The following is a 72089-nucleotide window of genomic DNA, read 5'->3' on the forward strand; positions in this document are numbered from 1 at the left end:
TCCATGCTGACTGTCACTTATCACCCTATTATCTTCTAGATGTTTGCAAATTGATTCCTTATTTACTTGCGCCATTATCTTTCCAGGTACTGAAGATAAGCTGACTGGTCTGTAATTTCCTGGGTTGTCCTTATTCTCCTTTTTATAGATTGACACTATATATGCCCTTTTCCAGTACTCCAGAAGCTCTCCCATCTTCTATGAATTTTTGAAGGTATTTGGCTCAGATATCTCCTCAGCCAGTTCCTTGAGTATTCTAGGATGTATTTCATCAGGCCCTGGCAACTTGAAGACATCTAACTTGTCGAAGTTATTTTTACTTGTTCTGTTCCTATTTTAGCCTCTGTTCATACCTCATTTTCACTGGCATTCACTATGTTAGACGTCTGATCTCTACTAAACTTTCTGGTGAAAACTGAAACAAAAACGTCATTCAGCACTTCTGCCATTTCCACATTTTCTGTTATTGTCTTTCCCTCCTCATTGAGTAACGGGCCTACCCTGTCCTTGGTCCTCTTGCTTCTAATGTATTTGTAGAATGTTTTCTTGTCACCCTTTGTCTCTAGTTAGTTTAATCTCATTTTGTACCTTGGCCTTTCTAATTTGTCCCTACATGTTTGTGGTGTTTGTTTATATTCATCCTTTGTAATTAGACCTAGTTTCCACATTTTGTAGGACTCTCTTTTGAGTTTTAGTTCATTGAAGATTTCCTGGTTTAGCCAAGGTGGTCTCTTGCAATACTTCCTATCCTTCCTATGCAGTGGGATAATTTGCTCTTGTGCCCTTAATAATGTCTCTTTGAAAAACTACCAACTCTCTTGAACTGTTTTTATGTCTAGCTGATTAACAAAATGAACTGATGAGCTCACCAGAGAGTGTGTCATCCAGTTCTTCATTGCCAGAAAGATGGCTGCTGCAATATGCTGCAATACAGGGCATTGAACAGGTGAGGGCTGAAAAAGTGGGGCAAATGGGAAAATAGTGTTTATGCAATGTACCCATTTCAGTGCAGAATATTAGTCTATGTAGATTCTCAAGATGGTAAAAAAGCAAATTCTTTGTGATTATATTGAAGTTTATGGATCAAAAAGCATGAACAAATAGATGAAATCTTTTTTAAATTCCCACTGTTTTGAAGTTTGGCCACAATTGATGAATATCTTCATTTTGATGGCATCTCATAAAATTAAAGACAAAGTGTTTTTCATGGATAGAAAAATTACTAAACCAGCACTGAGTCAACAGCAGTGGTTGTTGCTGGTCTTTTTGCATAACACAATAAAAGGAGTATTTTTCTGTTTTCACCCTTTGTGCAAATGTCTGTATACCTGTTTAATGCATCCCCATATTTTACATGCTAGCCGCAATCAATATCTCATATAATAAAGTGAAATAACAAATAAAATGATTGCTATAAGAACTCCTGGAGGGGTAGACTCTTCAGTCTTATGCAATTCCTTTATATACATCTGGCTAAATTAAAAACAGCTCAGGGATGTTGCACAGTCTCTTATTTCAGCAATAGCTGCTGATGAGTTTTCTGACTAACCAGGCACATAATGTTTAAATGGAATATTGGAGTCAGCCTTGCACAGATCACATGTAGGTGACATTTGCTTTATCAATAAAACTGATATACAGCCTACCGGAGAGTTGCTCAACAAACAATTTCCAGATATCACCTTTACTATGGAGTATGAAACAGCTCTACTCCCTTTCCTGCGTGTCAGAATGTTACAGACCAGCCACCGTGCTCTGACAGCTGCTTGTCATGAAAAGGGCACTGCATCAGGCAGATAGATGTTGTTCACTTCTGCATTCCCAGGGCCAAACATGCTCCATCATATCAGTATAAATCTAGAATAACTCCCCTGAAATCTATGGGTTACTCCAGATTTACGCTGGTATAAATAAGAATAAAATCTGGTCTCTGGTATCTATGGGAAAAATGTTTTTGGTGGATGGATTGATTAGCAAAATGTATGTTTGTGGCAGGGCCCACTTCAGAGGCAACAGAGGTAACCAACTTGTCTACCTTTTCTCCCTTAATAAAGTTATAAATATAAAATAGTCTCTGCTAAGCAAAATAATGTAGTTGTGTTAGAAATAAGGAAAATACCAAACATTGGAGACAAGCTACTTATCAACAGGCTACAGAAGCTATTGTTCTGACCACCTGCTACTGAGAAAAAAACCAAATGAATCTGAAGAGCATCTTTTAGACTTCAGCTTGAATCTTAAAACTAGAACTTGTTTGAAAAAAAAATAATTTTTCATTTCAACAAATGAAAAAGTCCATGAAATTTTACTGAGAACTTTTCATTTTCCATCCAGCTTTACATAAAATACTTGACTATTATTAATAATTAAATGTCATTGCCCTGAGATTATGCTATTCAGTTTCTGGTCCCGCCCCCCCCCCCCCTTCAGCACCTTGCACCCAGGGCTAAATAATCAGGCGCTAGGGATTGCCTGCATGTAGGGGAATGCCCTGGTTACCATAGAACTGTTATTGCTGCATCTGAGGCTCTATATTTTGTCCCCACTCCCCTCGCTCCACCTACTGTGCTGGGGACATGACCAGAGCACTGCTATGCTCCCATCATTCTTTGAGTGCTGTTACCAGCTGACATAAATTAGAGCAGCCTCAGGATTATAACCAGCCCATCCCCACACCGAGCCAGGCTCAATAATCAGGACAAAACAAAAACATCATACATATGGTCACTAGCAAGTGTTACTTGTTCTGTATCAAGGAGATAAGGCATATGCTCCCATTCGAGATTAAAGGAACAAAATTGTTATTAATGTTCCGGCTGTAAAGAATCCCATTAAAACAAGATTTTAAAAGACGGTGGCAGGGCATTCTCTGTGGAAGCCCTGTGGGACTGGAATTTGCTTCACCACCACCCCACCCAACACTGGTCCTCTGGAGCCTGGATTTGCTATCATTTTGGGAACACTGTAAAACCCATCTTTTTTTCCCATGTCCTTTGGGGTGGATCAAAAATTTGAGGGGTTTTATTAATATGCTTTCAAAGCAGGATGGATAGTCCATGATGTGGAGCTAGAATATTTTGGTAGAGTAAAATTTATGCAAAAAGCATCTGGGACATCAAATTAGGCACATCAGATTTTAAACATGAATAGATAAATTCGTTCTAGTTCAAATCTACTAAACTACTAGATTTGAATAGATTCTCTTTCTGTACTGTGCATCTTCTTTTGCAGATACTACAATATGAAAGCACTGCACATTAGCAAACCTAAACACTTGGAGATGTCCTTAATTAATGAAGAGTTTGGCATGTCCTTTCCCAAAGCTTGGAATGCACTGTTATGGGTCAGCTGCACAGAGTCTCCACATAACTTAAAAAGTCATTGGCACTTTAACTTTATAGCACACTTCCCCAATTAAGCTTTTTAGGCCCCAGCCTTTAACAGCTGTCCACAGCTGCTGAAAAGTGGTTTATCATTGTCAGAATTCATGACCAAAACATTCAAAGGTGCAGGTTTTTAACAGTTTGGCAGACCAACACTTCTCTGCTCTCACCCATCTTAATAGCTGTTTCAATAAAGGTACAATTTATATATGTACACTTGAACACAGCCTACCATTTCATATTTTTATATAAATATATATTAAATGGTAGATGCCAGTACTGTGAAAACTGAATGTTCAGATTTGGAGTCTATTGGAATATGCTTGATTTGAGGTGGTACTGTCTGGGGATTTGTATTTACATATTTGTACTTACTCTAGGTCTATCCTAACATATCATACGTTTGTGTATGGTGATATATGCATGTATTTTAAAACCTTTTTTCTTCACTGTGAACAACACAAAAACGACTGACAAAAAAACTGCCAAGCTTTGCATGTGACTGGTCACACTGAATAAAAGACTCTTAAATTTTTTTGGAGGGAAAAGGTGAGAAACAAAACTTTTATAAGCAATTGAAACATCACTTAGGAGCTTATTAGGTAGGCATCTTTTCTTGCAAACCTATTGCCATATGAGACCTTTAACCGTTTTGTTACAGACATACATAATAAAGCTAAGTCACATCAAAATGAACAGACAACAATTGGCTCTAATTAAAGATCAGCTGCTTTGTTATATCTGAAAACGCGGTCAAAGCAATGTTATTGCAAGAAATGGACTAGACTTTGCAAACAACAGTAGATATTTTTAGGGCTAATGAAAACTGTGCTTCCAAATAAAAGGATAAGCAAGCAGCAGGGGGAAAAAGGTGTTTCTAATTAAAAATGCATACCAAGGTACAAAGACTGAATAAAAGGGTAAACAGAACAGAAAATCTCAACAAGATTGCCTTTCATCTCTGTTGTTTCTGCAGGAGTTAACATTTTTGTAAAGCTCCCTCCCCCAGCCCCAAACTCTATTAGATTGCTTTTCCACTCCAACACACAGGTACCTGTCCAACAGCATCACGTGTTAAGAAACGATCCGAGTCACACCAGGCAAATTAAACATAGAAGTGCAGAGTCCAATTTCATTATTAGCTTAAGTGAGTGCAACGAATGGAGCTGTCCTCTCGTAGGGCCAAATTCTCTTTTGGCCTCGGTGTGCCGGCCTCAGTTTAATCACCTGAGGGCCAGATTGTGAGACACTTTTTCACACTGAGAAGTTCCTTACTGTGCAAGGAACCGCACTGACTTCACTGGAACTACTTGAGGTGTAAGACCAGGGGCGGGCAAACTTTTTGGCCTGAGGGCCGCATCGGGTTTCTAAAATTGTATGGGGGGCCAGTTAGGGGAGGCTGTGCCTCCCCGAACAGCCAGACATGGCCCCTTACCACACTGCCTGGAACACCGGTGGCTGGCAACGCGGCTGCACCAGGACAAGCAGCCGTGCCACGCAGCACAGAGCACCGGGTCAGGCCAGGCTCTGCAGCCCCACCGCCCAGAGCATTGCACCGCACGGTGGCGTGGCTGTGGGGGTGGGGGGACAGTCGGCGAAGGGGCAAAGCAGGGGAGGAGCCAGGGGCTAACCTCCATGGCCAGGAGCTCAGGAGCCGGGCCGGATGTGGCCCGTGGGCTGTAGCTTGCCTACCTCTGTGTAAGATACTATGCAATGTAAGGGTATCCCAATCAGGACCTGAGAAATTAAGAAAATTGGAAAATGCACATTTGCCCTGATCCAAAGCCAATAGGAGTCAGTGGAAAGACTCCCGTTGACTGTAGTGGTGTTTGGATCAGTCCCATACTTAGTTACCATAAAAGAAGAGTTAACTTCATTGCGAACAATGCTACCTATGCATTAACTTGCATTACCTCTTCTCATAATAACATCAATAACTTTACTGTATAAGGAGAGGGAATTATGTTTTTACTGCTTTCTGCTTATGCAGCATGTCTTGGCTTTCCTGTCTCATACTTAGTACTGACTCCCTGGAAGAAGTGAGAGTTGGCCTTTTCCTTCTTTTGGCTATAGATCTGTTTTTCTTAGGGTAATAAATTGCGTGAGCAGCTTCCTGTTTGAAAGAAATTCCCTGGGATTATTTAGTGACACTGAATACAAAAACAGCAAAATGTGTGTACTTGTAAAAGGAGTAGCTTGAGCCTGACACTCAGCATCAGCAGTAATGTTGAAAGCATTAGCCAAAATGGAATGAAAGTGGCAAAAAGCAATACTTGCTATTCTTTCTTCTTCTCTTCTGGAGCTTGCACCACAGCAGTGAAAAGCATACAGACAATTGGATGTGTAGAGGATTTGTAAAAGGAACTGGAGACATTGACTTTGACATCTCTATTTTCTATCAGTCATTCAATGGCCTGTATGGAATTAGCTGATGGTCTCAGTACAGTTTCTCGTGGTCAACTTACTAATTATCAGGACAAAAGGAGTCCCAATAAATGAATAGCTGTTATTCTAACTCACTTATAATAGATGCATTTTTTAAAAAAACTCAGTTTCAGAGAGAGAGCACTGACTCTATTCATATTCCCCATTTTAAAGAGAAGAGCATGTACAGCCTTTCAAAATGGAAGAAACATTTCATGCCCATTTATTCAGGTAGGTGGGGTTAAAGAGTAATCTTTACATACTGTAACAAAAACATAGCCAAACAAAACAATGGAAAGGGAAAAAATTATCACAAGAATATTTTTTCTCCTGAACAGCAAAAAATTGTTACAACAAAAACAGACCTATTGACCCTTCAGATTCCATGAATCAGGAGTGCCCTGAATGGACTACTTTCCTGTGCAGGGGTCATCTCTCACACTTTCCTTGGTCTGCTAAGGACAAAGACTTCATAAATGCACAGGCCTCTGCTTTGCTCCGCTCAAGCACAGTGGTAATGTTCCTTTTTAGGCTCTCTCTCATGCAGCGGTGAACAGATATTGAAGTGAATTTTACCAGGTATTTTCTGTTCTTGGGGTGAAAGATGCTCTTCCTCCCAGTTGAAGCCCTAATCATCTTAGCATAACAAGAGGTTTTCATCACAGCTTTATTCCCTATCACCGTGACAGACCAGATGAGTTTGTTTTTGTTTTTTTTTTTGTTTTTTTGCAGAGTCCATCAATGCTGCTCCGTAAATTGACCACTACACAAAACAAGCTTCTTTCCCACACCAGTGCACACCCTCCATGGTTACTTGTGCTTCTCCCTGCCATCATCTGTTACCATGTAGATGCATACCAAGGGTTATGGGAGTAAGTGCTCTATTTGAAAGCTATCATTAGTGTCATAACCTCAGATCCTCTGGCATGGCAGCTGCTGTCCATGAGCGTGAATCCACTGGCCCTTAGGAAACTCCAACTAGTACAGTACTCTGCAGCATGTCTTCTTATCAACACTGGCCACTGTGAATACATCAGACCTGTCCTTTCCTTTCTACACTGGCTTCCACAGAGCACTGAGTCAAGTTCAAGGTGTTGGTCCTTATCTTCAGGGTGCTCACAGGCTTGGGCTAAAAGATCTCTGTAAGTTCTGGGATAAAGACAAGAGTTGACAGCTCTCCTCCTCAAGTGCAATGGAACACTCTACTTGTCTGTCCAGGAAACAGAGCTTTGTCAGGAGCCAGTCCGAAACTGTGTAATGAACTCTCTTCGGAATTAAGGATCATCACAAACCTTACCACCTTCTGCTGCATGTGCAAGGCACATTTCTTTGATCTTGCCTTCTCTAACATAAACACAGAGCCGTCTGCACATTACAAAACCCCCCAAAACCAAAAAAATCCCTTCCAAAACAAAACGCTTCACTGCACAAACCGTTCTCCCGCTGCAGAGAGGAGGAGAAAACAAATCACATGTGACAGATGTTAGTCATGGTGCTTAGAGCACAACTGGAAGGTGCTCATACACTAAGGTGATGAGAGCAATACAAAAACCTGAGTAGAATAGAATGAACCCTGATACCACACTGAATTGGCTGGATTCAGAGTGGACAGAAAGCACTTTGACGTCATCTTCTTTCTCCAGAGAACTTACTGCTGCATCTATCCAAGCCATTTAAGTTCACATGTACATTTCAGTGTACACCTTTGGGACCAGCACTCTCAGACAGAAAGGAGACTTGTAGTAGAGAAAAGGTATATGAGACACTACAGATGGGGGTCGGGGAGGTGGTAAAATCAGAGGAGATGAGACAATGGAGTAAGGGAAAGGTGGGATGTGAAATAACGTGGTGCTTCCAATCCCATGATAGCATTGGGCACTACTGTAGTACATTGTGAAAATGGATGCTGCTCAACTATCCTTCAAGCTCAATAGAAATGTACTGTATGATAGTAAGGAACAGATTCAGTAGCACGGTGTTGGCCTTGTCTTGTAGAGATGGTGCCTTTTTAATTTGGTTGATTGCAAGTTACTCTAAAATGTACAGATCTTAGTGGGCATAATTAAACATAAATAAATCAGTTATATTTTATCACAGTTTAAAATCGAGATTTTTTTTAAAGGTCTGCTCTGATGTAATATTATGAGGAGTCATAGCAATGTTCTACTGTACAGACACCCGTATGGGTAACTGGTATTTAATCTAATCCTCTGGTAGTGATGGAATCATTTCATGCTCTATCAATTCCACACTTTTACATTTCAGAGAGTGGTGTTCTCCTATTTGTTAGCCAGCTGGCTTCTCTGAACAACATTTTCTCACTGAACTGTTTTTAGCTGAAGCTAAAATCAATATGAGTTTCAAAATCAAAGATTGCTAAAGAAAAAAAAAGTTGAGCACTTTTTCATTGTTCTGGTTAACAGAGAAGGGGTGGGGGAAGAGAAGGTGTCCTGTGTATGAAAAGGTTTCTCCTGATTCTTCTCAAATATGAACAATGGTATAATAGTACTATAACACATTGCACTTATTATAGCCTGTTCCAGCTCAGGAACTTAAAATATCTTACAAGAATTAATTAATGCAAACAAAATTTGGTAGGGGTAGATTTGATTCTACCTAAGAGTACGTCTGCATTTGAGCTGGAGCTGTAGCTGAGATAGATGTATCCATACTACCGTTGATTGAGCTAGTGCACTAAAAGTAGCCGTGTAGCCATTGCACAATGGGTGGCGGGGTCAGATAACTGCACAAGTACAATCCTGCCTGGCCCACTAGGTGCTTACGCCAGCAGCTAGCCCATCCTGCTGCCTGTGACACCACAGCTACTCCTCTCTTTTTAGCGCTTTAGTTCAGTCAGAGCTCTCGTGCATATGCCTACCCAACCTGGAAATTACCACCCCCAGCTCAACTGTAGATGGACCCTAAATCACATATGACTAAAGTGAGGGACCAAGAGGTTAAGGGCTAAATTGTGACTCACCCTCACGTGACAAAGCTGGAGACTAAGGCTGCACCTATCCCTGCACATGGCTGTATTCAGGCTCTCCAGATCTTGGGCCCAGGTCCTGTGTGGAATGAAGGGTCTGAGCTCCAGCTGCTCATCGCAGAAAGCCAGTGGGAGAGGAGGAGGTAAAGAGGGGCAGAAAAAGTAGAGCCAGTGCTCAGCTCACCCCTTCTATTGATTGATTGATGGATCACTCTATCGTACTTTTATGACCCTCATCGCTGTAGTATCTGAGCACCTCAAAATCTTTAACATAGCGCTAACACTTTTGACCCAAGTAGCTGACCAATATTCAGGGGCCTATAGGTTTTTTCCTTTAGGAGGAGAAATTGTTGTTTCAGTCAGGTATTTCTTTGATGGAATGCTGTCTATTTACAAAGAATGTACACAAAGTCCTGTTTCTCTGATCACAGAAGGAATCAAACAGCAGGAGCGAGTTTCTTTGCTCACAGTTCCAAGACTCTTTCACCCAGCCCTCAACCCAAAAACACTCTTGCTAGGCTTTTTCTCAAGGCCACGTTCCCAGTACTTGTTCTGGCTTTTTCCTTGGCTTTCTGTGGTTTCTCTGGTGTTTCTGCCACTTCTCTCCATGTGCACATACAGCTCCAGCAAAAACAATACTCAGCCCTCCCTGCATTTGCTGTCAGCCCGCAGTGAAAACCCTCTGCCCACATTGCTTTGATTCCTGACTTGTGTCGTATGTGACTCGTGTTTAAGGTGGGGATTCCCATTGTTTTACTATCTCATCACATACAGAAGCGTGATGGCTTTTCACGTTTGTGCTGAATGAAGGGTAGCTGTTAGTGCCCATCAGCTTGAAGGAGATATCACCCAGCCCCCAGCATAACAGTATTTATCCTCACAACTCCCCTGTGAGTTATGTCAGCACTATTATCCCCATGTTCCAGATGGGGATCTGAAGCACAGAGAGGCTAGTTGACATGCCCGAGGTCACACAGGAAGTCTCTGGAAGAACAGAGAACTGAATCTGTCTTTCCCAAGTTCTAGACTATTGCCCTAATCTTGGGACTGTCCTTCCAGAATGAGCTAGGCCCGTGGGGTGGAGCAAAAAGGGAGTACAGAAGGAAATGTGACTGTGAACCACAATATCTCCTGATGCTCCTCCTGGGGTTATGCAGCTGTACACTGATGCTTATTCATAACTAAGTGCAAAAAGGACAATCTAGCCCTGACTATCCAAAATCACTTGTGCTCATGGACCCTTAAAATCCCACTCCTTCTGCAGAGGATTTCTCTTTTAAGCCTGTGAATGATAATATCAATTCATCTTCCTAGTAACCTGCATTAACAAAATAATGATTAATAGGTATTTTAATTAGTGTGAAAACAACTCAATATTATCCTTTTTATTATCAATCTTAATATGAATTATGGAGTGGCAACGGTTTGGGGATTTGCACAGGTGGGGGTGGGGTGATGAGCCAGTCTGCTGTTGCCATTTAAGATCCTAAAACAAGAGTTTAATGAACTAATCTTTGTTCCTGTACACTAGAGCTAGACTACAGGAGTCCGGTAAACCTTTTACTCTCTCTGGTGCAAAGAAGCGAAAGTCAATATTAGACTTTCTGAATTTAATTAAATGTCCCTAATTTTAGGGTGTCATAACTCAGGCAGCTTTCATCCAATTTGTTTCAGATTTAGAAGGAAAAAAATCTACACTGGTGCGTGACTAAATATTCCAGTTTTGAGGCTTGTGCTCGTTTCTGGAATTCAGAGGGAATACGCATGTGATTCAATAAGACTATTCATGTGCATAAAGTTACTCACTTTTGTAGAGTTTGCAGTATTGGAGCCTTGGCCTGTGGATTTTGGCCCCCCATCTAAAATCCACAAACAGAACCTTCAATACTGCAAATGTTTATGTGCATGAGTAACTTTATGCACATGAATAGTCTCATTGAACTTACATGCGTAAAGTTACATATGTGTTTGCAGGATCAGGGCCAAAGGAACATTGATTATTGTATATTTGTATTCATTTAATTTAATTTAGAGATGAGCCTGAGCCACAAAGTTTAGGCCTAGATCTGAAATTTCCCAAAGTGTGGGGGTTGGTTTCTGTCCATCTGGTTTCAGTCCATTTGGTGTTTTGGTTGCAGTCCATTTCTAGTTCAATTAAAATATTATACATTTCCTTTGATTGTCTATCCTTATTTCGTTTATTTGAATGACATGTATGACTCTAATCACTGAACAATACCTGGCTTATTCATCTCATCCCTCTATAGTTTAAGAAAACATGAGTTTAAATACCCGAGTATAATAGGAAGCTCAATTTAGTAACTTACTACCTTAATGTAATGACCCTTTTCCTCTGAGAACTAATTTTGAATCCAACCCAAACTAAGGCAAAGGAAACTCATTTTGACTGTAATGACTACAAGTGTAATGAGATTAGGCTGACAGAATCCTGTTCATTCCTTATTGCCTAAACATGTATCTGATTCAAAAACTCTCTACTTTGAGAGGAAAATAAAGGTGCTAACTTGGAGCCCACGGGTAGCTGACCAGTTTATGTAATATATCATTTTATTTTGCCCGTATAAAGACAGGCTTTTCTAATGAATGGCACTGCATAGTTTGGGGGTATCAATTCTAGTTCTAAATCCCCAGGCAAAGTTGTTTCCTAACTCAGTAAGCCTAACTAAGCACTCTAATAAACCACACACAGTAAAGTGCTGTTGCATAGTATATTAACCTAGGGCCATCGTCTTTTTCATTTCCTAGTGTTCGCATGTTCTTAGTTAATTCATCAATTCAGTAGCTTCTGCAGGTTCAAAACTTTCCTAGGTAGGTCACAGCAACAGTAGGAGGGGTGGAGAACACAATGGCAGGAGACAAGTTACTTTGATTTGGTAAGAGTACTGAGTTTTTTTGAATGCTTTACATTTCATCCTCCAAAGTTTTCTGTAAAAGAACTAAAATGGTTGGCTATATGTATGATCTCTGCCCCCACTGTTTATTTACACAAACCCTCACAATCTCACTGTTACATGGTGCTTCCCCACCATCTGTTTATCGCGTCCACTTGTTGTCTCCCATTTTGTTCTTCAATGGCGAAGTATGAGCAATTGGAACAGCGATGGTCTTTTCCCTGTGTGTGCGTGTACAGTGTCTAGCAGAAAGAGGCCCCAATACCTGACTGAAGCCTGTTGTCAGTACTGCAGTGTCAATTATAAACAATACAAACATAGGTATAGCAGCCTTTCAGAACAAGGCATTAGGGATATGGTCTATTTGTCTTAGTTCATCAACTAACATTTAGAAGTGTAAGAAAACATGGCTAAGAAATATGAAGAAATATATCTCAGACCCTTCATCCTTCCTAGCCTTTATGTGTATATAAATTTTTTTTCTTTTTGGAGGAACAACTCAAAAAGATTCCCACCCCCACCCCCAAGGACACTTCTTAAAAAACTGGACCCATTCCAAAAGAACAGAGCAAAGACTCTTCTAAGACTGGTTGTGTCCATCATTACAAGTGATGAATACTACTTAATGCTCTGAATCTGGGATCAGTCTGGAGAAGCATCTAAAAAGTCTGATGCTTATTTGAATTTTCTGCACCTCTCCAGTCGGCTTCAAATCTCATGAAAATGCACTTTCCAAGGAGATTCTGACATGTCAGCTCCCAAAGCCACCTGGCAGCTAGCAGTTTTAAAAAGAGTAACCAGACATTGCAGAACCTCACAAAAGATTTGGCTCTAGATCCTTGTTACACTCTGATGTGCCCAAGAACAGCAATTCCAATACACAACATCCTATCAGATGGGTTTGGGAGCTGACATGTCAGAATCTCACTGGAGCAGGAACCAGAAAACAAACAGGAACAGGGAGCAGAAAGCAACAAGCAGGAAGGCAACACACATACACCAGTCATCACAATCCACAATGGTTTATAGAGTCATAACTTCCATTGATTTCAATGGAAGTCAGGAGCCTAAACATCTTTAAGGATCTGGGCCTTGATTCCTATCTAGCAACTACCTTAAGTTTGGGAGCAAGATAAGGTCTTAATTTTCTGCTTTTGTTCACCCATCCCTAATTAGCATCATTGCCTATGAGGACCTTTGGTTTGAGTTTTACGTGACACACTGAGTCAAAAACTTTTGCACTGGAATTGACTACTGATTTTATTCACTTATAGCTTTCATTATCATTATCTATATCAAGGAAAAGGTCTTGTCCTGTTTTAAAGATTCATAGGCCTTAAGGGACCATTTCTCCATCAAGCCCGTAACTTCTGTTTGAGCTACAACGTAGCTTTTGGAAAAGACATCCAGTCTTTAAATCTAGACTTCAAGCCATAGTGAATTTACCACATCCTTAGGTAAGTGGTTTCAATGGTTAATTATCCTCTCTGTGAACAACTGTCACTTTATTTCTAGTCTTTTTGTCGTCTAGTTTCAGCTTCTAACCAGTGGATCTCATTATGCCCGGGCTGATATAAATATTCCATCCGGAGCAGTGATACATATAGACATCAGCCTTTTCTTTACACTGTGTCCTCATGCCCGTTTTATGACCTGTTCGTTCCCTCGCTACTTCCTCTTCCATCTTTTTTCAATTCTTTCAAAGATAATCAGCACAAAAAGCATCTACTCTGCTTGAACCAGAAGCCAAAGAAATAACTTCTTTCTACACACTTTACATCTTTCTGTGCTGGAGGAATGAACGCTCCCTTGACCAGTCAGTCACTGTGTGTGTCTGTCCTGTGTAATCTATCTTTTTATTTATTTCACATCATCCATTTCCATCGCATCCAGTGAGTGCCTCACAAATATTAGATGTTGATAAACTTGTCACTAGCTCTCAGAGTAAATAAATAACCTTTTAATATCTGGGGACAAAAACAATGCAACAAACTGAAGGATCGAAAACTTATATCACTTCTTCATAGAAATAAACATCTGAAGAGCTTGTTTGATCAGTTACTCCATGAAACAAACAGAAGGGGTGCTGTGCATAGAAATCTCCCAAGCACTAAATATATCAGAAATAAAGCTTACTATTCACAGGTTCAGATATAACATGTCATGAATCTCCCTAAACTTCCTAACATTCTTGTTTCTGATCTTCTGTGATCAGTGCTGCTTATTAACATGGCCTGTGGTGCACCACAGACACCATTATAAACCTGCTGTTAAATCAATCACTGGGTGGCACCCAAGAGCCAGCTAAGAGTTGTATTGAATTGCAGACACTCTCTAATACACATATTTTAACAATTTCCTCCGTCTTCAGTGAAATTATGCTAATATTTTAGTTGAGTTTCCTTAAGTCTGGAACTCAAATTAAGTCTGTCTGTTTCATTTTTATGATAGTGCTTGAAATCACTTGCAGACAAGGGGTTGTTGGACTATGAGATTTATAGTGGCAATGCCACAAAGGTGAAACACATCCTGAGGAAGAGGAAAGCAATCTGTATAGCCAGTGTTTTCACTGCAGTAAAGTTTATAGCAGTATTAAGGGAATAGTTACAAATCAGTTTGATGGTGTTGATTTCATTGAGAATAAGTATATTTACACTTGCAACCTTTCTCTTAATAATATCCAGTATGTTTTACACAGTGGGGTTAGTGAAGGTTGAATCTGAACATATTTTGAGAGTGACAAAATCTGTTATTCTTTTTCCCACCCAACATTCTACTTTACTTTCACAAAATGGTTTTATAATAGCCCCTCAGGGGTTGAGTCAAGGTTCATCTATTTTACGGAGGCTTTCTGATGATTCTGAAGATGCTGCAGAATCTTTAATATTCACATGTTTTTGGTCATGGTTTAGAGATGTGTTGGAAGTAAAATACTCACAACCCATGAGTACCAAAACATGTCCACTTCCTCCACTGACTCTATACCACCAATTAATGACCTGGAAAGGCTGAGGTTGGCTCTTTGATTCTCAAATCTAAAAAAGGGAGCTTTATAAACAATCTCCCGGTTGACAATTGCACTGTTTAGACATCATTGTGCCTCATAACCCTTCTATAGCACGTGAACTTGTCACCAGCAGAAATCTCTCTAAACAGAAACAACTAAATATGTAACAGATATCCAAGCGTATTTGTGGATGAGTATATTAGGTAAGGATTGTCAAATACGCCAGTCTTCTTTAGATGATATTCCTGTTCAGAGATCATATTCTACAGGAAGGATTTGGATTTGGAAAACAATTTTCAGTAGGGGATTGAGGGCGGAATTGTATAACTAGAGCAGACAAAGAAGGGAGGAAAAATAAAAGGTTTTGTTGTTGTTGGGGGATTTTTTTGGATGTTCATCACAATAATGAGAGAGACAGGCTGGCAGCTGTGAGTGAACATGGAACAGCAGCTGCATCAAATGGAAATGGCCAAATGCTAGGCAGCAGTGTATCAGTGGGTGGTCAAGCAGCAAGTCAGCATGCCACAAGAGTGGCAAACGGGAACAACTAAAAGACATACAGCACAAAGGTGTGTTAGGTAGAAGGCAGCACAGGTTCAGAGTGTGTGTGTGTGTGTGTGTGTGTGCATGCATCCACCCCCAACTCCCTCACCTCCCCCCCCCCCCTTCCGTGACTACTGTCAGCTGTCTCTCTGACTGTCTCTCATTGCTAGACTTACAGCCCACCAAGAGGAATTCCGGGCTGCAGGGCCAGGGCCATCTCAGGGGGTGCGGGGGGGGGGGTGCAGAAGTGACGAATGCATCACTTCTGGGACCGACTGCACCGGCCCACGGGGCCCCCCTTTTGACTACCCTTTTAAACTGCCCAGGCCCCTGGGCAATTGCCCCCGTTGCTCCCTTGGCCAGCCCGTCGGCAGGCCTGTAGACCCGGGCAAACTTTTTGTCATAGTCTGGCATGAAAAAATTGAAAATAACGTTACCCCAGAGCTAAAATTGTGACAGCCCATTTTTATCTCAAGTGAATTCTGCTTTTAAGATATTGACACTGTTATACGCCCCTGGGTCTGTGGGCATTATTTTACACACACACACACACACACACAGACACACACACACGATACATGTATAATGTCACACACACACACTACATAGAGCCCAGATCTTTAAAAATCGCACAGAACTCTCTAGAGACAAAAATGGATTTTTGTGGTCTGAATTTCATAACTGTAACAAAATAACACCCCCGTCTGATTATTTTTCAAAGGTGAATTTCATTCTTTTTTTTCATAAATGGCAGATCAGATTTTAATATTTAAAATATTCAGGTGCAAGCTCTGCAGTGGCTTTATGTATTTTGACTTTGTTTTCTCTATAAACCTAACATTGCACCCAATGTTAAGTGTTAACGGAAAACATTTTAACTTCTATTAAAAAAATCCCATTCTGATAGCTGCTTTTTCTTTAAAAAGAAGAACAATCAAGCTATTCAAGCCATCACTTTTTACTGCATTAACCAGTTCAAAATGTCTAGTTTCCTCAATATAATGTATGCCCGTTCTTATGGATAGGAAATTAACATAAATCACTTGCTCCATGGTACAGTTTTTTCTCAGATAATCGCTTAACAGTATAACATGTGATAAAAATCTAACTTCTTTATATTCAGGTTTTCCCAGTTTCTGCACCCAATCATTTACAAATTTGTCATTCATAATGGTGTGAGATGTAATATAACTCTCTGTCCTTTAGATCTCTTGTTGTGAAAATGGAGTGACTGAAAAGAGAGAAATAATATGTGATAGCTGCATTTTGTGGCAGTAGCAGTTAAAAACCACATGAACACACATCACTTCCCCAAGCCTGTTCAAAGAAAAAAAGTGTGCTAGGCCAGATTTTGCCCTCACACCCAAGTAACTGCACTGACTTCCCTGAATTTTCTTCCGATTTACACCAGGGAAAGTGAGATCAGAATCAAGCCACTAGATTCCATTTCCCCATACAGGTATGTGATACTGTTCTTAGCTAAAACAGGGTGACATTTTTCAAACAAATAGTTTATTCTACAAAAAAAATGTAGCTTTGGGGGACCCAAAAGTATTCACGAATTTGGCATGAATAGTTTCGGCCATTCATTAAACAGCCAGAAGAGGAGAAGGTGGAAGGAGGCTGTGCTGTTGCTGTGTGCTGACCCTCCCCCCCACGCACACAAGATCCTTAGCCCAGTGGTTAAGGCACTCAACTGGAATGTGGGAGACCCCGGTTAAATTTCCTCTCTGGAACAGACACAAAATGGACTTTGATTCACCAGAAATTCCTAAAAAATTCAGAATCAGTTTGACCCAAACCAATATTCAATTTTTCAGAACTGCCCCACCAAACTGAAAAATCAGCTTTGTGCCCAGTTCTGTGCCCAGCTAAGACTATCCAAAGGTTTTTAATCTCACTAACTGAAGCTGTTACTAGCCTGGCCCACATATTTATTCAGGGGTGCTTCTCCAGTCTAGATGGTGGCTTATCTTGAAATACAAGAGATTCTTTTTCCGCATGCACCTGGATTCCCCTCTCATACACAAATTGGGAGTTATGCTGCTGAAGTCAGTGGAGTTGCACCAGTATAAAACTAATATGAATGAATGGAGAATTAGAGCATCGGCCTTCTGAGAGTCTTCCAATAAGCTTAAACAGTGTTTAAGTGAGGCCTATTGGAACTAGCTGCTTAGGGAGAAGAGGAGCCAAATTTTAAAGTAAAGCATGCACAAATATTTGCTTGACTCATGCATGCAAATAACACTTTCAAAATACCATTGCCTAACCAGCCAAGTAGATACAAAAATACTTGGTTTGCATGTACACATTTGGCATTTGTAGGTATGAATTAGGCTTGTGTAAATATTTGTACATGGCTGACTTTGAAATCTGGTCCAAGGTTTGAGCTATTAGAACTATGCAACTAATCACCAAGGGCCACATCTCCAGCCAGTGAAAAATCAATGTACCAACTGACAACAGCTGAGGAACTAGACCCTTGTCTTTGCATGGTAATGGCTGGAAAATTGGGTGTGACCATAAGCAAGAGCTGAATAACACCTAAGTGACACAAAAAGAATATTTTTAAATTAAGGTTTCACTAGCGATGATTTCTATTCCAACTTCTTCACTTGAAATTAATTTTGTGATTCTTTTTTGTAAAACTCTGAGGGTTATTATTGCCTTGAAAATCTGACAAAGGTGTGACTTTAGTATTTATTCTTTATAGATGACTCTACTCTCCCTACCCCACCCCACCCCAGAGATGTGGCTGCAGCCCTCTCCCTTTTCTCTTCAGGGTTATGGTCATGGGCTCACCTATAAGGTCACCTGATGCCTCCACCCAAGGAAACCCCTATTAGTGCAAAGAACACAGAGGACTTGTTCCTTGGGAAAATATTTAGCACATAGTCTGCTACAGAGGAATGTCAGTCAGAGCACAAGAAATACAATAACTAACATAATTTCCAGAATAATGAAAGAACCCAGACTTTATTAGATTTGGGGAACTCAGGATAGGGAACAATGGAAAAAGGAATCAGGATACTAAAAGACAAAAAAATATATAAATTCCACCTCTCCCTAATGAAGAGCCAATACAAACCACCTTGTGCTCCTTCCCAACACCTGCTGAGGCAAATAGTGAGCATAGGCTCAGTCTTTGATGGATAGTGCAGCGCTGAAGTCAGTGGCCAGCTTAACACAAAATAGCAAAATAAACAATGGTGTTCTTACAAAGTATCCACACCAAGGATGGTAAAATGGTTCTCTGGTCTGGATTACAATGTGCAGTTAAGCTGGCTCTGGGCAGCCTGACTGTGACTTTCCTCAGCCTCCTGGATTTCTGGTCTCTGCTGAGATGACGCTTTTCAGTGTCCCAGAAATCCAAAAGGACTCAAAGTCTTTCCTTGGGTAGGAATGTGGAGAGTGGAAGGGTCCTCCCAGCAGTGATGCAGTAGTCCCCAAACTTTTTACCTTGTGCTCCCCCTTGCCCCTCTCTGTGCCTCCGCCCCCAGAGCCAGGGCTGGGAACAAGGCCACAGCTCCAGGAGTGGAGGACACAGACAGAGGCTGGTGCCACATCTGGGAGCGGGGACGGCAGCCGGGACCAGCAGCCAGGCTAGGGCCAGGAGCAGATCCGGGTGGTGCTCTCTTTCCCACCCCACCACCCCCGTAGGGGTGGCCCCAGCCACGCTCCACAAATGTTCCTCCGTGCCCTTCTAGGGGACCTCTGCTCTAAACACAGCCAAAACTGAAAGTAAAATCAAACTTTTTGTCTCTGAGTTCTGGCTTATTATTGGTTCTGCCAGTGTTGCTGGCTAGTTCTAGCTCTGGCCAGGATCCTACCTAATCTGGGAAATGGAGTCCTGAGCCTCTGCTACCACTGCTGCTGTATTCCAGGGGCAAGTCCCCTAGATGCTTAGTGTGGTATTTCAGGAGCACCCCCTCCAACGGAAGTGTTAATTTTGGCAATTTTGCGCAGTGTTCCAAACCTTTACACACCATGTCTCATTAATGTTTTCCTTTGTAACTAAATTGGATTACTGAAGTCTGCTCTGCATGGGCTAGACCAGGGGTAGGCAACTTTTGGCAGGCAAGCTGATTTTCAGTGGCACTCACACTGCCTGGGTCCTGGCCACCAGTTCGGGGGGATCTGCATTTTAATTTAATTTTAAATGAAGCTGCTTAAACATTTTAAAAACCTTATTTACTTTACATACAATAATAGTGTAATTATATATTATAGGCTTATAGAAAGAGACCTTCTAAAAATGTTAAAATGTATTACTGGCACACGAAACTTTACATTTGATCCTGCTTGCATCTCCAACTATTGCCCCATATCTCCCTTTTCCCTTGCATCTCTAAGATCACTGAAAGCACTGTCTAAAATGATTGGCTAGCATTCCTTTCCTCCAATTCCATTCTAAAACTGCTCCAATCCAGCTTCTGACTCTTACCCTCCATGGAAATCGCTCTTGCCAAAATCTCTAATGACCTGTTCCTAACCAAAGCTCAGAACCAGTACTCCCTCCTCATCCTCCTCGACCTGTCAGCTGCTTTCGACATTGGCCATGCTCTTCTTCTTGAAATTTGTCCTCCCTTGGGCTTCTGTGATTCCGTCCTCGGCTAAATCTGCTGTCTCTCAAAATGATTCCTTCAGCCAGTCCTTCGGTGCGTCCTCTTCATTGTCTAACCCCAACCTACCTATTATCTCTTGCCTTCAACTGACCAGTGATGCCAGACTCCATTTGTTGAATTTTTAAACATGTACTTTGTGCTTTCTCTCATGTTGTCCCATACATTTGGACACCTTCAGATCCCTTCTTAAGACTCTCCTTTTCCATGATGCTTATCGTGTTGACCAATATTATTTTGTTGTTTTCTTGTTCTCTGTCCCCCCCATCAGCCTATCTGTATCCATTTGTTATAAATTGCTTTATACTTATATTGTCAGCTGTATGGGTCAGGGACCATCTTTTTGTTCTGTGTTTGTATGACACTTAGCACAATGGGATCTTGGTCCACTGGGGCTCCTAGGCATTATGGTAATATAAATAGTAAATAATGTTAAATTATGAGCTAACAACCCCTTGGTGATTCCTTCTGAGTGAGAGGGATGAATTGCTGATAAGGTCCATAAGTGTTTGTAGGGTATTTGGCAGGATTTGGAAAGTCACTTCTGTTTTAGGGGATTTTGTTTTAAATATGTGCATTGTAACATTTAGAAATGCCCCCGGAGCTTGGTATAGGCACCTTATATTTTAAAACAAAAAGGGAAGTGTTGAAATCAGAGTAGATCAGTATTATGTGGTTAAGGTGCTGGGCTCTATATTGCAGCATACTTGAACATTTTAAGACCAAACTTAAAGAAAAGTGTTCAGGGAATTTTTAAAATGGGACTGTGAGGCTGGCAAACCAGGTGCCAGCTCAGGTCAGAACCCCCAGATCAATTCACTTTTGTGTTAGTACAGATCAGTGGTCCCCACACAGTGGGGCGCACACCACTTGGGCGTGCAGGGGAATATTCAGAGGGGCAAGACAGGGCCCTGGCCAGCCCCCATAGAGAGTAGGGAGGGAGCACCACCCAGCCTCGCTCTCCCCCCAGCCCCACTCCACTCCAGCCCCGCCCTCAGCCCCAGCCTCAGGTCCAGGCTTGGCCACTAGCTTCTGGCCCCACACCTGTCCACAGCTCTGCTCCCAACCGTGCCCCCCAGCCCCAACTGCAGCCCCCCTCGCAGCCCCAGCTCAGGCTCCTGACCATGGCTCCCAGGGAGGTCCCGGACCAGGTAAAGGGGGAACGGACAAAAAAAGTTTGGGGACCACTGGTATAGATCAAAGTGTTAAACGTATGTGTGTATTCAGATGTTTAAATTTCATGAAAACTAGTGGAATGTTACTTGTATTGTTTTCGCTTTTCTGTTCTTGTTATAATGTAATAGCAAAGATCTACATTGTAAATACCTCTGTAACTAAATAACTCATCAGGCATCAAAAAAGCCTTGGGAAATGCTAATGAAGGACTTAATTAGAAAAGGTGCTAATTCCAAAACTAATGGCCATTGTGGTGATGACCTGAGGTCAAAAGACTACGTTCATTCCTCAAACACCACCATCAGAGGAAAAGCCCACATGGGTAGTGACATTGTCAGCTTTGACATTGTCTTCTGTGAGAAGAAGATATAAATATGGATTTAGGGAAAGATCCTTCATCTCTAGATTGTTTGGATTCTTACAGGGCAGAATAACTGAATGAGAAGACAGAGATCCCCAGAGTTATTCTGGGTAACCCTGGAAGATTTTTGGGAAACTGTCAGTTTATTACACGACTGCCACCATTTGGAATTACAAACAGTGATTCACCTGTTATTATACTTTACCTGCTTTAATCTCTCAATAACTCTTTCTTTTTTTAAACTAATAAATCTTTAGTCAGTTTATTATAGAACTGGCTGTCAGCGTTGTTTTTGGTGTAAGATCTGGAATACCTATCGATCTGGAATAAGTGACTGGTCTCTTGGGGTTGGGAGCAACCTGATGTGATGTGATTTTTGGTTTAAGTGACCTTGTATCACAAAGTTCACTTTGTCTGGGTGGTAAGATAGACTGGAGAGGCTAAGGGGATTGTCTATGACTCTATGGTAGGACTGGTATAGTGAACCAGGAGTTCACATTTGTTACTGGCTTGGTGAAAACTATATAACTTCCACTGGTTTGGGGTGTCTGCCCTCGTTTTCTGACAATCGGCCCTGAAGTAGGCACTCTCAGTTGTGAGCCACTCCAGACAGTGTGACAGGCACACTGAGGAAAATACCTCCAGTTTTTAATGCTGTGGCTTAGACTCACTGATGAGTTTTCTGTTAGTAGCACAGACTTCTTCAAAATTACTGGGTGCTACTTTAAGGATTATGATCTGTGTGTGGGGGAAGGACTTCAGAAAGAAAGTTTTAAATAAGAAAATAAGTCATTATATGGTATAGAAAGCTATATTTGAAATGATTCCTACATCTACACTCTCAGGGTAGTCACTGTTTTGTTAAATTTTCCCCACCAGAGAGCCATGTTACACTTTCCACTATTCATTAAAACAAAAATAAAAGATTTTGCAATATTGTTAGACTATGGTAGTTGTGAGGGACCTTTTAAACAAAAAGTTAAATGTTATGTATCCTGTTGGCCGTGAACTTCAGGAAAAGTAAAAAGTGTGCGCATGTATGTGTGTGTGTGTGTGTGTACACACTATATTTATATAAACAATGCTAGCAGGGGGTTATTTTTGCTCTGTAAGAAAAATTATTTATATGCACTTTATTTCTCCTGGTACTGCATATTATCTATATGATTTATTATACATATCATACACAATAAGAGTATAGCAGTCGGAATATACTGCTGACTGCCTGATGAAGCCCTGGCTGGGATGATTTAGTTGGGGTTGGTCCTGCTTTGAGCAGGGGGTTGGAGTAGATGACCTCCTGAGGTCTTTTCCAACCCTGATATTCTATGGTTCTATGACAGAGGTGGGCAAACTACGGCCCGTGAGCCACATCCAACCTGCAGGACTGTCCTGCCTGGCCCCTGAGCTCCCAGCCGGGGAGGCTAGCCCCCGGCCCCTCCCCCACTGTTCCCCTTCCCCCGCAGCCTCAGTGCGCCATGGTGCTGGTGTAGTGTATGAAACTGCTCCATGTAGGAATGTGCTACTGGTAGCAGTTACGGAGAACAATTTACTACACTAACCACCATCGCAATGCTCTGGGCAGCCGGGCAACATGCTGGGCGGCACGGCTGTAGCACCGCTGGCCACCGGTGCTCTGTGCTGTGCGGTGAGGGGGCAGGGAGCAGGGATGGGGGGGTTGGATAGAGGGCAGGGGAGTTCGGGGTGGTAGTCAGGGAGCGGGGGTGTGGATGGGGTTGGGAAGGTCAGAGGGCGGGGAATGGGGGGGGTTGAATGAGGGCAGGGGACCCGGGGGCAGTCAAGAAGGAGGAGAGGGGGGTTGGATGGGGCGGTGGGGGGCAGTCAGGGGCAGGGGTTCTGGGGGCGGTCAGGGGACAGGGTGCGGGGGTGGGGGTTGATGGGGCAGGAGTTCTGGGGGGGGCCATCAGGGAACAGGGGGGGTTGTATGGGGCCAGAGTCCTGGGAGGGCGTCAGGGGGCAAGAAGCAAGGGGGGGTGGATAGGGGGCGGAGGCACTGCCTCCCCTAACCAGCCCTCCATACAATTTCTGAAACCCAGTGTGGCTCTCAGGCCAAAAAATTTGCCCACCCCTGTTCTATGAGGATGGTGATAGCAATTGTGAAATGCTCAAATTGGAGCGGCTTTGAAAAAAGAAAATCTAATAATGATGGCGAATTTCAACTATTCCCGAATTGACTGGGTACATGGGGATGCAGAGATAAAATTTTTAGATACCATTAATGACTGCTTTTTGAAGCAGCTAGTCCTAGAACCCACAAGGAGAGAGGCAATCCTATGATTTATTCCTAAGTGGAGCACAGAATCTGGTCCAAGAAGTGAATATAGCTGAACCGAACTGTACCACGCCACAGAAACACTAACCCAGGAACCAATCCCTGTAACAAACCCCATTGCCTACTCTCTGCCCATATCTACTCTAGGGACATCATCAGAGGACCCAACCACATCAGCCACACCATCAGAGGCTCGTTCACCTGCACATCTACTAATGTGATATATGCCAGCATGTTCCAGCAATGCCCCTCTGCCATCTACATTGGCCAAACCGGACAGTCTCTACGTAAAAGAATAAATGGACACAAATCAGACATCAGGAATGGTAACACACAAAAGCCAGTAGGAGAACACTTCAATCTCTCTGGACATTCAATAACAGGTTTTAAAGTAGCCATACTTCAACAAAATAACTTCAAAAATGGACTTCAAAGAGAAACTGCAGAGCTACAATTCATTTGCAAACTTAACACCATCAATTTGGGCTTGAATAGGGACTGGGAGTAGCTGGATCTCTACAAAAGTATTTTTTTCCTCTCTTGGTATTGACACCTTCTCCTCAGTTATTGGGAGCGGACCACATCCATTCTGACTGAATTGGCCTGGTCATCACTGGTTCTCCACTTGTAAGGTAACTCCCTTCTCTTCATGTGCCAGTGTATATATATGCTTGTATCTCCATGCATCTGAAGAAGTGTGTTTTTACCCATGAAAAGCTTATCCTCAAATAAATCTGTTAGTCTTTAACCCTAACCCTACCCCCTGATATTTGACACCATACAAGGCACTGAATTTAGCCATATGAAGTGGAAATCCATCAACTTCATGAAAAAACTCACTCAGTCATAGTGAATCATAGAATCATAGAATATCAGGGTTGGAAGAGACCTCAGGAGGTCATCTAGTCCGACCCCCTGCTCAAAGCAGGACCAATCCCCAATTTCTGCCCCAGAGTCCTAAATGGCCCCTCAAGGATTGAACTCACAACCCTCGGTTTAGCAGGCCAATGCTAGTGACCACAATATAATTAAATGTAATATCCTTGTAGAAATACCAAAGAAACCCATCAGTAGCATTTAACTTCATAAAGGGAAACTACACAGAAACGAAAAAGCTACGCAAACTGAAATGAAAAGGATCAGTTACAAGAGTGAAATGTCTGCAAGCTGCATGGAAAATATTTTAAAACACCATCACAGAGGGTCAAATTAAATACACACCCCAAATTAAAAAAAAACAGTAAGAGGACACAAAAAAATGCCACTAGAGCTAAACAACAGAGTAAAAGAAGTAGGTAGAGGCAAAAAGGCATCCTTTAAAAATTGGAAGTCAAATCCTACTGAGGGACATAGAAAGGGACATAAACTCTGGCAAGCCAAATGTAAAAATATAATTAGGCAGCCCAAATAAGAATTTGCAGAACAACTAGCAAAATGCACAAAAAACTAAAATTATTTTTAAAGTATATCGGGAGCAGGAAGCCAGCCAAATAATCAATGAGGCCACTGGATGATGGAGGCACTAAATGAGCACTCAAAGAAGACAAAGCCATTGCAGAGTGTCATGTTGTATGGAGTGGCTCACAGCTGTGAGTGCCTACCTCAGGACAAACTGCCAGAAAACAGGACAGATGCCCCCCAAACTGGTGGTGTGTTCCATAATTAGATTTCACCAAGCCAGTAACAAATGTGGATAGAATCATAGAATACTAGGGTTAGAAGAGACCTCAGGAGGTCATCTAGTCCAATCCCGTGCTCAAAATAGGACCAACCCCAACTAAATCATCTCAACCAGGGCTTTGTCAAGCCAGGCTTTAAAAATCTCTAAGGATGGAGATTCTACCACCTCCCTAGGTAACCCATTCCAGTGCTTCACCACCCTCCTAGTGAAATAGCTTTTCCTAATATCCAACCTAGACCTCCCGCACTGCAACTTGAGACCATTGCTTCTTGTTCTGTCACTATAACAGTCTTACCATGAAATCACAGTCAGCCCCCTTAGATTCTCCAGTCTAACTTACCACCTTGACAAACTGAACTTTTTGATAAAAGGTAACTTAAACAAAAATCACATCAGGTTGATCCCAGTTCCAAAAGACCAGTCTCTTACTCCAGATCAACTGGTTCTCTAGATCAGAGGCTCTCAAACTGTGGGTCAGGACCCCAAAGTGGGTCACAACCACTTTAAAGGGCTGGCTTAGATTTGCTGGGGCCTGTGGCTGAAGCCCAAGCCCCACTGCCTAGGGCCGAAGCCGAAGCCCAAGGGCTTCAGCCCTGGGTGGTGGGGCTCAGGTTGCAGGCTTTCTGCCTGGAGCTGAAGCCCTTGAGCTTCAGCTTTGGCCCCCCTGCCCAGAGCAGTGGGGCTCAGGTTTGGCCCCCCACCGGGGGAAGTGGAGCTTGGGCAGGCTCAGGCTTCGGTTCCCCCTTCCTGGGGCCATGAAGTAATTTTAGTTGTCAGGAGGTGGTCACGGTGCAATGAAGTTTGAGAACCCCTGCTCTAGATCTTATGCCAAAGAACTCTGGTAGACAATTCTATAGTAAACTAACTAAAGGTTTATTCACTAAGAAAAGAAAGAGAGAGTTATTGAGAGATTAAAGCAGGTAAGATATATGCACAGGTGAGTCACAGTCTAGCATTCCAAATGGTAGCAGAGATGCAGTAATCTACCAGTTTCCCAAAAGTCTCAGGGCTAACCAGAATAACTCGGTGGATCTCTGTCTTCTTATTCAGTTATTCTTCCCTGTTAGAATCCAACCAGTCCAGAGGTGAAGGATCTTTCCTTGAATTCATACTAATAGCTTCTTCTCACAGAAAACAAGCTGACAGTGTCACTACCCACGTGGGCTTTTCCTTTGATGATGGAGAGCAAGGAATGCATTTGAGTCTTTGACCGCCAATCATTACATACAACGACCACTTGCTTTGAAATGAGCACTTTTCTGTTAAAGTTCTTCATTTGCATTTCACAAGACTTCTTTTTTGTTTGATGGCTTATTTGATGGGTTATTTAGTTACAGGGGCATAACAGTATAAATGTTTGCTATTACATCATAACAGGATACAGATAAGTGAAAACAATGCACGTAACATCCCATTAATTTTCATGAAGTTTAAACACCAAATATACTCTTATACATTTAACAATTACTTTCATCTGTACTAATACACAAGTGAATTGACCTGGAGCTTCAGCATGAGCTGGCACGTAGTCTGCCAGTGTCACACAGAGATGTTAATTGATTACTTTGTACAGGTCTTCACTGCAGTGCATGTGGGGGAGATCCCCACACCATTCTTCTTAGGTGACAAATCTGAAGAACTGTCCCAGATTGAGGTGTCAATAGAGGAGGTTTTGGAACAAATTGATAAATTAAACAGTGATATTTCCGGAGCTGGGCTTGGATATTCACTCAAGAACTCAAATGTGAAATTGCAGAACTACTAACTGTGGTATGTAATCTGTCCATAAAATCAGCTTCTGTACCAGATGACTGGAGGGTAGCTAAAGTAATGCCAATTTTTTAAAAAGGCTCAAGGCAATCCTGGCAATTACAGGCCAGTAAGACTAACTTCAAATTGGTTGAAACTCTAGTAAAGAATTATCAGACACATAGAGAAACATGATATGTTCGGCAAGAGTCAACACAGCTTTTGTAAAGGGAAATCATGCCACCCAGGTGCCCATCAGAGTCATGAAGGGTTGTTGACTTGTTCTTGTTCTTCATCGACGTTACTTTTGCTATATGATTTTTTTTCCTATCAGGAAAAAAATTATTCATATAAATAGTCATTTGTAAGATTGGTGTTCGTTAAATCTGTGAGGTTCTCCCAGGGCCAGCTCCAGGCACCAGCTTTCCAAGGAGGTGCTTGGGGCTGCAGTTAGAATGGGGCTGCAGTCTGTGTCCCGTGGCGGCAATTCAGGGGCAGCTCTGCCATTTTTTCCGCCGCGGCAGCAATTCAGTGGCTGCTCCGCCGCTGTTGTGGCAGCAGCAATTCGGTGGTGGCGGCTGCTTGGGGGCGGCAAAATTGCTAGAGCCGCCCCTGGGTTCTACTCTCCATTGTCATTTATGAACCCAACCTTTTGCTTTTGATTCTAGCACCCAAATCCCATTAGCTCATGCTGAACTTGCATGTACTAGGCTGGGCACAAAATTTGGCCCTATGTTGTTATACTCCATTTAGTTTTTTCAAAATTGGTAGTAGAAAAGTTTATTATATCTTAGGTGTAAGATGGTTGCCTGACTGCCTTAATTCTGTAAGTTAAATTCTATATTACATTTCTGCCTGTGTTTGAAACTAAGAGGAGTCCGAAAAGTTACAATTGTAGCAGCAACACGATTAAAAATATTATCCACTTTAGATCTACTTAAAGCTGTCATATTCAGTAAACATAGTAGAAAAAGAACAGCTAAGAAATGTAAACGGTTCTGCAGTAAATTTATAGTAGTCCAAACAGCTACTTTGGATGAGGTCAGGTCAGTAGTGTGCAGTTTCCATTTAAGAGAGTCATCCAGACTTAACAGGAGATATTATACGCATATTGGATCCTTCAAAGAAGGCTAAAACGTAGTTGGCAGGCATTTTAAACAAATAGTAGATTGTCAGTTAATCCTTATAACTGCATGCTATATATTTATTGTAAACTAGGGATCACTCTAGTCATATTGTTTAAACTTTTTTGATATTAGTGTTTTTAAGAGCAGTAACACTGAAACTTATACTGTACAGTACATGTATTACTTATCTGAATAAACATCTGTGTCAATTTTTTGACAATGAAATATTCCACCACTTCAATTCCACTCTGAATAGTGGGTGGTCAAGCAAGCAGCTTGATGGTATTAATGCATTTGAAATTAAACTCTGGATAACAAATAGCATTAAACATGTGGAGCCAAATTCTGCCCTTCTGAATGTAAATCTGGAGTAACTTCACTGATTAAATGGAGTTACTCTGGATTTACACCAGTGCTATGAGAGTATAATGTAATCATGGGCTTCACATCAGTAAATGAAGATTTTGTTATTTACTTTCTCCCTTTCTAATAATCTCCACCACAAGGTATTCCTGAAAGATACCTCCCTCACTCTTATAAAATGAAAGAATGTGCTGTATATTCTCTTTTCACAAATGGACGATATGCATATTCTATTCTCTCCTCAGAGAAGGCAGAAGGTGTCCAGGCGGTGGAAATGATGTGTTTATGCTATGCAAAGTGGAACAAGAATTAGGGAACAGTGTAGAGATGAGCACCCCCCAGTTGGTGTGGTTCAGGGGTCACAGAAGCATTGAGGTGGGATGGGGCAGGGAATGCAGTGTGTGAGTTTATGGCACTGTAAGCCTTCCCTCCCTAATCTCCATGAAGAAGAAGATGTGTTTTAGCAGTCTCTGGAGCCTCAGGGCTGCAGAAGAGGTCATGGAACAGCTATTCCACACCCTGGGCCTCAGAAGTCAGTATTCCCAGCTTTCAGAAATGCTGGCAGTTTGGCTTTGTTTTGGTTTTTTTTAAATGGACGCTAAGAACATCTTGGTGTATTCATGGGCTTTGATCATAAGGGGTTTTACTCTAGTCCACAGGGTTAAACTGTCCATAGAGGGTTTCACAAAGTTGTCTTCCTTTAGAGTACTGAACAGGGTCCATCTATTAAACTCAGTTGAGACATCCATCGGATCATTTTTCTGCAGTTGCAAGAGGTCAGCAGACTTTGGTCTCTCCCGTCTCTTTCTCTGATGTCCTATAATGACCACTGGCTGTCTTTAAAATGCTTGATAATTTGAAGGATTTTCTAGCCATGTAAACTTCATCTTGCATTATCCTCATGAGTGAAAAGTGTGTGCTTTGAATTGTTTCCACATGAATTCCCTCCGTGAGCTGGTGATTAGTTGCCTCAGTTACTGAGTACAGATTTCAGAGTAACGGCCATGTTAGTCTGTATTCGCAAGAAGAAAAGGAGTATTTGTGGCACCTTAGAGACTAACCAATTTATTTGAGCATAAGCTTTTCGTGAGCTACAGCTCACTTCATCGGATGCATACTGTGGAAACTGCAGAAGACATTATATACACAGAGACCATGAAACAATACCTCCTCCCACCCCACTCTCCTGCTGGTAAATGCTCAAATAAATTGGTTAGTCTCTAAGGTGCCACAGGTACTCCTTTTCTAGTTACTGAGTAGTTGTCTTTTCATGCTCTGTTGACAAATATTCATACTCAGTAAATACCACCTCAGACTCTGTGTAGTCCTTCAGTGACACTAGTGTAGTGGGAAACCTAAACCCCATCAGTACTTGAACTCTTTCTTTCCTCTGAATCCAAAGTAAATAGAATGGCATTGAAAGAGATCATTTGAAAGATTAGGTTACTCAATTAGAGGGATTTATTCTACCTTACTAGTTTCCCCATAAACATTTTCATTTGAATTTTCAAGGACAAGTTTCCATTATCATGGGGGCCAGCTCCACATACCACCACACATTTATTTCTATAGTTAAGTGTTGTATGTATATACCATACCTTAACAATTAAAATAGAAATCATTTTTGTTAAATTAATTGTTAATGGGGGCTGTAGACCTATGCAGTCTGATAAGGCCCTGAACATCTGAGGGTTCTCTACTCGCATTATACACCAGCCAAATCTTGGCTAATAACATTGTCATGTGGCAGTCAAATGAATGGGTGGGTGCTGCTATCAGGAGAAGTGGTAGCTGGATGAGCTCTTGAATGTACGCAGAGACTCACAAAACATAGGGCAGTCCCAGACCCATGTACATTGTATTGTTTGTGTAGCTGGGTCCAAACCCCAGATCCAGATACCCTTGATTTTGGGAGAATGTGGACTCTAGACCTGACCTTTGTAGATGACTCTTACCATTTTAATAATTCAAAGCAATGCCTGGAACCAAAATTCCTTGATCTTTTGGAGAGTTTGACTCGGAACATCACTGCACAGGCAGGTTAAGAGACATGTTCTGGAAAGGTCAGGTCACTGATTCAGAGAGATCTAGATAACTTGGTAATCTTGGTGCAAGCAAACAATATCATTTTAATATGGTGAAACATACATGTATATAGGTAGGAACAAAGACTGTAGGCTATACTTAAACAAGAGGCGGAGCTCTATCTTGGGAACTAGTGAGTCTGAAAATCATTTGGGGATCGTGGTGGATAAACATCTCAGTGAGACAGTGTGTCCAAAAGAGCTAATGTGGTCCTGGAATGCATAAACAGGGGAATCTGTACTAGGAGTAGAGAGGTTATTTGACCTCTATATTTGCTCCGGGACAATGGGTGCTAGCATATCTAATCCAGTTCTGGTGCCAACAATTCAAGAAGGATATTGATAAATTGGTGAGGACTCAGAGAAGAGCCATGAGAATGGTTAAAGGAATAGAAAATATGCCTTATAATGATAGATCAAGGAACTTAATCTATTTAGTTTAGCAAAGAGAAGGTTAAGAGGAGACTTGATTGCAGTCTGTAAGTGCCTGCATGGGGAACAAATATTTTAACAATGGGCTCTTCAATTTAGCAGCAAAAGGTATAACATGATCCAATGGCTGGAAGTTTAAGACCAATTCAGATTGGAAATAAGGTGTCTATTTTAACAGTAAGAATAATTAACAGCTATTGGACATTTTACCCAGGATCGTGGGGGATTCTCTATCATGGACAATGTTTAAATCAAGATTGGGTGTTTTTCTAAAAGATCTGCTCTAGGAATTATTTTGGGGTAAGTTTTGTGGCCTGTGCTATACAGGAGGTCATACTAGATCAGGGGTTCTCAAACTGGGGGTTAGGACCCCTCAGGGGGTCACGAGGTTATTACATGGGGGGTCACAAGATGTCAGCCTCTACCCCAAACCCCGCTTTGCCTCCAGCATTTATAATGATGTTAAATATATAAAAAAGGTGTTTTTAATTTATAAGGGGTGGTCGCACTCGGAGGCATGCTGTGTGAAAGGGGTCACCAGTATAAAAGTTTGAGAACCACTGGACTAGATGATCACAGTGGTCCCTTCTGGCCTTAGAATCTATGAAATCTCCTGCATCAGCTAAAATTCATATTGGCACTTGGATATTTTTGTCTACAGCTATAGCAGAGAGAAACCTACTACAGCAGTAACTGTATCTCCTTTTGTGTGTACAGTATCAAGTATACAGTTAACACTCAATAAATCATAGAATAATAATATGCATTTTATGCGGGAAGGAAAGATAGTTTTATGGTTAAGACATAGAACAAGGAGCCAGGAAACCTGATTCCTATTTCCAGTCCTACCACTGCCTTCCTGCATGAACTTGGCCAAATCATCTAACTTCTCTCTGCCTCCATTTCCCTATTTGTCAAAAGTGCATAATAATATTTTCCCATATCACATGAATGTTGCATGGATTAGTTAATGTCTGTAAAGTGCTTTGAGAACTTCAAATAGAATGTGCCATTGACACAGAAAGTATTTATTATAACTATTATTTATGCCATTCTTTATAAACTATCCCCATCCAACAGTCTTCCAATTGGGGGAAAAAGTCTCAAAAAATCATGGACTCAAATAAAATGATAATCTCAGTTTATTTCCACCTCATTTAGATTGCTTTGCATTGTTAAAAATTGCATAGCACTGCATAAAATTCAGAGAGTATAGTTCCTTAATATATTATAATAAATGAATCTGTTTATAGTGTACTTTCATGTTTAGAACATAAAACTAAAATTCTAAGAACCTGGCCTGTTAGTAAATGTTTTATAGAGCAGGGATGATAAACCCTTTAGCTTCTTGGAGTCATGAAAAAAAATTTCATTTGTCAAGGTCTCAAGCATAGACTTGTTTCTGTGACTTCCGATGTTGAACTTGCCCCAAAAGTTTTCATCGACATAAGTACTAACCATACAAGTACTGTATTTACAAATAAAAATAAATGTATTTCTCCTATCATACTGTGATGAAGGAGCCAATCCACATGCCAGCAGGGAAATACCCCAAATAGCCAAACATCTCTGCACTCGATTGACAGGGCTGGGGGCATCTTCAGATGCTCCCCAAGGGTGCTAATCATCTGCAATAAGCTTCTTCCCAGAGGGATGAGTCATGTAGAGCTGAATAACTGGTGGTGAGGGAGGGGGGAGTTGGGAATCAAAGGAAGATCAGGCACTCAGCCCACACTGTAGCTGAAACAAGGGTTTGTTTCTGGTACTTTGAAAACTACAAATGGAGAACACCTTAAATATGGGTCTTAAAGTGGCAGTACTTTTTTGTGTTTTAATTGCTTTTAAAATACACTGTATCACACCGGTGCTTGAATTCAGCCTGGGACTACAGTATCATTGCTCCAATATTGCAATATACTGAAGATACTTGTACAATTTGCTCTCGGGGCTTTGATGAGACACTTTTTTAATAGTTTTTAAGTCACACAAGGAACATTGTCATCTATGCACATGTCCATTTTTACATGTAATTAAACTCTGAAAAGGAAACTAAATAGGCGTTATATCAACACAACACTGAAACACAGAAATATGGCCAGCACGGGACTACTCACAGGCTTAAAGTTAAGCATGTGTATAACTGTTTGCATGAGTAGGACCATAGAAATGGAAAATATTTTATAGCTACGATAGGAGTCTATGATAGTCCATCTATCCAATGCCCTTGTAGGGAAGGGCAAACTTGGCAAATTATGTTTTGTGTTTGCAGAGTTTCACAAAGTAGCATGACCATCTTTTCCTATCCCTTAAACCCATTTAAAAAGGCAATTCAGGTTTTGTTTTGTATTCACCAAGTTCAAATCCTGTCCATGACCCTCCCCCTTTTTTTTGCCTCTTCCCTCTTTCCCCTCATAAAATGAAAGCTGTGATGTTACAAGTGGATGGCTTTGTATGGAAATATACTTTCTGTAGTGTTTCATTGGGGGGTTTTCTCCCTTCTCTTCTGATTCCTTTGCTGTAGGTGTTTTTCCATTCTGTCCACTCTGCTCCATTGTACGTCCTGTTTTTCTTGTGTTTTTAATCTCCTTTGCCCTTTTCCCTCCCCATCCTCCTCTCTGCAAGTTTCTCTTAAGGAGAACTCAAAACCAATAACGTCTGAGTTCAAGTCAAACTCGGACCAAGAAGGAGAAGATTTGCAATTAGATCAATCTACTGTACCCATCTCCTTTCCCCCGAAGTATATTCTACAATGTTTTGCCCAATGCGGTTTAAAAGAATTTCAACTATGCATCTACCACCAGTTCCCTTGCATAGCTCCATAGACTTGCTGCTTATTTCCTACTATTCAGCCTTTTTTCATACTCCTTTACCTAATTTCATTTCATTATTACTAGTTGTACTCCCTAGGACCACCCTAAACTACCCAGGCAAAAAGCATGGCTGCTAAGACAAACTTTATGAGCCTTGCTACAAGTTCAGAGGGGAAGACAGCTGCAAGTGGAGGATGGTCATATAGAAGAACCGGTCTTTTTAGAAGCTAATCACCTGGCTGTCAAGTGAAGATCCAGTATTTGCCCCACTTCCATGGCATCTGTAACTTCTAGGATGGGCAAGCCATGGCCTGGAAGCTTCATACCTGAGAGCATGCCTCTCTTCCCTTTTGGCTGCTCCATAGTTGCAGCCAGTGAAGGCACCTGATCTGGCACTCCCTTCATTTAAAAAGGGTGAAAAGTCTTTGGACTTTTTCTCCCAAGGACCCACAGATTTTTATTTCATTCCTCTTCCTCCTGGATCTTTCAGACACACGACAGGACCCTGTTCCTTTCTCAGGCATTTGAGGTCAGATTGAGAGGTAGAGAGTGACTGGAATTGTTGGAGCAAGGGAGTTAGTGGATTGTCAGCTGGCTGCTTGATTTTGTTACATGGATGGTAGTGGCTTTAAGATGCATTCTTATTATTTTTCAGTTATTGATATGAAATTGTATGTTAAAATGTATGACTTGCCTAGAGTTTTGCATAGGCAATTCTATCAATCTAAAGGAATAAGAAAAAAATAAATACATACAGCCCTGCTTGCTGCTTTCTTTGCTTCTTTGACATTTATGGTTCCAATCAGCAGGCATCACATTAAGTGCTCTGTCACATCGACCACCCCTGCCTCCACCATAGTCAGGAAGTTGATTCAGGGCATATGCCAGCAGAATTGGCATCATGCATCATTTACCATCTCTGCTGTAGAGTGTCCCACAGGGACCTTTGGCAGAGGCCAAAAGTAAGGCACTGCAGAAGTAGACCACAGCATGGCAATGACTGTTAAGTCTTTCTTCACTTGAACACTTATTCTACTATGAAAAGCTCCATGTTAAAAAAGAGACATTTATTTGGAGCAAGGGAAAAACATATTCTGGTTCCTCATCTGTTTTCACAAATGCGTACATACTCTGGCAAAGATATCCCCTGTCAGTTTAAATGAAAACTGACTGAATGTTACATCGGTTTAAAATTAACTCCTACTGTCATTAGGATTTATTGTAAAGCAGCTGGTTTTTATTCTTATTTTTGAGGAGAACATATGGATTATGACAGATCCTGTTAAATATCTTTTGGAGTGTATCTGGAAAGCTGTGTTGCTTAATTCTTTTTGAGTTTTACCACTGAATTTCTTTCTGAACCTCCCAATCTCCTGTTGTCTTCCATTAAGGAACTTGGAGACAAATAATAGAAAACAACTTCATGATGCTAAATGGGGAGTGCTTTTTGTGTGTACACTTCCAAATTTGAATCCCTTAAATGTGTGGTTTTCTTATTTGCCTAGGACATACCTGCTTTTAGTGTTTGTTGTTCTGACCTTTTTGAATGTTACTCCTGCATTGATTAATATAGTTGAGAGATACAGTATATGTGAACCATAGGCTACCAATATCTCCACTCCCTTTGGATACATACGGCGCCATGGTTAGCCATCATAGCCTTTTATAAAGGTTTAAGGCCTGGTTTACAAAATACTTTTGATTGATTGTTTGCTATTTCTTAAGTTTATGGCAAATCTATTTCTGACACTTATTCATTTTATTATGCTATGGTAGCAAAGTCTTCATATTTAGTGAAGTAAAGAGCATTCAGGTCGAACACAGCTGTCATTCTATGCTAATGACACTTGATAACAGTTTCAGTACAAGGGTGAGAGAAAATAACATCTTCAGTTGAAACTAAATGGGAGATTTCTAGGCAGGCAGAATTACCTGACTTGGAAGTTGCTCAGGAACCCGTGGTTAATGCCCCACCTCTTCCAAAAAGTGAATGGGATCTTTAGTGACCAAATTGCTCAAAGCCTCAGATGTTAGTCTAATTATTGAGAGATATACAGTATTTTTAACTTATACGTGAGGGGGAGAAGAGAAACAATGTTCACTTTGTGTGTTTAAAAAAAACACCCAAAACAATAGCTGCCAAATTGGAAGTAGGCTTTGGAAGTTCCACACTGCGGTAGCCCAGATGCTTTTTGGTTTTGAAGGGAAGGGAGCAGAGTCTCAGCTGAAAAGAGCTTTAAGATCTTCTATTTGCTGACAGTGGAGAGTATGAGAGTTAATAATTCTTTGCACAGAAGAACATTTAATTATCTGTTGCTAAATTGCAGAATGACTTTTAAATTAAATAATGCTGTTTCAAAATTCCAAAAGATTTTTGCTTCATGCTTTACTACTTCATAGGAGATGATGATTTGTTCCAGTATTTGGTATCTAAGGTCCCAACCCTGCTAACACTTATTCACATGCTTAACATAATGCATAGTCCTTGCTTTGTGTAACATAACATGCTTAACATGACTCATAATCCTTACTCACGTGTGTAAACTCACATGCACAAAGTTAGGCATGTGTATAAGTGTTTGCCTGATTGGAACCTAAAATTGTGTTCAGATTCTAGTTGCAGAGTAACAGCCGTGTTAGTCTGTATTCGCAAAAAGAAAAGGAGTACTTGTGACTCCTTAGAGACTAACCAATTCTAGTTGAAGACACATGAGAAGGAATAGAATTCAGTTCACTAGCCCATGGCTGTGCTCGCTCTTTAGAGTTGGCAGGAGCAAAAGTTAATATTTATTTTTGTCTCTAGCGTAACCAGAGACAGAGAACAGATCAGTTAAGAAAGAATTTAATTAGTAAAGGACCTCCACACACAGGGACAGGGCTCCACCCACATGGAATCCCTAACAGAATCTGGCCCTCAGTTCTTACTTACCATTCTTCACAAGGTTAACTGAGGCCAACAGTGAGGGCAGAATTTGGCACCACAATTGAAACTTAGGGTTTTTCTACACTTAAAAAATTCTGCAGCATCGCAACTGCACCACAGTAGTGCTTCAGTGAAGACTCTACCTTACACTGACGGGAGGGGCGTAGGAACTCTGCCTCCCCAAGAGGCAGTAGCTAAGCTGAAGGAGAATTCTCCCACAACCTAGTGCTATCTATACTGGAGGTTAGGTCAGTTTAATTGCGTTGCTCAGGGGTGTGGATTTTTCACACCCCTGAGTGAAGTAGTCATACCAGCCTCATTTCCGAGTGTAGACGAGGCCCTGTAAGCAGTTTTTTCCACCGGATTCCATTTACAATGGAATTGCACAGGTATATGTAAGTGAAAACTAAATCTATGAAAGTAACTGAGTTTTTCAGTTCACTGGCAGTTCCAAAAAATCAGAGGGGAAAATTGTTTGGGGATGAACCAAGGATTTTTTTTTTTAATTCATTTTGGGTCAGTTGAAACATTTTGTTTGGTGCAACATGAAACATTTCATTTTTATTTTGAGCTGGTTTTTTAAGGTTTAAAAAAATACCATTTAAGGAAATTTCCAAACAAAAATTTGTTTTGAATCGAAAAATCAAAAGGATTTGTTTTATTTTAACATTTTTGAGACAATTAGTTTTTTTCTGGGAGGGCGGGGGTTCAATCAAAACAATTTGGCAATCTCAGCATGAATTGGCAAATAGTTTCGGTCAACCCAAATCTGCATTTTTGGCCAAAAAAGTTTTGGTCTATAAATGTTGCCCAGCTGTAATCAAAACCTAATTTGAAGACAATGGATGTAATTCAGAACAGGCAACACAAGCGTAATAGAGAGCAGAATTTGGCCCACAGAATCTTTGTCACTGACAGAGATGCACAAGCCAGAAAGAACACAGATAGACTTCCAAGATTGAAAAATTGACAGTTAAAAACATCTTTGTACTTGTAAACTGAGCACTCTTGCTTTGGAAATTACCAAGAGATAATAAACATGTCATTTTCTGAGCAGAATGCCACTTTCAGTTTCTGATTGTTAGGGTACCACTAGTTTGTAAATATCACAAAGCCATCCTTAAAAGAAGAGAGGTAATGCTCAGAGATGTATGAAATATTCAGAATGTCATTAGAGATGCTCAGAACTTGGCTGTTGTTGAGTTTGTGAAGCTTCCTCAAACATACAGCATTAACAAAAGATTTAATCACATTGACTTATCAACCACTACTCATAACACTGACTACATGTTCATGACTTGAACTGAAGGCACCTTTAGCTGACAAATGCAATTAATTTTACGGTCACATGAAAAGCAGCGTGCTTTTCAGGCACGATTAGAACTTGCAAACAGGAAGCCCAAACCTCAGCATTTCTGGAAATTTATCCCTTAATAATCCCCTATGATTATGTGCATCTTATAATCTTGCAGCTGGAAAAGGTTCATTTATGTTCATGGAGGAGTACTAAGAAGGACCTGTGTCCTGGCTGAACACAGCAGTTGGTGATAGACACTCCAGACTACCAGGTTCCTGAAAAATATAAAAATAAACCCTGTGTCCTCTTGAGGGGGGCAGGGGTCTGAGTTTGCGCTGTTACAAACTGAAACACCGAAAGGTTAAGTGAGTTACTCAAAATCACATATTGAGCCAATGGCAGAGCCCAGGAGAGAAGCTGCTTCCCGTCAACCCCAATTGTCCCTAGACAACCCTCTTCCTACTAGAACGCAGTTGCAGTGGAATGCAGCATTCTACCCAGCAGAAGAAATGAAAGGCTTTTAAAAAAGACATCCACAAGTGCCCAAATATTTTTTTTGAGAAAGCCATCAACTCTTTTGGGAGCGTGCTCATACCCAACCCAGAATCACCTAGTACTTGTTCTAATGCAATCACAATAATACACCACAACTTCACATTGTCCTCCCACCCGGATCTCCTGCTCCATTTTTGTGAGTCTGCAGAGCATTGAAATACAGAGAAATGGAGAAGACAGTAAAAAACAGGCATGGCACAATATCTGTGCTCTCCACAGCCACATTCAAACCAGAGAGAGATGAAAGGGATGTAAAATGCTCCTTTACTCCCCTGCCTGGCTGCATAAGGCAAGTCAAAATCTTTCCCTGTATTTTAATACTTTAATTCAATTTCTTTAGTATACACAGAGTGTAAAAGATATAAGAAACAGCGAACGAAAAAGGAAAAGGACTTATGGTATGGATGGACCTTTTTTTCTGTTAGTAAAATAACATATTGCAGTTCTCTGTAATAATGGTTTAAAATACTTTATCTTACAATAGTTGTACTGTAGCATTTGGGCAATTAGTACAGAATACTCCAATATTTTTGTGGTTTTGCTGCTCTGTATAAAAATCAATTGTTCCTATAATTCATGCTAACAGTTTCCGAGGTTGCTTTTAAATGTAAGTCTCCTCCTTCTTAAAACTATACTTCAGAAAGCTATTGAACCAAAGTCATCCTTGGGGTAATGCTTTGGAGTTACATCAGTGAGAAATTTGGCCCCTTGAGATGTTTGAATGGTAGAAACATTGACAGTTCTCTGAATGGCTTGTCCTATTACAAAAAGATGCTCATGCTGAGATGTGAGAGTAGGTGATGCAGTGGATCAGAGGACACTACAAATTCCACTCCTTCCTCAACAAAATGGTGGGTTTGATCTGCATTCTCTGTGCACCCTAAACGGCTATTGAATTCAGTGGACCCTTTTCCACTGTAGCTTTAAGGGTTTACTATTTTCCTAATTAAATAAAGTTCTCATTAGATGCAGGGACAGTCTGTCTCTTTCCTACACTTACGTAGCTGTGGCTTCCAGGAATTGCACTGTGAAGATTTCATAGAGTGGTATGTGGATGGAGAAAACAGACATTTTGCTCTTTGACTGAATTACACAAATTCTCTCATTTCGGAACACAGAGGGTGTGTAAAAGTTGTAGCAATAGGCCTCTTAGGAGTTTTTGTCTCAATCCAATGTTAAGCCTAACTGTTGTACTTGCTAATTCACAGGGCAAAATCTCATTTGTTCCACAAGACTCTTATTCTTGTTTGACATGTGTTCTCCAGTGGGAATTCCACCACCCTTTGATTTAATTCTTCCAGATGTTTCATGCATCCTATTATGAGCCTCTTCAAAGAAAGAGCAGTCACCAGTCCAGAAAGCAGTTGTTCCATTTTCATTGTTCCACGGAAGGTAATAATTTTATGCTAGGAAACAGGAGCAAAAAAATGCATGGCCAGTTGAACATATATGTGTGTGCCTGTGTGTGTATATATTATATATATAAATCAGTAATAAAAAACTCCCTAAAATCTTGTCAGTTATACCCTTATTTAAACATACTACATTCAAGTGGTAAATACATACATTAAAAGTACATTCTAACTGAATGTAACAATATCCTTGGGAGTCAAAGATTTAGGGCTTTTAACTTCTCCCCTTTCCACATAATGATTTGCTTTGTACTTATAAAGGGGTGTTGTTACAAAGAGGGTAGTTTAATGTATGTAGAAGCTATAATGCCTGCATGAAAGACTATAACAAAAAAGACGTCGGTGGAAAGATATTATGGTAAGACTAAGTATTTAAAACAGCAAATAGGGAAAGTCAAGACAAGAGTGCAGCTGAGCCACGGCCCCTCACTCAGTCCCTAAAACAAATCATGTTGTGCTTAACTGTAACTGTTTTCTTGTTGACTAAATTCTGTACCACTCATCTTCAGCAAATTTGCTACCACAATTCCTGTGCCACCTGCCGTATAGCGACTTTTTTTGATCTTTACCCTTAATTCATTCACGAGCTCTTCTTTTTGAACTAGTTACTTTCTCAAACAATTTGACATCAATTTGTGCCTTTCCTGTTCTCTCAGGAGTCAGTACCACTCTGAGATCACAGTTTAATTTTTTCTCCTAAGCTTTCTAAGCCACATCTAGCTAATCCCCCTTCATAATTCATATACCCCTAAAGTCCTGAGCCAGTTGGGTTATTTATTAATTATTTTACAAGAGCCTCTTGAGATTAAGCTTCTCATCCTCTATGGAATCCTGGAAAGGCAAGTATGTCAGCAGCAAATACCAAAATTACATCTCAGATTACATATAATTACAAACAGGCTGAAAATCATCTAACAATTTTTGCTTAAGAGAAGCCAAGGAGAGTAGACATTTGATATCATATGAACTAGTACCCGCTGCTGTACCTTTCCAGTTTCAGCAACAGATTTCCTATAATACTGTTATCAGAAGTACGCAATGGGCCAAATGTTGCTCTTTTACAATGGTGTAAATCTGGAAAAACCCAATTGACTTCAGTGGAGTTAATCCAGATTTACACCAGCATAACTGAAAGTAGCATTTGGTTCAACATTCCTAAAGTGGTTTTAGTATAGTACAGCAAGGAGTAGTTCATTCTTTTTACTGGGTATTGTGGGAAGAAAGAAGTAGAAGGAAACTATGGGAAGGAAACATTAGAACAGTGGTTCTCAACTTTTCCCATGTGTGCATCTCCCAATTGCCCTGCTCCATCAACCTGGGATTTAGCCAGGACCCACCTCCCAGTTAGCAACATGAGATAGGCAGGATGGTTTAGAACCCCTGCCCTGGATACCCGGTGTTAGAATAAATAACAACACTAAAGAAAGCTAGGTGGAATAACATTATTCCCCAGGTCTAGTGCCATTATTAGGTTAGTCATTCTACTTGACCGTTTTTCTGGAGGTGGTTTTTCATTTTAGCTGCAGTGGTGCAGTGGTGAATGATTGACCTTCTTGGAATAAGGTGTAGCAATAAAGAGCCTTGTTTGTGAGTCCAACCTTTTCCCCCTATGAAAACTTTTCAGAAAGCAGAAACCTCTGTATTTAATAGACTCTTGTGAGACCACTGCAGCAACAGAGCCATTGTATCCCTCCTCTTCTAGCCATTTCACTGGTAACGAGCCACAAATGGTGACAGCATTCCACTCTATGGATATCTCAGTTACTGAAAGTGAGAAGGATGCTGAAGAAGATTTGTCCTTACAAACATCTTTCTTTGCACTACAGTAGCACAAGAAATAGATGTCCTTTTAAAAGTTCAGTGAACCAATACTGGCTCATAGTAAATTGAGTAATTAAGTCAGGCTTCTGCTATGGCAACCGTTGACAAAAGATACAAGAGGAGGAGATTTAACTCTGGCACATGTAGTTCAGATGCTGGTAGCAGAGATGTGGCAACTGCATTGTTACAGATAATCAGTCTCACCCACAGAAGTTTGAGACAATTTGATCACAGTCTATAATTACCTACACATGGCTCTTTCATCTTGATGACATAAGCATAACCTGATCCAATAACTAGACGATGAAGTTAGAAACATTCATGTTGGAAAGAGATTACCAAGGGATGTGATAAATTCACTGGAGCAGCCGTGTTAGTGTGTGGATTCTTTTAAAGCTGGATGTTTTTCTAATTCAGCCACAAATTATTGGGTTTGATAGTGTTTACTTACTTAGGGCCTGGTCCAAAGCCCTTTGAAGTTAATGGAAATCTTCCCATAGGCTTTGAATCAGGCCTATAATAGGGAAGAATAATTCCCTTAACCACAGGAATGATTTGGTGAAGTTTTATGACCTGTGTTATGCTGAAGGTCAGACTAGAGAAGGGCTTCCCAAACTTGGTTTGCGGCTTGTTCAGGGTAAGTCCCTAGCGGGCCGCGAGATGCTTTGTTTACCTAAGCATCCGCAGGTACAGCCGCTCGCAGCTCCCAGTGGCTGCAGTTCGCCGTTCCCAGCCAATGGGAGCTGCAGGAAGTGGCACGGGCCAGTCCACCGATTCGCACAGCTCCCATTGGCCGGGAATGGCAAACCGCGGCCACTGGGAGCTGCGAGCAGCTGTACCTGCAGACGCTCAGGTAAACGAAGCATCTCGTGGCCCGCCAGGGTTTACCCTGAACAAGCCACAAACCAAGTTTGGGAACCCCTGGACTAGAGGATCCCAGTGGTCATTCTTGGCCTTAAAATCCCTGGGTGCACGCCTTGCTCTATTGATATTAATAGCAAAATGAATGTATACAAATATCTATCTTAATAAACGATTCTCTGCTATTAAGCTTTTTAGAAAGCATTTCATACATAGAAGCAATGTTGAAACCTCCTCCTCCTCTTGTTTTAAGCTTACGTTTCCTAGCTTCTCATCAAATATCCTAACTTTCTAGCGATGCCAAAACATTGTTTATTTTCATTGTTACTTTTCTCTTTATTAAACTGTATGACCTACTTAGGATAGATAAGGTTTCTGGGCTAAGTGATCTTGAACTACCTAGCTCAATTTTTTGACTTTGCTACTAAAATTTTGTATGATCAATAAATGCCTTCTCCAAAACCACTTATAATTCACACCACCAAAATCTTCACTGGTTTAGAATCAAGGTTGCTTAAGGATTAAACCCACCCCACACAATGCTTGAAAAGCAAGGAAATAAGATAATAAGCCTCAATTTAACATAAATTAACACAAACATAGGGAAAATTAAGTAGAAATATTAATATTCCCCTGAGGAGTTACTGACCTAATTTCTGTCCTCTGCATGGGGACATAGCGGACAGGGGTGACTGCAAAAAATACCATTTGCAACTCTCTGATCCTCAGCTGCCCAGCCCCACTGGAAATTAAATAGGAAGGGGCCTATTCTAACTTCTTCCTGTGACATAAGTGTATGCTAGCAGAGGATCGTATGTAGGGAAGTGGCACAAGGTGGTCCCCTAAGGGTTCTTTCCAACCTCAATCACTGACCACAACCACTCCAGGTCTCTTTAACCAACCCCAGCTTTATTATATTTACAATCAGTAGCCAACTTCCCCACTTGCTTCTGTGGAAAAGAGCAGGGGAGCAGTATAGAGCAACAATCTGCTGCCCTTCACAGTCCCTACTCTCCTCCCACGAATGCCGTTCTGTTTGCTTATATAGTCCGAGCTGCTGGGGATACTTCCATCCAATTAGCCCCTCAGTTGTATCTCTACGCACTTAATTGGCCTCCTCCGCCAACTGCCTGTCTTTCAGTCAGAGCTCAGTTAACGTAAACTAGTGTGGCATTAGCTCCTGAGTCAGCACATCCTGGGGGTGAAGGAGCAGCTGGCATAGGAGACAGCTGTGCTATTGGAAATTCCTCTGTACAGAGGGAATTCTGCTGTAGGAATTTCTGGTTGGTTGACGTTCCCTTTGTAGCACACAAGCAGTGCAAAGTGAACTGGGGGACTGGAGAATCTCGCCCCTTGCATTACATTTGAAGAAGAGATTAACTCGCTAAAGGGTTTATGGAGGAATTTTTAGTCCTAGTCTATTTGCATATTTTGCTGCAGCTTTAACTATGGTGACATTACCTTTCTGTCTATGAAAAAAAATGTGGGCTAAAAGCAATCCATGTGCCAGCTCCCTTGACACAGTTACCAGGGTGGCTTGACACACAATCTAGCTAATCGCAGTGTTTGATGTAGCTAATCAGTGTTCAATGTGACCAAGAGAATATGTATCAGAGATTGCTGGCCTCTCTGAACATTGATTTATTGGGCTTCATGAGCGACCCTGGATTATGTTTTATTATGAAAGGCATGACTTTTGAGACTGACTAGTTAATAATCTGTAATTACTGATTGAAAGCAACACTTGATTCCATAAATGTGCCTGGTGTATTCATTGCACCCGAGCGGTGATGCAACTTTCAGTATATTATTATTATTTGTATAGTGGTAGCGCCGAGCAACCCCAGTCATGGAGAAGGACCCCATTGTGCTAGGTATGGTACAAACACAGAACAAAAAGTCTGTCCCTGGTAAAAGACTTTACAATCTTCTGTCATTTGCTGAAGAAGCTGGCTCCTGTACTATTGTTCTCCACAAATATGCCCATCCGCCATCAAAGTGCTGTTAGAGAAAGGATGATACCCCTTCTTCTCATCCTTTTGTCTTAGAATGTGAGTATCAATGCAGTGTATGGTTATATGGTAATACCTGGTTACTTACTATACAATAGTTAGTTAAGCAAAGTTCTCAACATTACCACTCATTGTGTCATTCACAGTCCTCCACTAAATTAAATTAAATTATCTCTAAGCACCTTGGAGGCTCAAATCTTAAAGGATTTAATTGGATTTATTCCTTATTTTTAAACTACTAATTGGGAATACATAAACCAAAGATAAAGAGCTAAGGGCACTTGAGTTTCAGCATTGTTTAAACGGATTTGTTTTTCCTAGCTTCTGCATGAGAGAATGCACCGGACTCTTGCATAATGCTAGCTCCACTTACTTTTCTACCTATATTGGCTAGGTTAGAACTCTAGATATTCAGAGCCAAGGCTGGGTCTTTATAGTTAAGTCAGCTGTTCCCAGGAATTGTGGGGCATTGAACCATAATGCCTTTAGTTATTTATAATGCAGTAGTGCCTTCAGGGCCAATCAGACTGGAGTTCCATTATGCTAGGTACCGTACAAACAAATAGTAGGAATCAGTCTCTTCTTCAAAGACCTGATAGGCTAACTTTAAGAGCAGATGTCTTACAAAATATGTGAGGGGGTAGCCAGGAGGAAGGAGGAGTAATATCAGTCTATCTTCACTGGAAATAAAACACATTGAAAATGAACTTTTGGGTCCCTATCTTGCTTATTTGTTTTGAGATAAACATCTCAGGAGCAGGTTTCAGAGTGGTAGCCGTGTTAGTCTGTATCAGCAAAAAGAAAGAGGAGTACTTGTGGCACCTTAGAGACTAACAAATTTATATGAGCATAAGCTTTCATGGGCTAAAGCCCACTTCATCAAATGCATGCAGTGGAAAATACAGTAGGAAGATAGTCTATATCTATATCTATAGATATATACAGAGAACATGAAAAAATGGTTATTGCCCAGCCTCCCAACTGTCTAGCCATTATCAGCCCACAAACACCAGGTAGCCTCACTCATCATATCCCATGAAGGGCTCAGTCTTGTTCCCATGGAAATTAATGAGGGTTTTAGATGGACTTCAGTAAGAAAAGAAGCAGGCCTAATATGAGTAAAATACTGTATAATATGATTGACAGAGAGATTCCTCAATAAGTCTGAATTTCCTTGATTTTGTCAGTTTAAAGTTGACCTCTAACATGAATGGAGATTTTGTCATTTATTTTTGACACCTAATGTATCTACTTCAATACCTGGACAGCAGTTCATACTGAGTGCTTTATACATAATTTATGTCTAATACTACAACCCTTTGTATTGTTTTGAGGGGTTATAAATTCACCCGAGTCTAGCAGATATGTTAATGGAAAACTCCTGGCCTGAACATTCTTCTTGACGTGAATTGCCTATGGTTTTCCACCTTAGACATTTTGATGGTAATTGGAGGCAGAGGAAGGACTACAAAAATAAACCATCCATGAGCATAATAGAAGGCTCCTTCATGGAAATATTCACATCACTAATAGTAATTATCCACCAAAGTTTGGATTGGATATTCGTTGTTCACTTTTTTTTTATTATCCATGAGCCATCCTATTTCCCGGGGTTGTGTGATATCCAAAGCTGGGGTTGTAGAGACATGTAACAACACTGTACCAAATCTGATAGCATTCTATCATATCATGTTAACAACATGCCATTATATTTTATCCTATTTATTTACATTTTGGCTAAAATGATACAATGATAAAATTGCTATTATGATACAAAAAATGTCGAAATGGTAATATTCCCTTGGATTCTGTGAAACTAGCACTATTCCACCTCTTTATTCTTCAACATTTATCATTATTGTTTATATCTTTGTACAGTGCCACATAAAAGTCTGCTGCTTTATAGGCAAAGGAAGCATGGTCCCTTCCCCAAGGAGCTTACAATTCTACAAAGTGCTCCATCCCCTTGATTCCCTTTGATTTGACTGAGGACATTCAGCAGCTTGCTGAACTGAACTCTAAGTTATGGCATGAATCACAAAAGGAGAAAAATAAACAATGTGTGGGGTTAGGCTAAGGCAGAACAATGGTTACAATCCTAATGTCTGGGAGTTACGTCTTGGAAGTTCCTCAGTGGTGTCCATAGGGGAGTGAGCCGGCGGGTTAAAGTACTGTTTCTTTGATGAGCTTCATGAAAGAAATGTGTTTTAAGAAGGAGAGGAGATGAATATGGAGTTTTGAATTGGACCAATCTGTAATATATTATGGAAGGTGCAGGGTGTGTGTACACATTCCTATAATAGCTTTCATCTAGAAAGATCCCAAAATCCTTTCCTAGGGCAGGATCCTCCAGTCCACTAAGGACACTTTGTGCTCTCGACACATAACACAGTGGCATTAAACTTGCTGGAGATTCCCACAGGAGAATTCCCCTGGGCTCCACTGGCATGGAGCTTGTAGAGGGAGCATAGCTTTGTGCCCCCACAGTAAGGGTTGGGAGGAGGCATAACAAGGGCAGACTAGGGGTGAGTCAGGGCAGTAGGGGATGTGGTGGAGCTGAGGTCAACTATTCTTGATCCTCTGTTATGTTGCGTGACTGAAGTTAAGGTAGACCTCCAGGTCCTTTAACTTCTGCTGGGCCAGGCAGCTGAGGATCAGAAAGCCAGAACTGGCTCCCTGTGGCTGTCACTGCCACCGCCTCCAAAAGGAGCTCAGAGATTGAGGGAGAATCATGGACCACTTACCCATCACTAAAAAGCATCCAATGCAAGGATGGAGCATGGCCTTAGTTCTGTACCACAGCAGATTATTTTTTAAGGCTAGAAAGTGAAAACCAATGTGTCCATAAAAACTTCCGGGGGTATTTAGTAGTTCAAACATCAAATACCCTTGTTAGAATTTGACAAGGACACTTGTATTCTTGTGAAAGGCTCTGTAGGGTCTTTAAAGATCATAAGTAGCCAGAATCTCACTTTCCCATTTCAACAGAAAATGGAATTTTTGTATAGCTCTTAGCACTGTATTGGAGCCTTGGTCAAATACTGATTCAAACGATAATCTACTGTATCACCTGCATCATTTGCTATAGCTCTGCAGCTTCCTCGGAGGTCTTCCTGTCAGGTTCTGATCACACTAAAAACTTGCTTAGATAGTAGCATCTAGCAACATATCAGCCCACAGAACTAAGGATAGACACCAGCATAACTATATATAGCCATTGGGTAAGTAGTGCACAATGTGGAAGTAGTATAATTTATGTTAAAATGCAGGTGTAAAAAGTATCATGACACTTTTTTGTTAAAATAATTCTGCAGGGTGTTCATTGTTGAAGGAAGGCACATTTGCTAAGAAGATTATTGTAACTTGAGTCAAAGTAGGGTTCAGCAAAGGGCAGCTTTTATTAAATTATTTTTGATTGCATTTGATTCATCACAGATGTGCTAATCAGATTTCTTTAAATCTCTTATTAACTACAGTATCTTTTTTTCTAAAAGATAGGATTTTTCTTTTTTTACCAGTAGTAATGCAAACCTGACATGCGGGCTGTTTTCCTTCCAGTCCTGCCTTTGGCTTTTTGTTTGTTTTCACATTTCTGTGATAACTGTGATGTGGCAATAAAGGGCCAAATTCTGATCTCACTTACACTGGTAGGATCTGAGTTACTCCATGAGTAATTTCATGGAAGCCCTTGAAGTTACTCCCATTATACACCAATGTCAGTAAGATCAGAATCTGGCTCACAAATTTAGAAAACATCCCTCCCTGCCCCCAAATTAATTTAAAATCGAGGGTTTTTAAATGTCATCAATTGCACGTATTTAGAAAAGGAAAGGAAAAATAACCAGGGTTATAAACCACATTTAAGTTTGTTTACATCAATGGATTCTGTTTGTTTTACTCACAGGCTGTGAGTTGTATCAGATTTCAACACATCACACACCTGCATCTTCAAGGTTTGTTTACTTTCCATCCCATGGCTGCATTCAATAAATAAGAGGCAAAGTCAATAACACCATGTTTTTCTCATCTAGAATGAGTGAAAATCCACATTCCATTTTCTAGAATTAAATGGACACGAGAGGCCACCAGGGTAACTTGGTATGTTCCAAAACATCCCAGGTTAAAAGTCCTCAGGTTGCCCATAAGTCACATTAATTAACACTGAGACATAGTAAGACTGTGCAGATGTAAATTATCCCAGAATTATCTCCTTTAGACCTTAGGAAAATTGACCCAATTAGTGAGGACAAGTTTTAGGTATTTCTCTTTTAACATGGAATTAATGGATACTTCAAAAGAGTTACAGTACACAGAAAATGTTTACAAAATGCATTTCCATACACAGTTCAATATTTTAATAGAAATGATATCCATACAAATAAAAACACTATGCTTTTTATAGGTTTGGTTTCCTTCTTGTCTTCCTCCTTTGGCTTGTGCTGCCTTTGCAGTAGGGGCTTGATCCACTGGTTTCAGGGAACTTTGGATTGGATGCTAGAAGCTCACGCAAGTATGAGGGCTCCCGTACATGAACTGTTGTTGCTGTCTTCACCAGTACTGCCAAACCCAAGTATTCAAAAATCATGAGTCAAGTGATCATGAGATTGGCTTTAAAATAATGATATTTGAAAATTAATACATTTGGGGCTCTTCTGATTTGACTTTGATGTTGGATCACTTAAGGATCATATTTTCATGCTTCTCTCCTCAACCATCAGGACCACAAATGATTTTGTTTAAATTAAAGATGAGATTCTCATTATTTATTGTTTGTATTATAGAGCCTAGGAGCCATAGTCATCGACCTGAATCCCATTGTGCGAGGTGCTGTACAATCACAGAACAAAGAGATAGTCGCTGCCCCAAAGAGCTTACAATCTAAGTATAAGACAAGAGACAACAGATGCACACTGACAGGGGAGTACAAGGAAACAATAGGGCATTATTGGTCAGCATGTTAGGCTATGGTCTCAGCACACCAGCAGCCAAACTGTTGGCAAGTTTTTTGTAGGCACCATGGCAAAGGAGAGTTTTAAGCAGAGGTTTGAAGGACGATAATGAGGTATTGGGTGGATGTTTATGGGGAGCTTTTCACAGGCATGAAGGAAGGAAAAAAGGTTCGAGTTTGAAAATTTAACAAGTGGTCAATGGAGGCTAGCCTCATGGGCTGATCAGAGGCAGGAGTCAACCTTTCGACATAGAATGAGAGATGAAGATCGCTGAAGGGCCTTGAAAGTGAGGACAAGTATTGATACTGTAATGACTTGACCTCAACATCTGGAACTTTAAGAAGGATGCCAAATATCATGAGACTTGTGATAAAAATCACAAGAGTTGTCCACACTTCTTCCCACTATTTGTAAGGGCCTGAGGCCTATGGGGAAAAACAGCAAGACTCATCTCCCGTTATTTTTCTTTTTCAGCTGGCAGTTTAGAACTTAATAAATCCCCCACTCAACATTCCCTCTCACCCTCCAATAGATATCCTGGATAGAGTGAACCTCATCACTGAGATTTAGTGGGGGTGAACTTGTTCTTTGGTGCACAGCTATAGCATGCTAAAAGTGCTTAATAAAGTGACCTGTACATGAATTCTGTTTTTCTGTGTCTTTGTTTTAACATGTGAAAAACAAAGAGAGGTAAGACAAAAACAAATTCTTTAAAGATGATTAATATAAAATCATTAAGAGCTCCCACAGCCATTGGGAAGCCCATCCAGAAAGACATGGCGGAAACCTTGCTGCGTGAGGTCTTTTTTTTTTTTTTTAAGCTGAGGTTTTTATGAGTTTCTCTTTATGGGGGAGAAAGGCTTGTTTCCTGGTGGAAAGGGCAGGGGGCATGGCCTCTAAACCCCATAAAGCTCATGGATCAGTAGGTTAAAGAAGCTCTAAACTTGTAGGTCCCAGGGCCTCAGCATGACAAGCCTATCCTACGCTCTGCTATCATGGCTTTCTCAGGTGCTAGCACCATTTGTAGGCAGTTGATGACACGGAATGGAAGTTAATGATGCTCCCCATAGCAGTAATGTCTGCCAATTTTTCTCTTAGTAGAAATAACACCACTGGGTGAGAAAAGCTTGTCACTTTCAAGCAGTACAGCTTTAACCTGCAGGAGAGAACCTTTTCATGTGTGCCAGCAGGGTCCATATCAGACACTTTAGTGCATGACACACTGGGGCGAACTAACATTAACACCCCTCTGGTGTGGAATAACACACCATGTAGACAGGCCCCCCAGAAATTCTGTTCTGAGTCCCCCCAGCCTCCCACCCTAACATATTCCTTCCCCTCTGTAGCTTAGGCTCCTGACTTTGTGAAGTTGGCATGAAAAGTCTTCTGCAGGCTCCCAATAAAGAGTGTTTATACTGCAGAGCAGTTTCCATTCCTACTCTTCTAACTCTCATATTTTTGTCTCTCTATGGTAGGGAGCATATAAGGCCCTATGAGAGAAAAGGAGCAGACTTGAAAATTACATGTAAATACAGTGCAAAGGCAGAATAGTTTTAATTTAAATCTCCTTTATGGATTTGCCAAGACTTTAGTACTGGATTTTTTGTTTCCATGAGATGCCAATTAAAGGTGGTACCAGGGGTGGTTGCAATGGAAACATTTTGGTTCACTCGATTAATTTCTGCTGATATAAATACATAGAGGTAAGTGCATAATTATCTAGGATACATTAACTTCTCAAACTCAAAACCACAGCCAAGATCTTTTCTATTATTCTTTGATATGGGGAGGGATTTCTTTTTAAAGAGATGGACCCAAATTTAGATCCAGATCTGAACTTTTCCAAAGTTCAGGGATGTTCCGATCTGGGGTTTTGATTTGCTCCATTATAGAGACGAAGGAAGCCATGATTTTGGATCTGGATCTGATTTTCTGCAAAGTTGAAGGATGTTCGGATCTGAGGTGCTGGAATTGCTCATCTCTAGTCTTTTGCTGTCTAATCTTTTGCTCTTTTTTAAAGCTAGAAACCAACATTTCTTTCCCTACGGACTTTTTTCCCTTTGTCTTTTATAGCAAGCGTGCTTTTGTTCCCTCCCTTCATTGTTGTGAAACATCAGTTAACCTTGATCTGTCTTGTCTACGTATTTGTCTGTAACACTGTCAGTGATATTCTAGTGTTAGCATGGAATAAGACTGGTTAGTTACCCCAGAGAACTGGCCATTTTCCAGGAGGGAGATGGTTGGCTTTTACGAGTTTTATTCTACATATTGGCTCAAGCTACAGAATTCACCTTCTGATACAGATATTGGAATCCTTGCTGGTGGTGCTCAAAATCAGGGTTTCAATTTGGATCATTTATTAAAATACAGACTAGTTAAAACACTCAGATCCACATCTGGATTTCAAACATCCATATTTGGAATTACTCTGGATTTACATTGTTGTAACTGGGAGGAGAACTGGGCCCTTTTTGTGAGGCTAGTAAAGGCTGAGACTTTTCATCCTTGGCCAAAGGAAGAGAAGTTTTGATCTTTCTTTTTCACCCTCCATCATTTCACAATGATTCAAATACCCACTTGAGAGAAAGTTAGCTGAGGATACATTTATAGTGCTCATGTAGAGTAAATGCAGAGAGAAAAGAAGGTAAACACATAGGTCCAGGATAATGCGGTAAGCTAAAAAAAGATTCAGATGCATATAAAAAGGTCACATCTATACATTGCCACTAAAACTGTTTAATTACTTAGATGATTATTAGTCATCAATTACTCTTCCTAGATTACCTGAATGTTTTAGTACCATCAATGATGGATGGTATTTTTCTGAATCTCCTTTACTTCTGCTGTGCAATGAAGTTCAACCACTCTGTACAAAGGTTATACCCAGTTAAAACAGCCTGTTAATTATTTATGAGACAGCAAGAAGACCAATGGAACTTTCACTTGTCCTGCTGGAGAAATAATGAGACCATTACAGTCTATTTAACACCATGAAAAACAATATCCACAGGTGACCTTTCGGAATCGTTGCCAAGGCAAGTAAGAATATCAAAGATGTGTTCAACATTAAACAGTCACTTAAAATGGGAAGTTTCCCAAGGTTTGAGAATGAAATAATCACTCTTCTTTTTTTTTTTTTTTAAGTGAACAAATGTCTCTCTCAGATCTCATCCAGTAGCTAGCTTTTTTTCTGTTCTGGGAGCCCACTGAATACTTTGAATATGTGCTGAAATATGACAGAAAGATAATGGCTGAGATATTGCTGTGTGTGTTAAAATGTTCAAAACATCTGTACTTCGAGACAGACTTTGGCATTCCATTCCTTCTGCTGCAGAGTCTATTAAATCACTAACTAAATTAAATGTTAGAATCTTTAAAGGTTAACAGGAAAATCCTTTTCTAGCCATACCTTTATCAATTGTGTAAAAAAACAAAACAAGAGACACTACCATTGTCCTCAACATTCATTCTCAGAGTGGGAAACAGGAACAAAATATTTTAAACTGGTTTTTAAATGGTAACTAGTTCAATGAAAAATATACTTTGATTGTGCTTGCAGGTAGATAATTGTAATGAGGTATAGACATCTTAAATCCGGTTGCCTGATTGGACTTAAAAAGAAATAATAACGCAAATGAATAATCCCTTATATCTATGCCATAAATGCTACCACTAATACCAAACAGGAGTATTTTGGGCAAATCATTTCTTCAACTAAAATGACATGAGGAATAATAAAGAGATAGAATGTAATTGCACATCTTTAACTAGAGATCGAAGTAGGGGAGTGGACAGGTACCAAGAAGTTGATATTTTTATTAATTATATTATTATTATTATTATTGAAATGACTTAAATGGAAGTGATTACTTGCTGTCTTCCCAGGAGGACATTAATGGTGATGTACACCATCCCAAAGGTGTTTGAGTCCAGGTAGAGGATCTCGACTAGTATTCTGAAGGCTCCATTTTCAGTAGTAAGGCCCCAATCCTGAAAGCATTTATGCATGTGCTTAATTTTGCACACATGCTTATGGAATGCAGGATCAGGACCTAAATGTGGCATTACTGAGAAGATCTCACACTTTGTTACATCTGAAGGCTGAGGGCATTACACACATTGCGGGCTCCTTGCATTCTTCCATCCGCTCCCAAGCCGCTGTCTGATCTCCTTCTATTTCAAGGACTCCCTTCAACTGCCCCTACCCCGTCCCTCATGCCAGGACTCTGTACATCCCTCATTCCCCACGTGCCCCCATTCTCCTGTATTCCTGGGGCTCTCATATCTCTCCTCCCATACCACCATCCCCCATTCTCTCACCCATGTGTCCCTATCCCCCAATACCTTGGTCTCCCAATCTTCTCCACAAGCCAGGGGCTCTTTGTGACTTCCTCCCACCATTCTCATTTCTTTTTGTCTGGGAGAGAAGTCTTTCAGGGTGTCAACATCATAAAGTCTTTTGGGAGCAGAGCTGAGCTGGAGGTGGTGTTATGCTGGACACTGTTCATGGCTGCCTACAAAAAAACCTCCCAAAACTGAAGATTTACTTTAATTTGTAAATTAAATGTTCACACCTCATTTTCAGGCATTTTCTGGCAGCACGTGTGTAATCAAGATTTACAGATAAAAATATTTCTGGTAAATGAATTTCACTCACATGCACATGTGACTAAATGGGCTTTTCACAATAAATGCTTGCAGTATGTCCAGTTAGGAAACAGAAAAAAGGCCACATGACTTACCTAATCATAGCTAACCAACACAGGTTGGGTATCAAATACTCAGAGGGAAATGTTCACCATCAAGCCATACCAATAAGAAAAAATGCTAACTAAATGAAAAATGGTAAAATACTTTCAAATTATGAATGCTCTGGAAATTGCAATCTGCTCATAGATATTCTGCAAGCAGCTAAATTTGTCAGATAAAGTTTTTTGTTTGGGTCCCGTCTAGTATGAAAAATAGGCTCAACTCCAAGGAAAAAGACTTTAAAAGAAAAGACTCTCTTGTTGTAAGAGGTATTTTTCCTTCGCTTTTTAAAGCTTCTGGGTACAAGAAGCATTTCCTTTGCATTGTCTCAGGCTCTGGCTGTGGGAAACGTTAACCTTTCTGTTGGAGCAAGGCTCAGGAAAGCCGTATCCTTTGTTACATTTGGATATCAAATAAACCATGGCTGCTCAGACTTGAGTTGAAACACCATCTGTACCATTCCAGCTGCCACTGTTGGCCTTTGTCACCTGTGCTTTCAGCAAAAGGGAGTTGTTCTTTTTGGGGGGGGGGGGTTAAATTATTTGTAATGAAGTGAAATGGGGAGCTCTTCTCTTCTTCATGAAAACTTCCAAAATCCATCTACCCACCAGTGTCCTCACAACTTTGCAGGCTCAGTGGATATTTCCGTTTTTCACTGTCTTTTTTCTGTTGAATGGTTTCCAAAAGTCAGCAGTTCTAAAAAGCAACTCTTTATCAAACTGAATCAGAATGTGCTACACATACCATTGGGTGCTGCAGCACTGATTGATGTAACAGGGTGCTCTTGGCCCTTAAGCACCAGGGAGAGAAGTGGGGGCAAGAAGCAGCTAGCCCTATTCTGGAGAGGAACTTGGCCAGCAGGTGCTGGGAAGAACCCAGCTGGGCTACATCAAGTGATTGGGTTTGATGTTTACCAGCTAGGGCATAGAGATGAGGGCCCCGGTCCATAAAGAAGCCTGGGACCAGAAACATGCTGGGAGAACACTTTCCAGTAACTGTAGTAGAGGATTCTGAGGGGATGAGAGGCCCTGTAGGCCCCTCTCAGCTGCCTATTAAGCTTCTGAGGGCCCCACAATCTAGGCTGGGAACAGGGCTATTACTTTATGTTGTCATTCCACATTTCCTATTTTTGTATTGGACAATAACAGAGCCTTGAGGTAAAGGCTATGAACTGATCTCACTGATTTTCCTCCCCCGCCCCCCCAAGCTGGTGATTGAGTCTCCCAGCTACAGTCAGTAAGCCAACCTTATGGGCTACCTTCATACCCATGCTGACCCCATTATATTCAATGCAGTCACATCTCTGTGAGGGCAGAATTTGGCCTTATATGTTCATTGCAACAGAATCTATATTCTTGTTACCTCTTCACAGTTCAGAGTTAGTGTGAGTAAGTACGGTATGTACTTACCTAATTCCTTGACAAAAAGGAAAGGGCCACCTTAAGCAAGTTACACATCATCTCCCTTTTAAAAAAATCTTGCAACTCATTATTCCAGATTTCTTTAAAAAAAAAATCTTGCCTGTAACTATATATTGTAAACCCAGCCATGTCTCAGTCCAGTCTATTGAGACCCTGGGCACAATGCTGGCCACTCTCCAGTTCAACAGTATACGGTCTGTAAACTTATTTAGTAGTTCACCTTCAGAGCCCTGTTAGGTGCAGGTTCTAGTGATCTGTGGGAATTTAATTTCTCAGCTGGTTCCCTCACCTTTTTAAAACAACACAAATGAAGCAAAAAGATGTATATATTGTCTGTGACAAGCACTATGTTCATGGACTGCTGTAGAATACTACATACATTCTTTTTCCTCCACTCATTTGAGGAATAGTGGCTGATACCACATGTGTAAGGCAAAGCTAAAGTTTGAGGACTATATCAGTCCAAATGCTTTCATCTGGGTTCTGTGCTGTGGTGTGCAGAGTAGAAAGGGAGCAGATTCTTCATTTCCTGCTGTTTGATGCAAGGTTGCCATCCAGGATCATGGATGAAATGAGATTCTGGACTTTGCTTGTATGGCTAAAACCTGGCTGCCCCCCACCTCTCAAGTGAGACCTTCCTCAAATCACAACTTACCTTGAGCAGTGAAATTCCATGGCCTTGCTTCTATTGTCAAAATCAGGTTTTAAGGGAGTGACAGGTTGCATACACACTGGGACAGGAGGAGAGGGCTGGAGGAGAGGGCTGTGGAGGAGAGGGCTGACCAACTCCCCTATTAGAATAATACTTTGAGGGAGCAGTGTATGGCCTTTTCCCCCACCAGCACAGGTGGGCTTTGTGGGAAAACTCTTTCATGTTACACCTCTGATCATAGGCTGCCAAGATCCACCAGCCATGATCTCCTGTGAAGGCACAGGCGCAGACCCATCCAGTTCAAAGAGACCCAAGTTATGGTGGCGGTTGAGTTTTTGTTGAATATGTGTTGTGTTTGTGGCAAGGCCCAGCTCAAGAGCCCTCCTCTCAAGCTACAGGAGATGCTTTTGAAGGAGAATGTGAGAAGGAGGTTTGCTTGTTTACCTCAGGAGAGCCAATACAAAATAGTCTTTTCAAAAGACCCTCAGGCCTCTGGGCTGCTCATTCAAACTCAGGTTCACACCAAAATAAGCAGAACTAAAGTACGTACTATTTTAAATCCCCTTTCAAAGAGGTGGGATCTTTTCTCCGCTCAGCAGCAGCCGCCACCTTTTTTACCAGACTAGCCGCTTTATACACGCTTTTGGTAATGACTTACAACGGTCTTCCATTCTTCCCCCTGGAGCTCCTGAGGGAACTCCTCTGGAGCTGACCTTCTCGCTTCATAGGCAGTCATTTCCTTCTGCTGTCAGGGAAACGGGACATGGGGGTGGGGAACCATAACCATGAAGGAGCCCTTCTGGGCCCCAGAGGATCTGTACTACCTGACACACTGTTAAATCATCACAGACCACTTCAATAGGACATTAAAATGAATATGTTTTAATTTCCTAAATTTTGGAGCTTATACAGATTGTGTTCTTTAAAAAGGGGTCTCCCAAAAAGAAGCAACTTCCTGGCTCTCCAGGTCTCAGATGGCAATACACGGCCCATATGACTATGGGATTTACTATTAGAACAAGGAATTTTCAATAATGCTCTATATAATTTAGGTTCTGGCTGCCTGAGAAAACTCTTTTTTTCCAGTATGTTGCCATGTCAGTTGAGATCTGTCTTGTTGACTAGATGTGAATGGCTAGCCTAGTATTTTATCACTGGCTTCTAAAAAAGCCACCTAAGGCAGACTTAAAGGAAAGGAAATGTATTTAAAAACCAATTATTTACTAAGGGTAAAGTTACTAGCAAATGTTGTAGTTGTTTGTTTTTATCATTGCAAAGTTATATGTAGTTCAGATATGGACCTGGTAATATACTAATACAGACCCCAGTATTGCAATTTTTGGGAATCCCTGCTTTTAAAACTTATAGCCAGATAGTTCTACAGTGGAGATGAATATATATGATTTCCTAGCCAAAGTCAGATGTAACTTCTACATCAGAAACAAAGTCTAGATGTTAGGAAAGATGGCAGCATGAGAACGTCAGTGTAATGGTAATTGCACCCAAATGTGCAACTCTCTGGATTTTTTTTCTAAAACACCCATGAATGACAGATATGGTAGAGATTCTACAACTTTTCAAAACTGGCCTTAAATTTAAGCAAATTTTAACATATTGCAGAGAAGAAAGTTACTTCAGACTCATGGGGGAAAATTCTTCCCTCAAGTAGGTCTCTGCAGACGCACGGGGTTGAAATCAGTGAGGATGTACAGATGTAAATGATGGCAGAATTTGGCCCTCTGATTCTGAAAGCAACGTTGCCTCTTAATTAACAGCCTGATAAAAGTAAGGCCAGCTTGTGAATCTTCCACAACACTAGCTTTACTGAGTTGAGTGGTACTGCACATCTATAAGTGAGGATGCAACTTGGCCCCTAATTGCTTAACTTATTAGAATTTTTTTCCAACAGAAGCGTTTGGCTTTTACTGCAGTAAATGCTCTCAATGGCTCAGAATGATGCCAAATGGCAGACATCAGAATTTCTTGAGGGGAATTTTTCCACTGTCTTTTTTTTTCTTTTCTTTTTTTTTTAAAGAAAGTGGGGCCCGTGGGGAGGGGAGGTGGGTGAGAGAGAGAACCATTGTGAATCTCTTGGCAGTAGTGACAAAGCTGTCTATAGAAAAATTTACTAATGCCTTCAGTTTACACTCTGGCACAAACTTTTTAAAACTTGACTGTCTCCATTTCATCATGAACTAAAACTTCTTGCTGAATGTAGTGATTTATTTATATTTTTGTTGTTTCTGTTGGCATTTAATGTTCAGAATTTTTTAAAGTACTTAATATAAAATAAACTCACAAGCAGATAAGTTTGGAGCAGTGCTGTATTTTAAAACCCCATGTTTACAATAAAACAGTGAAAGCTTTGAAATACTCAAATCCAAGTTAAGCTAAGGATCAAACTAGAAAGTTTTAGAAATGTCTCTGATTGTGAGTTTGGTTCTTCCCAGACAGGGCCGAATTCTGCTCCCACTTATAATGGCTTAAACTGGAAGTTGCTCCATTAAGATAGTGGAGTTATTTCAGATTTATATTGCTCTTATAGAAAGCAGAATCAGGTACATTGTATTTGTTTTATATGATGAAAAATCCCCAAAGCTGAAGAAATTGTGTCACATGGCTAAAAGACAGCCATCTAGTGCTGCAGTTTCCATCCCTTCAGTCCAAATGTTTTCCCTGCATTTACTACTGCTTCCTGTACCCTTTGCAAGTGGTTTTGTAAATGAATCCTGGACTTCAGTGTCTTTAAGCTTTTAGGAAGAAAAGTCTCCTCCTGATAACATAGAAAATAGCAGTTTGTAGCCCATCATGAATGTGTCACATAACTATTCTGTTCAGCTACAACATTTTACTTCCCTACACATTTCACATATTTCTATTGACCTGTGGAGATGGGGAGGCTAGTATAGTGAGATAAAGACAAAAGGCATCATTTGTTTGGAGTAAAACGTTCTACAGAACTTTGCAGGGAAATGTCAACCAGACTAATGTTTTCTGAAGGTTTAATTTTGCCTTGATCATACCTTAACTATAAGTTAGTCATTATAGTTTAAAGAGTTGTAAGAAAAGTTATGTAGGAGCCTGATTTCTTAAAGATGTTACATTACTTTATTTTTTAATTTTCATTTAATCACTAAGAAATGTGCTACCTGATTCTCCTCATTTTATATTACTATTATCTGTTTCATATCTATTAGTTTTAAATTACTGGAGCTTTGGACTGTTTTTTCCATTCTGGCCACTTGAGGGAATCAAACTGCAGCTGTGGTCCTCAATTTGTGTCCTTACACACTAGAGCAGTAAGAAAAAATATTTGTTGTCGAAAGTTTTCCAACTTTACCTCAACATTACGGACACCACAAGACACCGGCTCAGAAATAAATTACTCTCTATATACGAAACATCCAGGAAGGAAAAAAATTATTGATAAATGAGAGTCCTGGGAGTTGCTAAGTGAGGTCCCTGCACACAATTTATGATCATGCACTCTTGGACTTCAAAATGATTAATACAGTTAATTCTCCATAGAATAAGAGCTGTTTTAGCCCAAGAGAGGACTGTACGTTATTGTTTATAGAAGCAGATAACATCAAAGTGGCCCACTGCTTGTGTTAAGCAAATACAGAATTCTGGGTCAGTGCAAATTAATCCTAAAGGAGTAAGAAAAAGTTCTTAATGACTGTTAGACGTGTGCATTATCACTTTTTATACAATTGAAAATGGTAGAACTGTTCATGAGAATTACAAATTCTCACTGCTGGTTGCAGAGCACTATTAGTTGCTTATTAGCACGTGAGCCATTAATGTGTCTAACTATCTGTATATTTGCAATTTTTTAATAAAAATGTAGAAGGCAACTTCTGGGGGTATTCGAACAGTTTCAAAACTATGTTTCACAACAAAATATGCAACAAGTGGCAGAGTGCTTTGTACTATGAATAGCTGTAGAAGAATAGCTTAAAAAGTGTTGTCTTCTCTCTGTGTAGAAGAGATGTTTACAGTAAGAAACTGATTGTAATAACACATGAAGGCCTGTAAAAAATGTGTTTTTTTACTAAAAAGTGCCTATTGTGGGGTCTTCTCCAGTTAAACAAATTGGCAACTAAAGCATACAATTTTAGTTTGACTTGAAAGGAGTATGTTACACTCTATTGCCTCATATTCTCACAGCCTTAACTAGGAGCTTACTTAAAAATAGACTCATGCAAATACTCCATTTTTCAGTTCACTGGCCAAACCAAAAAAAAGAAAAAAACTTTTCGGATAAACCCAAAACAAACTCTTTTTCTTTCAGATTTCTTGGCAAAACAAACAAAAAATTAGTTTCATTTGACCCAAATGAAACATTTTGTTTCAATTTCAGACATTTTAACTGCTGTTCTTATTAAAAGCAAAGGAAATGCCCCTTCCTTGGGTTTAGAGCACTTACTTGCATAACTATTTAAGTATGCATCGGGTCAGAGAAACAGAATGAGAGTGATTCTATAGCCCGCTGAGTAGAACACTCACCTGAGAGGGGAGATATATTGTTTCCAGTCCCTGATCCAATGAATATTTAGTTGTTTAGACAAATTAGAGTAGCTTCAACAAGAGAGGTTGAGAGTGTCCCACCCCAGAATACACTATAGCCCGGTGGTTAAGTATTCAACTGCACCATGGGAAAACACTCAAGTTTAAATCCCTACTCCATACCAAGCAGAGTGGGGACTTGAACTTGACTCTCCCAGGTCAGTACCCCAACCACAATGCTATAGGCACCATTCACAACCAGACCAAAGGCTTGTGTCCCCTTGTGACTTTAACTTGGGAAAAAAATGGACCAGACTACTTGGCCAATTTGAGAATATATATGGCTGACCTGAAACTACATTTTTCAACAAACTATTTGTCTGAAAAACTTTACTCAGCTCTATGTAAGAATGGGGTTTTATTATTTCCGTCTATGAATAATTTAGCTGCCATACTAAATGCTGGTCTAGAATATAAACTAACCTTTTCTTTTTTTTTTTAAACTTTGATTTTTTTTTTCAGCTTCTTTCTGTGAGGAACGTTAAACATTTCAACCTCAGTACCTACACATGATAACTGCTCCTGTTCTACTGCATCATGTGTGATCTATAAGGAAGTATTAAATAAACTAAACACATATTCTGAGGCGGTGATAATTGGACACCCTGAATTCACTGTACAATTATTCCTTTGGAACAATTAGTTTTTACTTTTCATAAAGAGAGTTTCACCTACACACACAGACTTTTTAATGCCGTTATCATGCCCTGCCACATTAGTGGTCATATAGCCAAGTTGTTTCCTGAGCTAAACCATCACCGGTGGACCCATGCACATGCATGTATGTGAATTTTTCCTCTGCACAAGGGAAGGCATGCTACCTACACAACACCATCCCTATTCCCTTCTTGCTGGGTGCAGATGCTCCTAGACTGGAGATTTTTAGTGTTCTTGGGGTAGAACAGTGGAAGTGCTGGTTTTTGTGGCACAGTTCTCTGCAGAGCTTGAGGATTTTTGTGCCCAAATCCATGTGGGATGTGGTACAGTTCATATCTGTATTTCCTCCATCTGGGCCCCCTGATGAGAGAGGCCAGCCAATGGCAGTGGATTGAGGGGGCCAGTGAAGCCCTTGTCATCTCAGCAGGGTGGCTGTGCCTCCAGAAAGACCGGGGCTCCTTTACCCACAGTTTGCAAGGATCCATATAGGTGGATCCATTGGATGTGGCTTCCAATATTAATATCCTCCCAAGGGAGAATATAGAATATATGACAAATAAACAAAGTAAACTTCAACCTGGAATACTGGAAGCAAATGTATACACTTGTCAAATGCTTCCTACTCACAAAGCATAACCAGGAACCCATGGAATATAGTTCCATGAAAAATCAACAAAGTAAACAAAGCAACTTTTCTTCACTCTATGCCCCCTCCCACCTATTTTTGCTTGGATGTTCCTCAGTTACACCAGTGCAAATCCAGAGCAACTCCACTGACTGAAGTGGAGTTAGCCTGGATTTGCACTGCTGTAGCTGATTGCAGAATGTGTCCCATTTCATTGTTTGGAAACACTTTTGTAGTCAGCTATCTTGCCCTCTGCTCCTGTCATCACTTAGCCAAAGTAGTCATATTTAGTTCTTTTAATCTTTTCACGTAAGTCAGTCCCTCCTGCCCTTTAATTACTGTTGATGTTTTTCTCTGAACTCTCTCCAGTTTGTCTAAATTTTCTGGCAATGATGTGCTCAGAACTGAACACAGTATAATAGGTACATAGAGTAAACCTATATCTTTAGATATTTAATAAATATTATATAGTGGAGCTATTTTTCTAAACCTATATAAAAAGGTATGCCTTCCAATTTTTCATTTGTAGATAAAACTTTGAAAGTCTTTACCAACTACTCTAATTCCTAGGAGAGCTAGCATAAGAAACTACTTTAGAGAAATGCAAAGTGTTTACATGTTATATGTGCAAAAGTGCTTCTTTAAATATAGCTCTGGTACAGTGCACCAATTTATTAAAATGTAATACAGAATTTTAGTGCACAGTTCGAACCAGTCACCCTCTCCAGCTTCATATTGGTCATTTTCAATCCAGCTGGCCACTTCGATAGCTTTCACAATTCAGAGGTTTATAGTGACTGTAAATCTATTAAGCCACAATTTGCACATAATAAAATGAAACAGCAAGTAGTTAAACGAAAGCTCATTTCTAAGCTGGAGAACATTTTCCAGGAAAAGTCACTGAGACTGCATTTGCTACTGCTGCCATCCTTTGAGAAATTCAATCATGCTGATTGAGGAAACCTGGAGAGAGTTGGCTGTTCCTTCCTCCAGTTCATAATTGCCTTGTAGACCATTTAATCATCTGTAGATGAAACAAAGCCTGTGCTGTGGAGTACCGGAAGCAAAGGTATGCACTTATCAAATGCTTCCTACCCATGAAGCATAACCAGGAACCCATCTCTGTGTTTAAGAACAGCCCTGCTGTCAAACTAGGGAGCTGAAAGCAGACTGGCTCTTCCTGTTGTCACTAAGGTGGCCTTCCTGAATTCCTTTACTTTATTAAAATAAAATATGCACAGCCAATTTTTCAGGAACAAAGTTCAGGGCAGAGAATGAAGGTCTTTCTGCCAGTGAATGCAGATAGGCAATGAGACACCTGCCAAGACAAGAGCTGTTTGATGCTGACTTGACAAGCAGAGATAAGCACTGAAAGTTAAATAAGAAGAACAAGGGTTTACTGGCTATTGCAAAACAAATTTCTGTCATTTTTAAGATGATACTTTTTATACCCCCTGCTTTGTGTTTAGCAATGTGCTTTGTATCCCTATATTGCTGGATGACCAGCTGGCTACCCCGGCCTAGTAGATCAATGGTCTGGTCAGAAACCACATGCCCAGTTTCATTTACTGGGAAAGAAAGACAGCCTGGCAAGTGAAGGCACGGAGAGCTAGAAAACCTGATCCATCATACTAATTGCTTTGGAATATTAGCCGTTAGTTGAGATTTGAAATCCTTTTCCTCCTGAATATAGGCAATTTGCCTAACAGCTTAGGCACTATACATAACCATGTAAAGCTTGACATGGTGCCCTCAAATCCTAGCTCATATTTTCTGGGACACTTTGGCAGAACGCAGTATATAAAATAGAATCACAATAATGGCTACTATTGTTAGGAGATTTAAAGATTTTTTTTTCCCCTTTAAAGCTTTTGTCAGTCAGAATTTTTATACGGAATTTTAATTCACAAAAACACTGCTGACTAATGTGTGCCAATTAAGTTCAATGAATTGAACCAACAGTTTCCTGTTACCTGTTCCTTCAGGTAGAACAGTGGCTGATACCCCTGCCCTTTCCCAGGCTTCTGTGCAAGGACCTTTCCTGCCTGAAAACAGTAGGGACACCTGTTTTCTGAGCAAGGAAGGCTAGCACCTGAAATCTTAGGAATGGGCCTGCTATTGAAAAAAGGGTGCTCGATAAGGCAGTCACTGTGATAGGCAGCGGAAATTTGATAATGAAAGGAGATGCTTAATAGATTAATCTGGTGTGATTTGCCAAAACACAGGGTTTTCTGGAAGATTATCCACACTCGCAATAGGAAGCCCTTTGTTTTGTAAAAATCCCCACTTATCATTGTATTCTTTATCTCAATAAGAAACATAATGGTTTACTTGTTTACATGCATGACAGATATATTCAGAGCTGGGCTTAGGAACTGTGAACTCCCTTTCATTTGAAAGGTTTCCAGCATGCAGGTTATTAGCTGAGGGGGAACAAGCAGTTGGACACACACAAAATTTAAATCTGCCTTGCTTAGATTGGCAAAAATGAATGTTATTTCATCCACTGGGAAAATGTTTTACTTCCTGCTCAAATACTTCTGGAAGAAAATCACAAGCTCATTTGTAGCCATCATATATGTATATTAGAGTTAAGTGGTATGTCTACAGAAACGTATTTGTTACAGTATGCCAGTTATTTTCCACTAAGAATAATTATTTTATTAGCTTGTGTTTACTTTTTCTTCTTTTACTATAAAATGTGATTGATGGCTTTACATTATTTATACTGAATATATGGCTGGAATATAGCCCTTGAGGTACCCTGGCTAGAACTACTTTGGTTTTCTGGAATTGATTTTTAAATACCTTACACATCCGGGACTGCAGAACTACCAAAGCACTGTGTTCCTGAATTCAGAAAATAAACAAAAATTACCATGTTAGAAAACAGTTTTATTAAAGCTCTTTTTAGCCATCAGCATTTTTCATATCATGCACTATTCAACTTAGTATATACACAGTATACACACAGTAATAATGTGTAATGTTCAGAGAATACATACTATTAAAGACAGTGAGGCACTGAGGTTTCTTAGCTCGGTCAATGTAGTGTGTTAACTTTCTCTGCTCTCAGCCAATTGTGCATCCTTTAGTATTGTGTGCACGATAGGCTTTAAAGTTACCATGAAAGCAGTTAGTTACCAACTCTGAATAAATAAAGGATGGGGTCATTTGAAACAAGACAAAAAGAAGAGAGAACACTAGCAAACAATCTCCTGTCACTATTGCCACAAGATTAGTGATAAGAAAAGGAGTACTTGTGGCACCTTAGAGACTAACCAATTTATTTGAGCATGAGCTTTCGTGAGCTACAGCTCACTTCATCAGATGAGTGATGTTGACCTACCTCAGCAGCTCAGGCATTACATAGCAGCAGCAAGCACTATAGAAAGGAAGGAATTGAAATTACAAATGGGGCAAATAGGGATGGAAATCTGATAAACCCATCAAAAAGAATGGATCTCAAAAGAATTGTCTGTCTAGACCAGTGGTCTGCTACAGACAAAAGTCAGTGGCTTATGCAACTGGATTCAGTGTAATGAAAAATTACCATCAAGTAACACTTGGCACCATAAGAGGGATTTTATTTTACTTTAGAACATATTTTATGGTTTATGAAGACATTAGAAATCTTACTTTGTTTTCATCTGCCATGTTTGTAGTTTACATTTCTGATTTTACAATGTTTCAGACACATATTGGACTTTTTTTTTTTTTTGGTCCACTCCAAACCTTCATACAATACGAACAATCCTATATAGTCAATACTCAACAGAAACTCCCATGCTCTTGCAGCGACTTCAGGATTTAGTACGTGATTTGTGCAAAATCATGAAGACTCTTGCAAAATATGACTAAATGCCTTGATTCTGCAAATTAAATTAAGTGGAGCTACACATCAGGGCAAGTGTCTGTCCATGCAATTCAGATTGCAGGATCTGCACCTAAGGTAATTCCCAACTTCTAATGGAGGTTTTTCCCAGGATGATGAATTATCATGGTGCTCTTTGTTAATATGGTTACTTAATGCCTAATTCTGCCACTCTTCTGCACAATGATTAGTACCTTGTGCCACAAGCAGACTGACTGCAATCAATGGGACTACTTGCTGAGTATGAAACTAATCAATGTAAGAGTGGAAGAACTGAGCCCTTAACTGAGGCCCTAAGAGGCAATGAAGCTTCTTAACACACGCATTTGCAAATATGTCTTTCCTTAACACATTTATTGAACCTATTATATTTCAAGTGCTTTTCCTATGTTCATCTAATTTATGCTAATGATTAAAACACTTTCAGCAAAGCTGAGATAATGAAGCATTTCAGCATCTTGCTTCTATTACAAAAATGAAACCCATTTCTAATTAGAGTATATTTGATCAGCCTCCTGGTTCAAAATACTGTCACTCATTCTCTTATCTTGAATGTAGCAGCATAGATTTCCAACAGGTTGACTTATTTCTTTAAGGAACACATCACTCTCCTTTATGTTTGCCAGTGGAAACGTATGGCTGCAGCACCAGACTTAAAAACCAGGTGTTCTGATGTTAAGGCACCATGAACAAGCAGGATTCCTCACTATAAAGCACCTTCATGGTTAATTAAGTTTCTGAACACATACTCATAGAAGACCTTGTGTCTCTGTAGTGCAGTAACTCAGTCCCAGGGATAAACTCTGTAAATTAAATTTGAACGTTGGACTTGGAATGTTTTCTCTTCGTCAAATAACTCTTTTTCTTAAAGTCCTATATGTTACTAAGGGGAGTAGATTGACAGTTTATTGCTTCTGGAAAAAAAACAACTATCAAAAAGAAAAATGAATTTATGTACAGTCACACGGCTGATACTTCATGGAAAACTCAACAAAAAAAAGGTGACCCCGAACGAGGACAAGACTGAAACCCAGGGAGCTTACTGTATGGAAGAAGAGTTACTTCTGATTCAAGCAGCAGTAAAGGTATGAGCAGATTTCTAATTCAAAATCCTCCTTGCCAACAGAGGAGCATTTCAGGTTCAGTGGCTGCTCCTCCTTTACTAAGGCTTTGTCTACACTAGCACTTTTGTTAGGAAAACTTGTCAAGGGTGTGAAAAAACCCACACACCCCTGACTGACATAAGCTTCACTACCAAAAGTGCCGCTGTGGACAACGCTCTCCCACCCACATAGCTACTGCGGCTAGTTTAGGGTGGTTTAATTATGCCCGCGGGAGAGCTCTCTCCCACTGGCATAGAGTGGCTACACAGTGGCTGTACTGCAGACATAGCGTAAGACAAGGGGCTTCTGCTGTGTCTATCAGTCATGGGAAACATGCAGCACAGACACCATCCTCCTCACTCTGTACCTGTGACTCATTGTACAAGTGGAGGATTCTGAGATCAGCTGAGCAGGACTCTAAGAAACCAAGATTCTGTTTTTTATAAATGTCCCTAGCAGCAGTAAAAAAAAGAGTTCCACTTAACTACAACTCATAAAGGCAAGCAACTGAATTGTGACACAATATACAAGTGCTTATATACAAATGCTAGATGTCAAAATACTAAGTGGGGTGAACTACAGTGCCGGGCATTAAATAAGGATATTGATGTAATAGGCATTGCAGAAAATTGGTGGAATGAGGATAATCAATGGGACACGGTAATACCAGGGTACAAAATATACAGGAATGACAGAGTAGGTCACGCTGGTGCGGGAGTAGCACTATATGTGAAAGAAAGCATCGAGTCAAATAAGTAAAAATCTTAAGTGAATCAAATTCACCATAGAATCCTATGGATAGAAATTCCACGCTTGAACAATGAGAGTACAGTAGTAGGAATATACTGCCGACCGCCTGAGCAAGCTGGTGATGGTGATTGTAAAATGCTCAGGGAAATTAGAGAGGTGACAAAGGCAGAAAATGAAATAATAATGGAGGACTGGAGCTATGCTCATATTGATTGGGTATATGTCACCTCAGAAAGGAATGCAGAGATAAAGTTTCTAGACACCGCTAATTATGGCTTCTTGGAGCCGCTAGTCCTGGAACCCACAAACCAAGTGTCAGAGGCCATCGTCAGAGGACAGGATACTGGGCTTGACAGACCTTTGGTCTGACCTAATATGGCCATTGTTATGTTCTTATGAGAGGCAATTCTTGGTTTAGTCCTAAGTGGTGCTCAGGATCTGGTCAAAGAGGTGAATATAGCTGAACCGCTTAGTAATAGAGACCATAATGCAATTAAATGTACCATACTTGTGGGGGGGGGGGAAATGCCAAAGAAACCCATCACTGTAGCATTTAACTTCAAAAAAGGGAACTACACAAAAATGAGGAAGCTAGGTAAACAGAAATAAGGCACAGCCACGAAGGTTGAAATGCCTACAAACTGCATGGAGACGAGACTCAAACTAAATGTATACCCCAAATAGAAAAAAGCCAAGTAGGAGGGCCAAAAATGCCAACTGGAGGGTTGACTGGAGGGTAGTAAATGTAATGCTGATTTTTTAAAAAGTCTCCAGTGGTGATCCTGGCAATTACATGCAAATAAGCCTAACTTCAGTAGCAGGCAAATTAGTTGAAACTAGGGCTGTCAAGCAATTAAAAATATGAATCATGATTAATCACGGAATTTAAAAAATTAATCATGATTAAATCGCACTGTTAAACAATATAGAATACCATATATTTAAATATTTTTGGATGTTTTCTACATTTTCAAATATATTGATTTCAATTACAAAACAGAATACAAAAAGTATACAGTGCTCACAATATATTTATTTCTATTAAAAGTATTTACACTGTAAAAAACTAGAATAGTATTTTTCAATTCACCTAATACAAGTACTGTAGTGCAATCTCTATCATGAAAGCTGAACTTACAGTGTAGAATTATGTACAAAAAAAACTGCATTCAAAAATAAAACAATGTAAAATTTTAGAGCCTGCAAGTCCACTCAGTCCTACTTCTTGTTCAGCCAATTGCTCAGATAAACACGTTTGTTTACATTTACAGGAGATAATGCTGCCCATTTCTTGTTTACAATGTTATCTGAAAGTGAGAACAGCCATTCTCATGGCACTGTTGTAGCCGCCGTTGCAAGATATTTGCATGCCAGATGCACTAAAGATTCACATGTCCCTTCATGCTTCAACCACTATTCCAGATTCTTAAACCTTGGGTCGAGTGCTGTGGCTATCTTTAGAAATCTCACATTGGTACCGTCTTTGCATTTTGAGAAATCTGCAGTGAAAGTGTTCCTAAAATGAACAACATGTGCTGGGTCATCATCTGAGACCGCTCTAACATGAAATATATGGCAGAACGTGGGTAAAATGGAGCAGGGGACATACAATTTTCCCCCAAGGAGTTCAGTCACAAATTTAATTAACACATTTTTAAAAAAAAAAAAAAAAAGCGTTATCAACATGGAAGAATGTCCTCTGGAATGGTGGCCAAAGCATGAAGGGACATACGAATGTTTAACATATCTGGCACATAAATACCTTGAAATTCCAGCTACAAAAGTGCTATGCAAATGCCTGTTTTCACTTTCTGGTGACATTGTAAATAAGAAGAAGGTAGCATTATCTCCTGTAAATGTAAACAAACTTGTTTGTCTTAGCAATTGGCTGAATAAAAAATAGGACTGAGTGCACTCGTAGGCTCTGAAGTTTTAGATTGCCATGAACGTTCAACTTACAAATGTAGATTTTTTTTTTGTTACATAACTGCATGGAGAAACAAAAGAAAGATTGCATTACATTACTTATATGGGGTGAATTGAAAAATAGTATTTCTTTTGTTTATCATTTTTACAGTGCAAATATTTAAAATCCAAAATAATATACACTTTGATTTCAATTACAACACAGAATATATATGAAAATGTAGAAAAACATCCAAAATATTTAATAAATTTCAATTGGTATTCTATTGTTTAACAGTGTGAATAAAACTGTGATTAATTTTTTGAATCGCTATTCATGGTTTTGAGTTAATTGCATGAGTTAACTGCGATTAATCAACAGCCCTAGTTGAAACTATAGTAAAGAACAGACTTATCAGACACTTCGATTAACATGATTTGTTGGCAAAGAGTCAACAGATTTTGTAAAAGGAAATCATACCTCAATCTATTAGAATTCTTTGAGGGACTCAGCAAGCATGTGGACAAGCGTGATCCAGTGGCTATAATGTACTTGGACTTTCAGAAATCCTTTGACAATGTCCCTCAACAAATGATCTTAAGCAAAATAAGTAGTCATGGGATAAGAGGGAAGGTCCGTCATGAACTGGTTAAAAGATAGAAAACAAAGGGTAGAAATAAATGATCAGTTTTCACACTGGACAGAGTTAAACAGTGAGGTCCCCAAAAAGATCTGTACTGGGACATGTACTGATCAACATATTCATAAGTGAACTGTTCAAGGGGGTGAAGAGTGAGGTGGCAAAATTTGCAAACAATACAAGATTACACAAGATTGTAACTCTTCACAGTCAGCTGTGAACCACTAAGGGATCTCACTAAACTGCGTGACAGGGCAACAAATTGACGTATGAAATTCAGTGCTGATAAATCCAAGGTACTGCATGTTCAAAATAAATAATCCCAACAATACATACAAAATGATGGGGTCTAAATTAGCTGTTACCACTCAAGAAAGAGAACTTGGAGTCATTGTGGATACTACTCTGAAAATATCCATTCACTGTGTAGCATCACTCAAAAAAAAAATGAACAGAACGTAAACCATTAGGAAAGGGATAGATAGTAAGACAGAAAATATTATAATGCCACTATATAAATCTGTGGTACACCCACACCTGGAATACTGCAAGCTCTTCTGGTGGCCCCATCTCAAAAAAAGATATATTAGAATTGGAAAAGGTACAGAGAAGGGCAACAGAAATGACTAGGGGGTATGGTACAACTTCCATACAAGGAGAAATTAAAAAAAGACTGGGACTGTTCAGTTTAGAAAAGAGACCGCTAAGGGGGACTATGATAGAGATTATTAGCCCTTCACATAACTAAAGCTCCATGTTTGTCACAGAGGTCACGGATTCTATGACTTTCCGTGACCTCTGCAGCAGCTGGTGTGCCTGGCCTGGGGGCTGCCTGAGCAGCCCAGGCAGGCCCTGGACCAGTTGCACTGGCTGCTGCTGGGGCAGTCTTGCTCCTCTCTCTCCCCCCTTGCTCCTCTCTCTTCTCCCCCCCTTGCCTTGTTTTGTTCATTCCCTCTGATGAATCTAGCACTGGCCACTCTCAGAAGACAGGATACTACTCAGGATACTGCTAGATGGTCTATTAGTCTGACCCAGTGTGGCTGTTCTTAATTTTTCTTTAAAATGAAGATAATTACTGGAAAACATGGTACATGTATTGACAAAGCTACTCAAGTTCTGCATATCTATAGATATTGACATATACATTCTATTCCCAATCCACTCCTACACAGACACATGTAAGTAGGAAAGTGATTCTGTATCCTGACTGAAAAGGATCCCCGTGAAAAGTCCATCTGCACAGTGTGTCAAAACCTCAGAAGTACTGCTAAAAATCTGCAATACCCAGTGAAGTTTGTAGGAGTTGAGAGCACTCTTCATGCATGCTGAGATGCATAGAGATGCATAGAGATGCTCAGGG

The sequence above is a fragment of the Caretta caretta genome, chromosome 2 (assembly GCF_965140235.1).
Source record: "Caretta caretta isolate rCarCar2 chromosome 2, rCarCar1.hap1, whole genome shotgun sequence".
Classification (NCBI taxonomy): Eukaryota; Metazoa; Chordata; order Testudines; family Cheloniidae; genus Caretta; species Caretta caretta.